The 69,009-nt window shown below is 42.7% G+C and overlaps 1 protein-coding gene across 1 annotated transcript; it reads right to left on the bottom strand.

Annotated features, from left to right (window-relative positions):
• Positions 1–9,165: 9,165 nt before the first annotated feature.
• ITPRID2 (ITPR interacting domain containing 2) lies at positions 9,166–52,076 on the bottom strand. Its single transcript, XM_074145119.1, has 19 exons — positions 51,955–52,076; positions 51,346–51,624; positions 51,138–51,186; positions 45,767–45,816; positions 44,867–44,923; positions 42,045–42,081; positions 40,649–40,747; positions 39,919–40,127; positions 38,287–38,975; positions 34,604–34,676; positions 28,064–28,155; positions 23,663–24,880; positions 21,122–21,202; positions 20,615–20,742; positions 19,418–19,568; positions 18,176–18,241; positions 17,095–17,508; positions 10,814–10,938; positions 9,166–10,418 (listed from the first exon to the last, which is right to left on the bottom strand). The coding sequence occupies exons 2-18, from the start codon at positions 51,563–51,565 to the stop codon at positions 10,828–10,830; spliced, it is 3,744 nt and encodes a 1,247-aa protein (XP_074001220.1). The 5' UTR covers positions 51,566–51,624; positions 51,955–52,076; the 3' UTR covers positions 9,166–10,418; positions 10,814–10,827.
• Positions 52,077–69,009: the final 16,933 nt, after the last annotated feature.

Genomic DNA, 69,009 nt, shown 5'->3' with positions numbered 1-69,009 from the left:
CTTTCATGAAGCTTATCTGGTGTGCAAAGTTAGTTTGCACCTTAGGCTGGGTTTGCAGATTTAGACTGCGATTCCTTCTGGTGGGCTCCGTCTCACATGATTTCAGATACTGAGAATATCCACATTTAAGCCAACTATCTGGGCTCCCCCATGCTAGGCACCTCAAAGGACTGTACTAGTTAAGTGGAATATAGTGTTTACTGGAGATGACAACTTCTCGCCATTAACCCTAGACAAAGTAAAGATGACTCATACTAGTAACCTCACATTTAGATGGCTAAAATTAGGAGGGCCAAATTCTACTTCAGGGTACAAAATCTGTGCCTTCTTCCAAGACCAGGAGAAGAATTTGGTTATTCATACCAATAGTACCTTTTGGTGAACATAACTGATTTCCACTTTTCATTAACTCAAAAGATGTGTATGAAATGATACACAGTGACCACAGACTTAACCTACCTCTTTGCTTAGAGCACCTGACCACTGCCAAGCAGCAGAGCAGAGCTCCTGCGACAAAGGTGTGCTTGATGCCAAAATTGCATCCCTGGATGGAAGATGCCTTCGAGCCAGTTGAAAAGGCTATGCTGAAAGCTTAGCTCTAAGCCAAAGAGCTTCGGGCTGATCTCCCATTGCATATCACCACCAACCGGGAAGAAAAAGAAAATGAGGTACAGCAGGAAAACCCAGGCTAGCCCAGCCCATCACAGAATCAGCTTTACTTGGGATGAGGCTACCTGCAGAGACAAAGTGTATTTTGGTCAGGCTTTTGGAGGGCCTGTGAACTCTCTCAACAGGGAAGAGAAACACAGTCAGCCAGAAGGAAGAGCAAACAGATCAAAGTCGCGGAGAGGAGAAATAACTTGAGTCTGCCTGACAGGTTGCAGTAAGGAAAGAGAGAAGCAGCTGAATTCAGAGCTGAGAGTGGACATCACCAAAACTCAGAGGAATTTCAAAACGTGTTTCTTGTTCAGGCCACTGAAAGTGCTAAGGATTTTTGCAGTTCATCACAGGTTTATTTAGAGTCACTGAGTATTTTCCCCCACATGTGGCAGTGGAGCAGGCAGGGAAGGAGTGGGGATCATGGCTAAGACCAATGCACAGGCTGTACACAGCAGAATAAACCAGCAAGTCAAAGATGGAATATTTGTTTGGCTTTGATTTATACAAATGAAAACTGTTAACCTATTATGAGAATACCAGGGTATTTCTGAACAGAGGCAAGCACACTCGCTAGTTGGTTTATGAAGAACCTGATAAAGCTCAGGAGATGAGAATACTCTAAAAGTTAAAGACCCAGTTGACTCTATGATCAAAAATAACTCTCAGTGAGGGCTGAAATTTCCCTCCTTGTCCAAATGAAAACTACTGTGTACCATATTGGTTTCCAGCTGATGGCTAGTAACTGGCAGTTTTCCTGTTAGATTTTCTGTGATAGTGTAGGTGGCACTACCTTAGAGTTGTAGAACCAGAGAGGAGTTCCGCTTGGAGGGGACTTCTGGAGATACCTGGTCCAACCTGCTGCTTGAAGCAGGGCCTGAGATCAGGTTATCCTGGGCCCTCTCAGGTTGAGTCCTGAATATTTTCAATGCTAAGGTGAAATGCTCAGTTTTGTTTACCACAGCAAATGAAAGAGGTGCACAGAATAGCAATGTTCAGTGTTTCATACAATTATTTGAAGCCTTCACTATTCTTACAAAGATGAATAATAATTTTCTTTATAGACTTCCACAGACAATTACAGCCAGAGCACAGTTGCAGCAGTTCTGCTGGTACAACTAAGAGTCTGAGACAGTAAAGTAAGAGAAGCACATGCCACTTTCACTAAGGACAATTAGAGAGTTGTTCTCAGGACAGTCTAATTATCCAATTTCAAAAGTCCTTCATGAACAGACATGCCACTAACTTCAATGACAGCTTCAGACATAGCAGATATACACAGGGATACACCCAGGGGAAGGACATACACAGGGATCTAAAGATGTAGCTTTTCTCTGATAAATTTTCATACCTGAAAGAAAATAAATTTGGTTTTATCAGTCCCTGATAGCATGAGAAAAATGTTTTCCAGCTGTTTTGCTACTATATATATTAAGAAATAGTATATTTTAACTATCAGGTGTCTCCATGAAAAACCTGTTTGCCATAAAATATCCCTTATAGCTGTCTATTAAACTTCATGCATTAAATTATGCTACAATTACAGTGTATGTTACTGTATCACAGGAGCTATAATTCTCATTACAAAGACTTAAAATTCCTTACATTAATGATAAAATCAGTTGAAAAAACACATCCAGTTAGTGAAAAATATTAAAACATTAAATGCTCAAAGGATTATAGAGGTGCATTTCAGCTCTAGATTGCTGGATATTGCTGTCTAAAGGAATCATGTCTCGAAGTCATTGCTAGCAACGGTATCTGAGAAAAAAGCTCAACAATCATATGAAGAAACAAACCAACAACACCGCTTCTTGGCAGGTTCAGAAGGGAGCCAGACAACAGGACAGGACTAGAAACAAGGACAAATCCCTAATGGGGCTCCTGCGCCTCAGAGAGAGGCCCACCAATGATGCGATGTGGAGATACTTGCCTCTGCAGCTCTCCTCTCTGTGCCTATTTGGAGCTGGCTGCCCAGCAATCTTCATGTGCACTATAACAATAAAAGTATTTTTAAAATAGTATGAGGCATATTTCAGAGCGCACTTGAATATAGCATTTCAGAATTACTACATCAGCTCACTCTTACACCTAATTTACAGCACTAGATGTCTCCGGGCAAAGTGTGCTTGCATTTTCTATAGACTGCATCATAGTCTGGAGAAGAGCTGAAATGCATTTAAGTACTGCCAAATCCTTTTAGCTCATCTTCTGTTTTTAGTGCACTCCCCACAACGTTTCAAATTCCTTCATGATTCAGCTAAAACTATCATGGAAGGAAAAACAAGAATAACTGTCTATGATCTTTCCTTCCTATGTCATTCGCTAGGTTGTGGTATGAAGTGCTGCCTTTTAATATATCCTACTGCAGTGACAAGCTATCAACAGTACTCATGACAAAGTTCCTGCTTGAGAGATATTCCCTGTTGTGTTAGGGGAGGTTTATAATCTTTTTTCCCAGCCAAAGAGAGAGGCTGCTGGGAAGGGAATTCAAGGGTGTCTGTCCTGTACCTTTCTTACACAGCTTCTCTTGTGCCTGTGATCAACCTCAGCTTCTCTGCTGTGGTCAGGGACTACTGCAACATCAGCCTGGCAAGGTGAGAAGAGAGAGCTGGAGCTGCTTGTGAAGCCAAGCTACTTAAGGCTTTGGGTCCTAGTTTCACCAGTCCGGATGCAGGGAATCACTCAGTTACAGTTCTCTGATCCACCAGGCTGCTTTCACAGAGCAAAGGAAGTGGCACTCCTTCCAGTGTGTCTCTTAGGACATAACTCCTCACGGTAGCCACTGACACACGAGAACCTTTGCAAAGATGTGTTGGTCTGTGCTTTCCTCAGGCTCTCCGATGGGGACCTCTCCTCACCCCAGCATCTCCCCAGCACACTGCTGGGCAGCCCCAGCTGCATCAGGGTAAGAAACGTTACAGACCATGTTGCTTCCTGGCTGCTGCTCACCGGTTTTCTGTGACAGCCAAAGGGAACTTTAGCATGCCCCTTCCTTCTGCCCTTTTCTAATGAACTGACAAACGATTTTTTCACTGCCTTTGTCCATACAGAGGCACCAGTTTTTCAGCTCTTGGTGTTGGTCATGAATGCTGGACATGGTCTTTTCTGTGCACACCACATCTGTTCACGGACAGGTTTTCCTCTTGGGGCTCAACACCGGGCATTGCTCATAGGTGCTAAAATCAAATGCAAGCCTTCCAAGAATAAACAATGACATATTCAAAATTACCCTGAAAGTTTCCTTTCAGAATAGCTAAATACAGGCGTTGCAATCAGGGCAGCTCCCACTCAACTGCTGGAAACACTGTTTGCTATTTATATGCAGAAAATGCAAAGAATTTAAAATCTGCAAGGGTGGGAGAACATAGAGCAGATCATGTCTGTCTCGTGAGCGGTAAGTGCTGCTGCAGGCAGGTCAAGAAGAAGAACAGAAAGTCTTTTTGAGCAGCAGCAGAGTTGGTGGGACATTCAGCAAGAGCTGTTGGCCTAGTAACAGCCTAACCCAAACTTCCATCACCAATACTTGTCCATTGAACAGAAGGCTTGGACATTCTTACATACTAACTACATACATGGATTCATAAAGCCTAGATAAGTAAAAAATACAGCTATTTCTATTTAGACAATCCTTTAGTTGAGATAATAATTCCTTAGCAGTATAATTTCAATATAATCAGTTTAAAGTTACCTTTATCTGATGGCATAAGAACTGATACTATCTATCCAAGTCTTCCTCTGGGACTCGCAGCTCTACAGACCATCAAGTAATCTACAGACATTTACTGGTAGGTGTTATCCACTACTGTCCATAGAATACACACATCCAACACATAGGAAACAAACTGGATTAATAGGTCATAACCTGATTAGACAGTCAAAAGATCCATGTCCACTATGGACTATAGTTCAATAGTGCAGAAACCAAAATTTACTGACTATACCATTGAATAAAACAATTTAAATATACAGTTGAGTTTCTACTGTGATTTTTTTAAAACAAAAGTCAAAATATAGAACACAGAGAAGCTGAAAAAGGAATGAACTTCTACAGTTTCAGAGTCTGAGTTAGAAAACTCAGTGTACAAACACATGCTACCAGGCTAAAAATGGAAAGCCATCAACTGGGCTATAAAAGCTCAGTATGCCAAATTCAGAATATGTTTTTAAAATTCTGATTTTCTTTTTGGTTGAGATTCTTTAGATTTCCCTTCTTCCTTGCCTCCTCCTCCACCTCAGAGGATAGGCTAGGCCTAGAGAAGTCACAGTGACCCCCAAGGTGGTGCCTGCAGCACCCAAGTGGGAGCAATGGAGTTGGCTGGACCTCTGCAGCTGGCACACCTGGAGGGTGCTGTCCAGGGCTAGGTGACCTGGAGAAGGTGGCTGGGGCACATTTGTTTGCTATTTCTTATACAAGTGTTGGGAGCAGCAGGAAGGGGGCTGCTCCGTAAGTAGGGACAAGCCAGGAGCTGAGGGCTACCCAAATTCAGGCTGTACCTTTTCTGCAGCCCCCCGGCGCCTGGAAGCAGTAGCAGAGCTAGAAGGCATCACGCAAAATTATTCAGGGATTGTTCCAAACAAAAAACCTTCTCCATGTAGGCTGTCCTTAAATTGCAGAACTCATCACCACAGGATGCTGTGGACACCAAAACATTCCATGAGCTAGAAAAGCAATTAGATACGTTCACGGAAAAGAAATCCATCAAGGATACCACCACTGGTCAGGAAATCCCAGAGCCACCACCTGCTAAGAGCAGAAGGGCAGAGATGCTCCCCACAGTCCCCTCAGGTTATGCTCTTCCCGAAGAGCAGCATTTGCTGTTGGTCACTGTGAGGGTGAAGATACTGAAGGGGCTGGACCTTTGGTTTAATCTGCTGTGGCTGCTCTGACGTTACTGACTGCAACAGAACTCCAAGTGTTTCAGGAGCCTGCACTGCTACACGCCTTGTACTTAACAATAATCATTCACTTTGCCAAGCTTTTGTTCCATCCCTTATGCCAGTGCAAAAATATGTCTAGATGTAAATTTTCCTGCACCCTGTCGTCTCCCCCCCCCCCAGTAATAACGATACCTAATTTATTAAGTACATATTTAAAACTTGCATTATTCAGTCTTTAGTACAGGACATTGCCCTTCAAACTAATTTCCCCTGTCCTTGTGACACTTCTAAAACAAAATCTAAAACTAAAGCTGAACACACAGAACTAAAGAGAAATACTTTTGCAGATGTTTTCTTAAAAAAATTACTCTAAAACTCCCTAACGTGTTGTAGCAAATAACCGATGGAAAACAGGACTACTTTAGAAAATAAAAGAAAATGAGAAACTCTCCATTATTATACAAAGACTCAGAAATTAAAAACACCTGTGAAAGCAGGTATCTCAACCAAAGACTTCACAGTAAGCAAAACAGCTACTCACTCACTGAGGCAATTCTTGCTTTTCATCGTGATGCCTTCTCATTGCTACCATTTAATTACTTAATCACTGTCCATGCTCTCCTCTTTTATCCTGTCAAAAAAAGAGAAATATGTTTCTGTATATAATATTCACCATCACTCAGCAAGCATCTATGCAGAATTGCCTGATGTATGAACTATTTGGAATTATCAAGTGATTGTGTGTGTTTTTTTTTTTTAATTGTCTTGTCTGTTATTATTACAACTTTTGTTATAACAATCTTGATCATTATTATTCTATGGCATGAAGGATTACCATCACATCTAAAATCACATATGAAATATCAAAGTAAATCTGCATTATGCCAAGTTATTAATACGAGTTTCTTGTTTTTTGTGAAAATCAAATCACGTATTATTTTGGCATTACCACGTTAATCCAGAAGAAAGTATTCCATTGGACTGAAGCCATATAACCAGCAGTAATTCTATTTTATGACATCATCCAAGTTTCAGAGTTTTGGGTTTGTTTCCTATTGAGAAAAACCCTCCAAAAGAGAAATTTTCCGGTAGTTTAGGCATGATTTTGTTTTACGCTGCTAGTCATGGCTCAAATTACTCGTTTCCAAATAAGGCTCTTCTCCAGTCTCCCTAATCAGTATCTTCCTGTGGCCGGTTTCATTGAAACGGATTTATCTGTGGTATAACTGACTTAAAATGTTCTGGCTTATGCTGTATTTCAAGTGTAAGCCATTTGCTCAGCAGCATGCAAAATCCAAAGGCAGTAAAAACGCTACCCCCCAAGACTCAGTAGAGCAATACTGGTGAGCAGCAGTGGTTGGACTGTATCAGCAAGGCTTTAAATTCTCACCTTAAAAGAGAGAGCAATCAGAGCAAACTGGCCCTTAGGAAATGCACAGCCTGGAGCATCTTGGGCATCACTTGCCTTCTAAAAGCAGGCTGCCTAGAGCTTGCACGCCACACAATTTGAGAGAAAGCAAAAGACACAGGGCAGCCTTCCCTCTGTGAAGGTCGTGGTCAGCAAAAGTGCCTGAAAGAGCTTCAAGAGCCCATCAGTGCTTTCAGTAGGGGTAGGGCTACTTTGAGTCCTCTTTCCAAACAGCATTGCAGAAACTACTAGCAGCATGAGCCTCTCCTGTGTACTCACTCCTGGCCATGGAGCTGGGTCCATGGCCATCCTCAGTCCTTTCCTTTTCAGGGCTTGCACACATGGTGCTGTGTCCAAGAGGCAGCAGCAGCAGCTCACAGGCATCGCAGCACTAACCCAAGCGGTGCAGGGGCTGCTCACACCTTTCCAGCTGTTGCCTCCAGATGCCGAATGCTGAGATGACTCCACATCAATTCAGAAGTCATTTTTGAAGCTTTTCACCGCAACAGTGGGGGACAGAAACATGTTTTTACTCACCTCAAAAAACCCACAAAAAACCCCAAACCTCTGCCTGATTTGAGCTGTGCCATAGACACGTCTATAGACAAGCCTATTTTGCTACCAACAGGGATGTAGCTGTTCTGTACCCACAGAACACAGTTAGCTCTTAGGGTTTGCAAAATACAGCCCTTGGTTTTATATTCCTGCAGCCAACTGGCAGCCACAAAGAACGCTATCACGGTGAAGTTTAGAAAAGCATCCAAAATATCTCTGGCATTACTTGCTGGCTTTATTCACAGCAAATTTGATTGACCAATATTTATCAGCCACTAATAAAGCTGTTTTAATCTGCATAGAATTCATATCAAATTGCAGGCTAGCAGAAAATAAAGACAAAACTAATTTGTAAGGAAAGTAGCAGTTTCAATCATTAAACAAAAGAAAAACTATCCATGCTCAGAAAATCATTACAGCTGAATTGACATTACTAAAGGGCAAGCCACCCAAGTTAGGCATGTGTCCAATAATAATAACAGCTCTTCCTAAGGCACAAGCAGAACTGTCAATAGAGGTTGATACCTACTCAGTTTAACATATATGACAGCAGTGCACTACCATTTTTTTTTCTTTTAAACAGGAGTTTATAGACATTTTTATATCTAGATAAATGTCTCAGAAATTATTAGCTGGAAGCGTCTTTAAGAATGACAAAAATCTATTCTAAGGATTATGGAAAAATAATTGCTTGTATATTCTTTAGTTTCACTACAGCTTTTAGAAATGTCATTTTGAAACGTCTTTATTTTAAATTATGCCAGAAGCTCACAAATCTGCCTTCCATCAGCTGAATGAAAAATTGGCACTATTTTTCATTTCTCAGGATATATTAAACATTAGACTCTGTGTTGCTGAGATCAAATGTTCTTACAAGCTACAAGCTGAAGCGCCCCAGACACTCCAGGATGTTACCTCCAAGTGACTTTTCTTGCTGGAGGGGCAAGGAGCCAGGCTGCCGCACCCACGGAGGATGCTGCTGGACAGTCACCAGCTCCTGAACTGCTTTCCTCCATCACTCCATGGGAGCCACAGTCGACACCTTTCTTGGAATGCCACGTTGAGTAGTACACAGGCACAGGACCTACAGTAACAGTCAAGTGTGCTAATTAATCTGGCTGGGGGACAAGGGGTTCATCTGCTGTTGCAATTGAGTAGGTTTTGGGTTTGGACATTTGTGAAGGAAGGTTGCAGGCACTGGGGTCTGGCTGGTTACTCTCCAGTGGCGTTCTGGAATGGAACTGTGTACTCATGCAAGCTGCAAAGAAAAGCAGGAACTCTTGCAGCTTACCACCTCATAGGGATTGCCATGCATAAGAGCTGTTGGAGTTTATATCTCAACTTTTAAAAATGTAGGATAAGGCTTTCAAGAAAGCTCTGGCTCTACTCACAGGGACAAACTCTGAGGTGAGACCAAGACCAACCAAATTCTTGGAGCTGCAACAGAAGCCAACAACTTTAAAAGTTTGGTTCTAAGTACCAACATTTCTCTCAAATTTCTCTCTCCTGTTTCCTTAGCACATTGGGTCCCCTGAACATCTGAGAGCTTTTGGAAACTCAAGTCCTAAGCTTTCCTGCTGTTCTCCATTCTGTGTACTATTTGATCAAATTACTTCTTTTGCTTAAGAGTAAACCATGCACAATGAAAAACACTGACACAGATTATAGGCAAAATAAATATTTTATTGGTTTAATATACACTTTTTTTTTAAAGAAATCAGCCCTTGTGTGTCTCCCTAACACAATTTAAAATCTTATAAACTTTTGTATATTATATTGTTATATTTGAATCTATTTTTGATTAAAGACCTTGACAACAGTGTAAAGAGTTTTAGTAGATGGAAATGGCAAAGGAGTCAAGAGATTCCAAGCACAGCAAACTGGGATATTACATATCCACTAAATGTCTATTTGACCACATAAAACCTCCAATGACCTCCAATTTGCTCCATTGGAACAAACGCATGTTCACCAGACTAACTGAAAATACACTCAGTGAGGGATGGAGAAGGAAAAAGAGATTTTTTCCATTTTCCCCATAATACAAGCAAGGTCGTTCATCCATTCCAAGTTGCACATCCTAATTGCTTTCAGAAGATCACTACTTTTATTGCATTTTGGTTAATATGAAACAGAAGAGAACTTCTCTTGGTATGACTGAGAGGAGTCAATACAAAGACAAAAAACACTGCTTAAAATAAGGCACTTTTCTATAGAGGGATGGGCAAACAGTAAGAAAGCAAATAAAATTAGTTAGAAGTTGTCTTCTACACAAAGATAAGGCTTTCAGTGTCAGAACTTTAAGTAGTTTTAAGAAACCTCATGTCATTCTACCACTCTGCTAAAAGTAACCGCCCCAAGAATTAACAGCAATTTTTACATCAGGATTTTTTCCTTCTTTTGAAGTGGCACTAAGTAACAGCAGTGGAAACCATTATTGGTTGTTTCAAGCTCTTAAAGTGGATCAGTTATTGCACAATAAATACCTCATAGAGGTCAGTGTTTTTTTGGGGGGGGAGGGTTGTTGTGTTTTTTTGTTTTTTTTTTTTAAAAAAAAGCTAGGCTGAACTTATGTGTGTTATTTATAAATTGTATCTGGAAATCTTCAAGTTTCACGATGCATCATTAAACAAAGAAATTAGCTACATAAAAATTTACAACAGGGACATACAAATAAATACAAAACCTTTCAGAGAGCCACAGTTTTGTTGATGCTTTAAAGAAAGTAATGAATTAGTTAAAGTGTCTAAGTCTTTATAGGTGAACTCAAGGAAAGGAACACATCATAGAACCAAGCGTCGAATACAGTAGCCTATCTCAGCAGCTTTAACATCTCCTGAAGCAAAAATAACTTGACACTTTCGCCAGTGTACGCCGCTCAAAGCAGAATTCCACAGCATTTCGGACTATGTCCAACCTTACAGAAAACAAAAAGCAAGACGAATACCTAAATTAGATTTTCAGAAGCCTGCTTGTTATGTGCAAGCATGTATTTTGATAGTACTTATATCTCAGGCAGGCAAGCTACAGAAATCCTCTCCACGATGCATTCACATGCGAAGTCATCATGGAACACACCAAAACCAAAAATCAAGGATGACTTCATGAAAGCTGGCAACAGAATGGGCCAAACTACAAACCAGCTGATTTCCCAAAGCTATCCAGGACTATCAGTATCTTCTGTATTTCACTTCCATTTTGATCACTTAAGTTTCAGGGAAAAAATGCAAACAAAGCAACGTTTAAGTCAACAATGGTATTTCACGTAACAAAAAAAATAAAATCTGGTTGTGGCAGTTTGCCAAAGATTACCTGCAGTACCCGTTTCAGGGCTGTGTATCTTGTTTTGCAGTTGCAGATCTGCTTTGGGGTGATACAGCTGCTAACAACCCACTTACTATTTCTCGTCTTATTTCACCAACAATAGATTCCTTGATCTGAAAGGGATTAGCCAAAGTTTTAAGGTCAGTAAGTTATATAACCAACGGATAAAACTAAATGATATTGCAGATATGTTTGATATTGTTGACATATGAAAATGTACAATACCAGAAAGTCAACTTCCAAAAAACGCAAATGGAAAAATATAAGAGGGTTTCTCTTGGAAAAATAACTGTAATTTTAAAGTTCTCGCAAATCGTATAAATGCAAACCAAAGTAGTTTTATTTTTCCAGATGGCAAATATATCTGTTTTACACTTAGGATTACTGGTTTTATGTTAAGAAAAAATACATTTCAACTAAGCTAATGTTCTGAAAATGGCATTTCAGGATATACACATCAAAAGTGCCCCAAATGCACTGCTTTTTGACATTACTCATTATCTCTTGAAAAGGAAGGTAGGACTGATCTGCCTCACAAACAGATTACGCAGTAGGAAAGGTCCAAGTCCATGAACATGAGCTGCTGTCTTCAGACAAATCAAAAGGGGACGAATCCTAATCACATACTTTCAGCAGCAAAGACAAACAAAGACCTTCCAACTGTTGCTCACATCAGCAGTTGTGGGATATGATCTACGCCAGCAATGGCTATTTTTCACAGCATTGTGACAAAGCATTAAGTTTTACATAAAACAAACCCAGGAGTTACTACTAGCAAGCCTCTCAGTGTGGTTGAGGCTAGAACAAAGAAAGAACAGAGCATTGATGGCTACAGTAAAGGGAAAGGAGAAAAGGAGGCAAAACACAGTTCTACAACAGCATATTATGCCAGAAAGGAGCAGGGCATAACAAAGAAAAATAATACAGTCTGCTCACAAGAAGGAGAAATTTTTGGCACCAAGTCATTTTGTGGATGGTCTTCATTTGGGGAAGCACTAACAAGTCAGATGTGTTTCCAAGGACAGGGAGGATGACAATGGTGAGAGAGTACAGGAAAGTAAGAGCCAGAGCCCGACCTCCAGGTTCACTCACAGAAGCACTCAGCACCCCAGTCAAGCAATACAGTTTTCTTTGTCTTATGAAAAGGACGAAGAATTTCCTGGCACAAATAACTGATCTTAGACTAAAAAAATACCGTTCACAGTGTCATTTCAAAGCAGCTTTCAAGTGTCTGAGTAGCGGTAATGAACACAAAACTCGATGCCAGAAAAAAAAAGCCCAAATTTCTAATCCTGGTTTTGCCAGTAACAAATCCCTTCACGTTCTGATGCCCCACCAATACCACTGGAATAATATTTACTCAAACCCAGCCTCCCCAACAGCCTTGCCATGTTTGTGTAGCCCTCTCATCATCTCAATGATCATCTTGCAATTATTCTTGTAAGTCTCCCCTTTTCCTGGTGCGTCAAAAGGATTAAGCAACAACGTCAGAAGGGTGGCAACAGCATTAGCAACAGGTTATTTATCCCTTGTTCTCACTGGCAAGCAATTCAATCCCTAAACTATTAGTGGCAAAGTTCCTTGTTTCATTACTACTTTGCATCAAGCAGAAATTCAGAGACTATAATGTTATTGGGAAACAGGTTTCCAATTGGGTTGTTTGCTGATTAACTGACAAAAGAAAAACCAGTGTGTAACAGGATCTGGCTTACTGATGGCTGCAAGTCCTGAGGTTGTCTATGCTGATGCACACACAGACGTACAAAGCTTTTGGATCACTGTCAATGCAGTAAAGGCTTTGGGATTTAGAAATGCTGGCACAGGAAAACAGCATTCCGACTGTCCAGCAGGCCACCATCACAAGAGAGCCCCGTGCTGCTGTCTCCACTAACCTTCTCCAGTATCACACGGGGTGGGTCTGCAAGTATGCTACAAAACAGTCATTCTGTGCCCTTCCCTTGCCAGACGGACAAAAATAAACCTCACTTTCCAAAGAAAACTGATAAAAGCTTCCCAAATTAGCAAGTAAATGGTCTAGTATAACAGACAGTCTTGTGACGAGGCGGAGACTGGAAGGGAAGCGGCTCCTGTTCTATTCTCAGCTCTTCCAACAATTTCTGGCTTGACCTTGCTGGATCACTTGAGCCCTCTGCCTCTCACCTTCCCACCCAGACGACAACAAGGCCACCCTCCACTGCTTCTTCCCTCCTTTCCAGACTCATCAAGGTCATTCCTGCATGGCAAGCACAGAATCGATTCCCGCAGTGACTCAGTCCCATGCATGTGTTATGACAATTGCTAATGTTTGCCTTTTTCATTACAAACTATTTAGGGCAAGGTGCACCTTCCATTTACTCTGCCAAGGGCACAGCCCGCTGCCAAGTCTTCCTCTGTACAAAAGACAGATGCAGTCAATGAATGCTCTACCGGTATTTTTAGCAGCTGAATGAAAAATTGATCATTTGAAAGAGGAGAGAATCCACTCATTTATGGTACATATACTACATTGATACAACACTAATATTCAATATTGCATTCATAACACAGTACCACATTCATAGATATTTTACTACAGCGAACTGGTGATCTTTATCCCTATGAAAGAATCACCATTACTGTAATATTATGTTGCAGCTAAGTAATGAACTCATTGAGAGTGCAATGCGCCACGGTGGCAATTCTGGAGATGGGTGTTCTTCACCTACTCGTGGAAAACGGGCAATAGGCTTTCACAGTCCTCATACTCCTGATCTGAGGTACATTTTCTATAATTAAAAGAACTATTTTCTACTCTGTTTTCTTCTTGTGCCACTTCATGGCAGCAGCTGGTGAGTTTTTATGCTCAAGATAGTAAGATGAGGAACCCAATGCCTGGACTAGGGAAGTATGAACGACAAACAGACATTTTTGATCAATGCTGAGCTAACATGGATGGGATACAGAAAAGGGAAAATTCTCTATCCAGCAATCTCTCTGTCTCACAAAGACCCATTACAGCCTTTTAAAACAGATGTTTACAGGAAAAATCATACATTTCTTTAACGTATAACTTCATTTAATGTCATTTACAATGGAGAACTGTTAGCAAAACCAAAACCTGCATTGCTCTTAAGCAGAAAGCTTTTTAAACTATCACAACTTTTAAACTGCAGAAGAGCAGAGTGAGAGGGCCTGGTGGCACTCCTAGCAAGACCGTGACCTACGAGTTAAGCAGTAAGTGCTTCACATGATACTCTAGTGGAGGTCAGGCTGTATTTTCATCAAAACAAGAGGGTCTCTGTTTGGCGTTTTAACGTTTCACATTGTTGAATACTTTTCTGTGGGAGTTAGTCCATTAATGCTAAAAGTTAACACCATGTTTTTTTTTAATGCCAGCAAATAATTACAGGTCAAAGCTCACAGCATTACAACCCACCCAGGCATATTCTGAAACACTGCCTGACTTTTCTTTCCCCAACACGAGGTCATGCAGCTACAGAGAATGGGAGGAATAAGCAAGAGTTTAACATTTGTGAGTGCATACACCAAGAATTCATCCTACCAGATTTCTCTCCTCTGACAATGAAACTGGAATTCCTTTGCTAACAACAGGGGTACTTAAGAAAGACACATTGCAATTTATACTCCATTTTAGCTCTTATGAAATACAAAAGATATTTCTGACCAGTAATTAATAGCATATTCTGGCTCTGCAAAAACTACCAGGTGCTTCATGCCAATGCATCTTCATTCTGATCTGCAGAACTTCTACTGCTGAGACTCACAGCCGATCTGAAACAGGCTGCCAATGAAGTTAAACCAAGGGACAATCTCTCTGTGTCCTCAAACATTTACAAAGTGAGTCAAACTCAGTTATTTGCTGACTACTCATCTTTGAATAGTAGCCTCTCAGTTCAGCGTGGATTCTTTCAGCATTACAATGTCCTCAGTGCCACATAACCCAAAGAACAATCTCTGTGCAAAGAGTACACATCTTTATTTGCTATCAATTAATGAAGTTAAAGAGGAACTTTCACACAGGTTAACCTCAGAGAAAACATTGACTGAAATAACTCTGTACTTCGACTCCAGCTCCCTTTATTGTCTCTGCTACTTTTACAGTACATTTGAATTACAGCTCTCTCCTTCCTCTCCGTTTCTCCTTTAGCAAGCCCCCACCACAACACTACTCCTCTGATACGCAGGTATTTATAAAAGGGCTGGATGCAAATGTAATATTCTGGCTTCACTTCAGAATCAGCAACAAAGTGATAAATATCTCATGTGCACCTCTTCTCTGAACATTAGGCAAGGAACCCCTTTTAAAAGGCATGAAAAGAAAAAAATGGACCAGAAGGAGAGAGAATTTGGGATCTCTGGAGTATTTTATGACATCTCCAAAATAAGGCCTTTCCCAAGACTTCTTCCAACTTTACTCTAGCTACTTTAGAGAACATGGCAGCAGGAGGTGGGGGCGGGGAGTGGAAGACATTAAAAAACTGAATGCTTGCACCTCCGCCTCATTCATTTCTTTGCTTTCAAAGTAGAGGTGTGAAGTTGTAGCACCACAAGCTTGACTGTAAAGATCAGTGACGGCTGGAAGGTGTTCAGCTCCTAATCCTGAGTACCGTAATGATAAGGTCGTTGGTCTGGTGGTATCTCACCATGAGCTGACTGCAGCACCCTTCCTTCCAAAGGATAACGCCGCTTTCCATAACTCATCCTGCTGACTCTTAACAGGGCTACTGATCGGGCGAAGCACTATTTAGCATTGTGAGGCTACTTCACTGAAAGCTGTTCTCCATTTCGCCTCACTGCCAAATTTCATCCTCTTTTAACACCAGCAGTTCACTTATGGTTAATGCTTGTGGCTATGCATTATTCTTTGCACTCTCAGCTCTGGTTATTTATGGAGTTACCCAAAGGTAAACAAAGGAAATATCTTCACATGTTTCCAGCCACCACCTTCCACAAGAACACTCCTTAGTAATGCTCTACTGCTTCACAAATCTCACTGTGCAAGTGTAAAATGCCTAGGCATTGCAAAGCCCACAGTGAGTCAGCCAAGAACGCATCTCTGCTTTGCAGAGACAGACACAGCAGAGTCTTGTGGTCAGACGATGAGTGAACGGATACCTATGGTCCCGTACACTCTGCCTCTTTCTGCACTGAGAGCAGAGGGGTGAAGGCGGCAAAAGATTCCTCTGGGATCACAGCTCCTGCTTTATCATGAGGTGAGCAGCCCGCTTCTCATTTAAAGACTAAGCTAAGGCAAAGCTGGTTCCAGTTATTCACAGCCTCAAAGCAGGCAGACCTGGATGGTACCGCAGTGTTACAGCCTGGCCTGTTGCACACTCCTGAGCATGACACCTCCCCTGGCCTTTCAAGTGGTTTATGGCAGAGCCATACAAAAGCTTCAAAGGATGAGCTAAAGGCTAAGGGCCCAATGACTCTCAGCTAAAGCCCAAGTGCTCCCTCTCTATTGAAGGAGAAGGAATCAAATCCACAGGTTCTCAATCCCCATTTCTGTATTCACAGCAGAGATCTCACTCCACTTTCCTTATTCTCAAAAGTAAAAAAGCATGTGAGAGTTTCTTTTGCTTCCTTTTCCCATTTATACTACTTGCCATAAGGCTTTCTGTCATGCCATTGACAAACAAAACATGCAGTTCTAGTCCTCTTTTTTAACCTGGCCCACAGGAAAAATAACCCTTCACTTTCATTGACTGCCAATAAAACTAAACCAACAGCACTGGTCCAACATCAGTCTTCAAGTCTGAAATAACTTCTCATCTGACTTCAGCTTGCTTCACTTACACTCCTACAGTCCTTAGTGGTTTGGGGTAGAGGAACTGGGAAAATGCTTTTAACATTCACTACGGAGTTGTTCCAGAAATAGTATTTCATCAATCACATTAGCTCCTACCTGACATTTTAGGAAGCAAACATGACAGAAAAATTTTCACTTGGGAATCTGAAATATTGCTGCTTAACCAAGTGGTAGAGATGGCAAATTCTTTCTCACCCAGACTCACAGTAGCTACTAGCTATTAATTTATCTGCTAACCACTATCACTGAAAAAACATCTATTGCTTTGCACAAGAATACAACCGTGGCTTGAACATCTAGTGACAAGCTCTGAGCCTTCAGAAATAGTACAGAAACAGTATGGAGCCTTGGCTTGAGAGGGAAGAGAAAACCCCAGCGGCCAAGAGTCACAGAGAGCCTGTCTTTAAGTTTCAGTAAACACAGTTCAAACATCCTAGATCTCAGCCCCTCCCTTCCTCACCTCCCGTATGACTTGCTGCAGCTCCTCCTGCTCCACACTTTTGTGAATTTCATCAACCGAAGGCACAAGAGGGACTTTTTCAAGTTTGTGTTCCACCTCTGGCTTGGAGTATGCAAGCTCCTCAGAGCTTTCCACCTGCTGTCCAGTGCCTGCTCTCACTGGGGGCATTGGTGTTAAGGCAACAGAGGCTCGGTATAACTTCTTGCTTTGACTCTTAGACCTTCCTGTTAGTTCAGAGGATCCAAACCCAGCTTTTCTACCTGCGTGACCAGAGCACACTGAAGAGGAATCAGAGTTTCCATGGGAGAATACAGACTCTGTACCCTCTGCTGGGAGAGTTTCCAGACCAAGATCTCCCACTCCTAAACCCAGTTCAGACTTCAGAAATGACTGCTCACGAATAAGTTCAGAGACCTAAGGAATCAGAAAAGAAACAGTCCTGAATAAGCATATAAAAAAGTCACATACAGACACAATTATGCTTTCTTGTTATTTATTCAATAACTTACTCATTCCCTCCATGTAACAAATACAGCTATAAAATAAATATATGCTTTGCCTTTATGACTGCAACAAAGAGGATCATAAAAAGGAATGGGCTTTTTTGAAAGCCAACATAAATATGAATTGTGGCAGTTTCCCAAGCCACTGACTTTTGCAATAGGGATGCATCCTGCCAGAGCCATTGACAGAGACACACGTAAAGGCTTGATTTTGTTTTTCTTTGCTAAAACAATTCAAGTTTGTTCTTTCCTTTCTGCAGCCTTTGAACTACTTGTTTTCAGTAGCATAAAATGCACAGAAAAATAATAATTTTCCCTAGAAAACTCACCATGTAGTCATTGTACCAACTAAATGCAAACATCTCACTTCTACATATTCCTCTTAAAAACAAGACTTCACAGCTTCTTAGACCTATGGTTCACTTGGCTTAAGGGAAAATGCAGTTGTTCTCAACAGAACTACTCAAGTGAGTAATTTCCAAGATTATGCGTAAAGTGAATCTCCTGTAACCTTTTTTAAGAAATCCTTTCCTGGTTCTTTTTCTTAGTAAAACATACAGCACACAACAATTACTTACTGGTTCAATGACATTCAATGGAGAAGGGCATGATAGATTATCAGCACTTCTGCTTCCATACATACCCTGAAAAATTAAGACAAGTTAATGCATTGAGTATTTTTTTACAGCTGTCAGAAGCTAATATATAAACATGCTGTTTCTCAGACAACTTTCTGTAAAAGCAGAAACTTGGAAACAGGAAGCAAAGCTGGTTGGAGAAAGTTTATTTCAGTCATTTTTGAAGCTGGCCCTCTTCTATAAAAGGATTTACAAATAAAAAGATATTTATATGGTTCAAAGAATGCAAGTTTGGCTTGAAATGACAGTAATACCATATTTTCCTGTTCTTGGGTTTCAGTTTTTTTCCCATGACAAAACACTGAAGAGGAAGATGTGGCCTGTGACTGTGCTGCTTATACAGAAGAGGATTGCCTAAGAAAGAGGAATGAAACCCAGGAAGACATATGATACTTTTCATCTGTGCTTCTTTTGTTTGGCTGATGACAGAATTCCAGCAGAAAAGAGAGGAACAGTCTTCCACTGAGTGAAAAAGAAGAAAAAGTATATCACCACGCCACCAATAAACATACGCAAGCGTGTTTTTTATCCCCCATCTTGTGCTTCTGGGGAGTGTCTGTGGGAGCAGAGCTTCTCCCACTGTTTGGCAGGGAGCCACACAGTTCATCTGAAGGAGATACAAAAGGCAATGGGGGAAAAAACTGAAGATGACAAGGTGACAATTGGATTTTTCTGTTTTTTCATTGCATGGATTGGCAGAACTGGAGGGAAAGCATACCCCATTTATTGGAAGAGAAACACTGCATTTCTCACCTCTCTGCCCTCATTTCACAAGAAAATCAGTGTAGGAAAACTCCAGAAAGACCATCACCATCCCCCAGGATTTTAGATATGAACACTACCTACCAATGTGAGAATTCAGGGTCATGACAAGGAAAAAGAAGAAACCACTGACAGAAGAGGTCTGAGATCTCAGACCTAAAATCCCAGAAGATATGTATTGATACGTATTAACACCAAGAAAGTCCCTCTATTCACACACTTTTTTCCCCCCAAGACAAAACACTGAGAATAATAAAGTATGAACCCTGATAGGGCATCATTAGAATCCCCAGATATCATCCCATTGTAAGGCATCATTAGAATTTCCAGATATCATCCCATTGTAAGAGTTTTAACAGTTATGAGTTATTAACATTACACTGAGAAAATATATAATGTTGTTGCAAAAGTAATACTTACTATGTGTGTCTGAGGTCTGTAAGGTGAAGACATGTGCAGAGTTCTCAGCTGGTCTTCCAAAGCAAGTAGCCGTTCTTCTAACTGCATCTCCAACTCCTGTAGCTCCATGCGGACAGACTTTCTCAGGCTCTGTAGCTGATCAGCTTCATATCTATACCAAATCCATCACAAAAAGAACAAGGGCATTCACTGCACTCAGCTGCACACCACAAAGGGGGAACTGAGCAGGACAGTCCCATGAGTAAATGACTTCATACAAGGGAATTCAAAGTGGAACACAGAAAATTCCTCTTTCATAGAAATATTAGCTGAATGCCTAGACAGAATAAATGTCTTTCTCCATTTATAGATAATATATATCATTTCGTGGAGAAAGATAAACAACACAGTGTATCACAGAACATTCTCCAAAAATTTTAGCTTTAAATACTTAAATATATGCAAGCAGAAGAAATCAGCATTTATACATATACCTAATCAAATCCAATTTAAAACCAGAACAACAAAAAGAGCAATACAGTACTCCTGTATTACTTCTCCTGCATGGTTCTAGATTCCCAAGCAGTCACAGCTACATTTTGGCCAAGATGCCATTATCTAAGAAGGCCAACTGATTTCAGACATGTTTACTTTTAAAGTGATTAGTCAAGAGCTGATTCAACTAAAGTAAACATATGAGCAGTTTTGAAAATTGCTCCAGATCAGCTGCTGCTGCAACTCATGGTGAGCACACGCAGAGTCAGGATACGAATGCCATCTGTAGCTTCCCGAGTGGCCACTGTAAGTTGGAAAAACATCTGAATATTATAATGTTTGTTCTTTATTTACATCTACAAAGATGGGGGCAGGGTGACGATCTAAGCTGAAAATCTTTAAGGCTTTTTCCCTGCCAATATCCTATGTTCAAGTATCCTATGATAAAAGTCCTTAAAATCCACAGTTGTTAAATCACTTTGCAGAAAGGTTGAAGAAAAAAATAATCAATTAATGAGAAACAGAGATTAGAAGAAACAAAGACAAAAAACCTCTAGAATGAAGAAGTGTAAAGAAGAAAGTAAACAAACTTTTGGCAAAACACTCAGTTCCAACCCTGTTCAAACTGAAAAAAATGGACTTTTTGCTCTGATTTCAGGTCAGTGACATATTTCCTGAAGTGCCGGAGTATTTTCTCTCTTTTTTTTTAAAATATCATTTTACCTTTCCTCTTCTGTCATGTGCTGATAAACTGTTGTCTGTTGACGTAACATAGTCAATTCTAAATCCATCATTTGGGTTCTGAATAAGTTTAGATTTCTCCTAACCACTTGTAGCTCCTGGAAAGTATTCTGGAGGGGGAAAAAAAAAAGACAATAATAGTGTGTTACATGGAAAAATTGAATTAAAATAAGTTTGGATCCTATAATCACATTTGCCCAGATGTGCCCTTTGAATCAAGTAGAACCTCAGCAACTTCAGTATACAAGAGAGGCTGCAGGTTGTAAACTCACAATAATTCAAGAAAAAAACATTTTTATATGTATCATACAAGCAAACACATGAAAGGATTTCCATGTATTTAGATTTAATCCTTTTTAACATTATTTGCAGGATGGAGGCATCTGTTTTCTCTTGAGAGCAAAGAACTGCTCAAAGTTAGCACAATCTGTGGCACATTTAGGCTGTTCTGTGTCTTTTATTTTATCTAAGTACCACTTTGTAACTTACTTCGTAGAGAGGTAGAATGGATGATCTGTGAGTAGTGTAACCGGTGGCCGCTGAAAGATCCTGACCCCTCATCACCGGGTACTAGGGAAGAAACAAGCAATTTGAAATGGGAATGTCAGCAATCCCCTTTGTGAACTCCTCTTCCCAAGTGTGCAGATACTCCAACAGCATCTGCTGTTAAAACACAAGCTTGCTAGCACTGCAATTTCTGCTATCTATGTAACTATTGTATGAGGAAAAGGAAACCCTAAAAATCGGCAGTGCCCGCTCTTAACTGAAGAAGCGCCAAAGCTCTGGAATGCAAATGTGCTGCAGGTGAAAGAACAAATCAATCCTGTCCGAGACAGCAAGTAGGAATAAAAGCTAAGTTTTTCTGCAGCTACGAGTGAAAACTCAGAAGTCTCAATTGTCTTAGCTAATGATAAGAAGAACAACTTGGAAAAGAGAATGGAACAAATTAATGTGTGCCATTTTCAAAACATGATTACAGTCACATTTGTTGTGGGGTTTTGCTCAGTTCTTGGTTTGGGGTTTCTTGTTGATTTTGGTTTTTGATCTCACTACATTGCCTACATCCAAAGACCCCTGCATGCTAATGATCCCTCATAAAAATAAAAGTGTTAAAGAATTTCTGTTTGCACGTTACACCAACACATGGAGCAACCAGATAAAATTCAGGGCTGTTACATGTAGAGACATGGCACAACAAAGAACAGTGGAAATAGCAAAAACATTCACCTTTCCAAATGTGAAAAAACCAGCTTGTCCCTTATAATTTTGAAAGAATTCAAAGGACTGTTGACACGACATGGAAAATTTGAAGCATGTCCATTCATCCAGAGGAGTTTTGCTCAAACATGATCACATCAAGGGGATGTTTTCTTTCCTCTCCCAGTTTTCTCTGTTCCCTGCTCTATCAGGAATTTATCTACTCCTCTTTATTCCTTCCTAACATCAGAATCATATATTTGAAACATCTCAACTTTTTCTTTAGCAGTTCAGTATGCTACGTGCCAAACTTGATCTTCGCTGTACGAAAAAGCAGCATGAGCACGAGGGAACTGTCTATTGTAAGCAAGACGTTTTCATACAAATCTCTATAATGAGAAGGACCAAGCCCCCAAAACGGAACTACTTTAGACAAGCTACACTGGCAGCAGAACAAGTGGGCTAGGAGATACTATTATCCCCTCCGATACTAATTTTGTTTTTTTTTAATTGAACTAGCTTAGGCATGAGTACTGGATGTAATACAGAGACTCCTTCTTCAGTAGGCTTAGTTAACATTGTATAAGTGATAAAAGGGCTGTAGTGCACTGTAACCTTACCCATATCAAGACTGCATGTGGTTCCCAAGAGGAAATTTTACAAAGAAGGTTAAATTCTGCAAACACTTACTCCCAAGGCACACTGTCCGCTACCTTGAGCAATGGCTGACTGAAAACACAGCTGACTGCAGCTTTCCACTGCAGAGCTGTGTCCCAGTACCCAGACTTCCTCCAAGAAGCAAGGCCAGCTGATATAACCCAAGTCAGGAGGGACTAGCTTCTAACTTTTGACAAGTGACAAAATAAAATGGAACAATAGGGGTCTAAAAAAGCCCACTGCTGCGGGCCAACTGCAATATGGTGTAGGCAGGCGCACGTTTGTTCTTGAGTAAAACCCACAGAAATTGTTGAAGGTCTACAACTGAATAGTGTTCATGTATTCATATATAAACCAGCAGAGTCTGCTCTGCCCACGTAGGCTCCTGCAGCAGCTTGCAGGCTCCTAAGTTGGATCATCACCTAAGAGAACAGGAGCACAGGCATGGCAAAGGAGGGACAGCTGGCAATCAGGAGGGAAAGACCAGAAGGCATCACACAAACTGGTAAAAAACAATGCCCTTGCATTTTAAAGAATTTCTTCTCTGAGTGATGAGATGGACAAAATTTTACACACTGTGACAAAACTGGTTCTTAATAAAAGATGGATGACTTCAGGATCACGTTGACTAGCCCAGAGCTGAACATGAGAAAAGCTGGCATGAAACAGCACAGAAATGTACATGGAACAGAGATCACTGACATCATTAGTGAAGCCATGGGACTTTTAATGAAAAGAAAAAAAAATACTATCAGTTGGATGGGAAGTATGTCAAAGACAAGAGAGAGGTTAGAGGATCATCAATATGTATTTTCAAATCTAAAGCTAATGACTATCACCTTAAAATAACAGCTAACAAAGAGTACACTGGTTCCTCCCTCCCACACAAGAATATCCATAAAAGTAAAAAAATAAATTAAAAAAAAAATCAAAAATAAATCTGGGTCAACTAGAACAAGAAAAATTTAAATTCAAAAATAGTGGACCACTGGAGAGATGACCATTTGCCCGTTTAAACAGAAGCTCCTAAAACAGTAGCAGATCAGACTTGCACAAAAGGTCGTATTTTCTTGATCTGCTGCACCATGCAAAGGAATATTCAGACTACACTTAGGTTTTTTAAGGATAAAGTAAGAAGCCTCTTTTGCCCAAGGTAAAAATTTGGCTTTGTCTTACCTGTGAGAGGTTCTGCAGAGAGTTTCTGATGTCGTGCAGGACCCTGCGCAGCTGCATCTCCACAGTGGAGGGTGGGTTGATGGCATGAGGTCGATGAGGAAATCCAGCATGCCTTGGAGAGAAGGGACAGCTGAAGGGGGAAAGCAAGGCACCGAAGGAAGAGCCAGAGATGCTTGGGACGCTGTGGGTGCTCAGTGTCCTCATGTGCTCGCAGAATGGTCTGTCCTGCCACTCGGCTGGGAGGGAGTGGAGGGAGCACGTCGACTGGGACATGTGTGCTGGTGTGTGCAGTGAGCAGCTCTGTACCCTGGTGGGACTGCGCTCCTCGGACAGTCTGTTGGGCCCGGTCTGGGGCCCTTCTTTTTTGGAGGATGAAGGCGCAATGAACAGTGTGGATTTGCACACCATCTGGCTGGTGGCTGCCTCACCCTCAATTTTGTCATTCTCAGACGTTGGTTTCTCGTTTTCCTCCACGCGTGTGTACTTGTAGGTGAAAGAAGGAGGACTGCACAGAGTCTCTTTTCCTGGAGTTAACTGGACATTCACAGAGGACACCACTTTCACTGGATTCAGCAATGGAGTTGGGAGAGACTGAGATCGTCTTAGAGGATAGCCCGATTCAGCAAACCAGAGTCTCTGCTTCCTCAGGAGATCTTTTGACTTAAGCAGACTGCGTCCAGCCCTGGAATCAGATGTGCTGATGATCCTCATCTCAGCTCTTTGCAAGGCGACGTGAACCCTATCCACAGACGATGGGGAGGAGCCACCACCTTCCACAGACTCCATGGACTTGAGGATATGGTGCGTGTGGTACTGAGGAAACTCAAACACACTGCCTTCCTCCAGCAGGTCCAATTGTTTTTGCTCACTGGAAGTGTCTTCCTCTTTAGAGCTGACCTCTCCTTGGACTGTCTCTGATATATGAGATGACTTGCTTTCTCCTCCTTGATTTTGTTCAGTTTCACAGTCAATAATTTTTCTGTCTTCACTCCTTCTGTTATCAGAAGGTGCTCCTACCTTTCGTCTCTCTACTTGAGAGATAATATCCTCTTCATCATCGTCCTCATCATCATCTTCCTCCTCCTCCTCCTCAAACTTATCGAAAGAGGGCAGTTCCATGGCTATTGGTGTCTTCTGTTCCTCGCTATGCGATGTCACGGTTGTCTCACTGTCACAGCTGTCAGCACTGCTTCCCATGCCCTGCAAAGACTCCTGAACCTAGGAAAGATACGAGCCAACAAAGGGGTGAACATACTGGAGACTCAACTACTGCCTCTTCAGGGCTCAGGCCAAGTCCATGTCCATATTCATTGGGCACTGTCGTAGGCAGCAGAACAAATAATACAAAATGCAGTTAGTGTGCAAGAAAAACAGTGGAGAACAAAGGAACCATAGTATGAGAGAGGTTAGAAGCCCATTGAAGTATGGCACCAACAGGAGATGGTTTAAAAAAATAAGAGCAAAGTATTCACATATTTCTGTGATTTTACAATAAACTCTTTATTGCCAGAATAGAAGTGGCAGCAGAGTAAAAAAGAGTCAAACACTAGTATTTTAGGTAGCAATGATAAGAGATATCAAGATGGAAGTACATGGCATCACGGTTTAAAACAGAGCACACGTATGAGGGAGATTATAATTTAATAGGTAACAAATGGCAGGAAAAGTACCTATAAGAAAGAAAAAAAAAAAGCGATCTAGGGATAACAAAGCATATTCCTTTGGTTGGCCTGATTGACTGATTTACAAACGGAACACAGTATTCCAGGTGTGGGCTGACAAGTGCTGAGTAGAGTGGGATAATGACTTTAGCTCTGCTGTGATGCCCTTGTTGATGCAATCCAGCATCCTATTGGCTTTCTTAGCCACTACAGCACACTGTTCACTCATAATTGAGCTTGTTGTCCACCAGGACCCCCAGGTCACTTTCCACAGAGTTGCTCCCCAGCCAGGTAGATTCCAGCCTGCGCTGCACCTTACACTTGCCCTTGTTGAACTTCAGAAGGTTCTTGTTATCCCACTGTTCCACCCTATCCAGGTCTTCCTGCAGGGTGGGTCTCCCTTCTGAAGTGTCCACTTACCCACTCAGTTTGGTATCATCAGAGAACTTCATCAGCCTACACTTGATCCCATCATCCAGATCACTTATGAAGATACTAAACAGTGTTGGGCCCAATATCGATCCCTGGGAGCCCCCACTTGTGAGAGGTTGCCCGTTTGAAAAAGAGCTATTTATCACCATCTTCTGAGTGTGGCCTGTCAGCCAGTTGCCCACCCACCGCACAGACCACTTGCTCCTTCTCCAGCCACCTAGAACAAAATTTCAGTCATGAAGGTCAACTTCATAAGTATGTGCTTAACACTGCACTCACTGGCACAGTAACAAATTAGTGTGAAAGACTATACAGGTTCAGATACTGTTGAAGTCAAAGGTATTAAAAGATAAAAAGACTGTAATGTCAGGTGAAATTAGGTGTGCTACATGCATGCATATCCGTGTCTCTAATCCTCCATCACATTGTTCACTCACAAGTCAGGCAAGCAAAACTTCAAGAACTTGGATGGAGAATTCTTTTTGCTTTGTCAGTAACATGAAACTTCCCTGCAGAATATCCCATCTTAATGCCAAAACCTCCCTTAGAAATCTTTATTTTGGATGTCAGGGATGAAAGGCAATCCGGTTCCAGTTTTTGAGTTTTCTCCTGAGTTTCAGAGGAATACTATGGCTGCTAGAGTCAATTATTTAACAGTAGATGGCACTAACTTACCATACTTTTAAGAAACATTATATACCTCTTCATCTTTTCACAGGTTCTCTTCACTAGATGCCAAGTTCTCATTTCCCCTAGGCTCATCATTCACCCATATTTTCTGAATTCGGCTCAGCACTTGATCTGAATAAAGCAATGAAGGTGGCAGAAGAGAGCCTAGCGACTCCATGGTACAAATCTCGTGAAGCCTCAATACATCTTTTCAAAGCAGCATAATAGAAAGCAGAAAAATCTCATCCCTTTACAGCCAACAAAAATAAACTCCCTCAGTCTTCCAATGAAGGGGCACTCAGTTGCAACATGCTTTTAATGGACTCTTAATCAGGCTGCAAGCAACATAAAGATCAGGAGTGAGCAACCCTAACCTGAGAGTCCTTCTAACACGCCTGTCACCTTCATTGTAGCCCCAGTTTAGCAGACAGCAGAACCAGTATCTCGGACTACTATGCTCATTACAGAGACTCAGGCTCATGATTTCCTTCATTCACTCTCTTCCTCTTGGAAATTGTAAGGTAATGTTTAAGGGAGACACAAAGACTAGCACCGTCTTGGCTTCCATTTTGATACTCAGCTGAAAAAATACTAAATTGAAAAGCACAGAATACCAGTACCAAAATGGAAAAGCAATGGTGATGGACCGAGAAGGTGGGAATCTCTTCCTAGTAAGTGCCAAACGGCTTTTAAAACTGGTTGCTGTGCCACAAGTTAAAAAACATACAGTAGCATAAAAAAAAGTGCAGCAGCTGCAAGTCATAGAAATGAAATTACTGGCGACATCCAGAATCCCATCTTTGTATTCCTCTGGAATGTGGTTTAGGTCCCAGACAGCTGACTGATGGCCCTGAGGCTGGGACCCAACTCAAGACTTTTCTCTGGCTGATTGACAGGCCAACCAAATCATGTCTATCACTGTGCGAAAGTTTTAGGAGAGGCAAGAGAACACCTCTCCTAAATATCAGGTATAGCGCTGTGCAAACGTGTGTATTGGGCAGACACCTAGACACCATGCCGGAACAAAAGCCTCCCCTAAAACATGCAGTCTCTGGTCAGTATCATGGCAAGTTCTGGGACTGAGATCAAAGGAGCTGGAACAAGAAAGAGTGTGGGAGCTCAAGATTGACTAAACTTTAGTATACCTTCACAGTAAAGTTAGTATGAAATTGTTTTCGCTTTCTGTCAGCTGCTAACTAAAAATATAGAGAAGTATGCAAAAAAAAAAAAAAGAGTGCAAAGGCAAAAATGATACAAGAAATGAAATGGTCAGCAGAAAAGCTATAATCTTTCATAACCTTAATCTCTACCCACTGCAGTCATCATGAGAGGAATGGACTATGACTCTGGAAGCTCAGTCGGTGAGAAAAGATACACTAGAAACAGCAAACAGGACATACTGAATTTAGAGATTATTCCAGGCCCAAGTATACCCAGATTATCCTACCAGAAAGGCTTTCAAATGTTAACACAATTCTGTAACAGACTCAGCAAGTCCAGCTCTGAAAATGAGAGGTTTTATAGGATCTAGATTGACAGTCACAATAGCAGTCAAACATCAGCATCCCTTCTGCCCTCCCCAGGTCCCTACTGTCCCACAGTAATCCATAATATTTCAACCACAGTATAAGAACCTTACCTGAAGCTGATTAAATGGAGAACAATCTGTGGAGGAGTCCTCAGCGAAACCACTGCTGTCAGAGTGCTGACTCGCTGTTCGTAACAGCTGATCTGTTTAAAACAAGCAAAACCCAACCTCAATTACTTTACAAATCGCAACCTTTCAAGCCCAATCACATTCAATACACACTTTCCTTTTAGATCAAAGTAGCCTTAAGTGAACAACACAATGCCTTTTCAAGTTCCACTTTGAACAATACAGAGAAACAACTCTGTTTCAAGCAAAACCTCTTCTCATGCAAAGCCCTACTTGTGAAACTTCAAGCAGCAGGGGAAGAGGAACCATCTTTTACATTTTTCTTTCCTGTGCTGTGGAAAAAACTCACCCTGCAGATCTTGCCACTGCTGGAGTTTTCCTTCCACAAAACTGAATCACTGGTTAATTCACATGCAGGCAGTGGAAGAGTTGCTTTTGTATTGACACGTACAGATTCCAGATTCACCACCCCTTCTGATCATGTAGATAAAGGAGATCACTTATGTCCTGCCAGCCTACACCACCCCATACTCCCAGAAGAACAGCATCCCATGAGGAGGGAGGGCGACTCACAGGACTCTGCAAACTGCAAGACACGGTCCTCCGCTGGTTTAGTGGACAAATAGAAAACATCTCTGACACATCAACGGGCAATCTGCCAAAGCACATTCCCAGTGCTCATTTTATACATGCAAGATAAGATCCCCCTGCTTGTTCCTTTCTACTTGCATTAGGTAAGTGTTAAAATAGCCTAAAGAGGCTCTAAAATCCTCAGGAGCTACCCAGGAGTGGTTTCCTCTGGTGCAAGCACTATACCTGCAAAGCTGCTTTTCAGAGATCCCAGTAAACTCTGCAGCAGAGTATTGCACATATATTGTTCCCAACTAGACACAGGAGACACCCACCAAACACTGGGTTTACCTTACAGCACCATAAACATTTTCCTTAGCCAGATAGCAGCATGGTCAACAACCATATCTCACCTCTAGTTCTCAGCTGAAATGTAAAAGCTTGGAGATGGGATGAGATCACAGCGGCCTCTAGTCCCCAGGCCCCTGCCGCCTCCTCTTCTTGCAGGCTCAATGCAGAATTTTGCCCCACATTCCTTCAACCACTTAACTGTCATCATATAATTAATCCCAGTTCACAGCTCAATGCATTGGAATGCATTATGAAAACTGCTTTGAAACTGCTGCATATTCAGAACTAATTTTTTTCAGCATGAATTTTGATGAACACTTCACTAACATAGAAATTAAAGCCTGCACAGGCCCAGAAGCTTGTGAACATCAGGAGAGGCAAACTGCCCATTAAACTTCTGTATCAGCAATTTCACAGAGCTTTTAGGGAGTGCCTTTCAAATTGTGCTGCTGTTCTGTTATCATGGTAGCCACAATATCCTGCAATGATAAACAACTTTTCTACCTCAAGACAGACATCTCCACCCAGCTCCCAGTAAAGACAATGGAAATTACTTCCCTGAGAACTGGACTAGCTCTTATTAACTGCCTGATACAACTAATGTGGCTGAAAGAATGTGCCATGAACAAGTTGCCACTACAGCTGAGGCTGGTGGAAACCTGCCATCTGCTCCAAGGTGAATAGTCACCTACTTTGGCCTCCCCTCTGTCTCTTTTCCTATTTCGTGATTTTGATTTAAAGGGAAAAGCCCTACTGGTGAAAGTCTTAGCCACAGGGGAGAGATTCCAAATAGTTCAGGTAGAGCGATTCACCAGTGCGTGTGCTGGCATCTGGTTTCACGTGCATGAAGTTTATTACTATTCAATAAAAATATTGACCTGCCCTCTGTTTCCTTCTCAGTCAATATTTCCTTTTCAGCTATAAAAAAAATAAAAATTACACATATATATGTATATATGTCTCCTGAAATCAATTCTTGGCCTCCTTGGAAATACAGTACTGAAATAAAAGCAGTGTTTTAGATCATTTTCTATAGCATTTGTTATTTAGCACATGCTTTGACAGCCTTACATGAGATACCGCCAGTCAACTGTCAGACTAGAGCAGAGGCACTCACACCTCATCATCTTTATCCATGGCAAGAGACTAGCACAGCATGAACAGATTCAAACTGCCTTGTTACCACCTAAGGAGACAGTCCCTAAATAGAGCCATCCCTTGCTTTCTGTGTTGCAAAGCTGCTAGGATTTTTTTTCAATGTTTTAAAGCAAATCAGAGAAGACATTTTTTTCTAAGTGTAAGTAGTCTTCTTCTACCATACCTTATCCTTGTCTCTTTCAAGTTCTCAGAGTTCTCCACTATACCACTACCATGTAAACTTCTAAAGAACAGGAATCTCTACTACTTCAGTAGGGAAATTACAAGGTTTGGCTTGTAAGACTGGAAATGCCAACTAGGACATTGGGATATACTGATACATACTGGTATCCACCCTCCTTGTCAACTCCTGATCCAGATGACCTGCTCTATGGCACCTGGATATCTCTCAGATTCAAGTAGACAAGGGGAAAACATAAACCATTTTTTTTAAAAAAGCTAAAGAGTCACATTCAGATCTGGCTTAAAATGCCTCCTGGAGACAGTCTTAAGAGAAGGAGGTTGTGATGAGATATGGCTCCCCTCTCTTCATCCAGAATGCAGAAAACTCAGCACCAAAGGCTGGGTTGTAGGGGCTAACCTGGGATCATTTCCTGCCCTGTGTATCCCCATTAAGGTACCTTCTGCAAAAAGGTCACCAAAATGATGCTGACCCTGCAGCCCAAAGCCATTATCAACACTATGTAGAGGAAATCTTCTGAACTAGTTGGAAAAGGCCAAAGGCAGCATAATAAAGAAAGTGTGGGAAAATGAACCAGCCAAGATGAACAAAACTAGAAGGAACAATCAAACTCGCGCCCCAGTTAAACGCAGCACAAACGAAAATGCCCTTGGATTATTGTTTTAAGCTGTATAAAAAAAAAAATCAAAATATTTTTAGGCACTGAATACATGCCAGGGAAATGAGGGTATTCAGAAATACATCAAATAAGCAGACAAAGTTCTAAACAAGAACAGATGATGAAGAAACAAGTTGGTGGTTTACAAAACATGACAGCACAAATTTATCAGAGAATCACTATCAAATAATGGAATAATTAATCTATTGTAAAATAATATTCAGCTACCAATAGACTGTCGGTCTCACCAATCCAAACAGTCTCATCAAGAACTTGTCTTACACTTTCTGCATCATTCAACTGCTCACGCAAAAGAGGAGAAATATGTGGAAACTGCCTGTGAAGCTTTAGTAACATGTATGTTTCTTGTACCTGCAGTAGTGTCAAAGTTCTAATGCCCTTTGTATTTCACGAGATTATTAACAAATCGACATTCCCAACTTAGCTATAAAATATTCCATTATGGGGATAAATATCTGCCCCTTTTTCCCATATTGATCACACCCTGCACCCCAGCACTGTCAAAACCAGCCCAGCAGGGAGGCCTGCTTCAGAAACTCTTCAGAGTCCCTGGGGATTTCCTAGCTTCTGGACAAGTTAGCACAGACTCCCACAAACACTAAATCTATTCCAAATGTTTTCTTCTCACTCTCCCATCTCAAATCTCCTGTGGAGCTGCACCCACAGAGAGCTATAAATACGTGTTTTAAGGACAGGAAGTGCTGATGATGTGCTTTCTTCACTTTCAAGAATTAAATTTTCAAAATTAATCACTGCTTTTGACTATCAATGTCAGATGCCTTAAAAGAAACAGGTTTGTGGCTATTCAGAATTTCACAGAACCGCTGATGTCAGCAACCAGACACTCACAAATTACAATGCCTCAAGAATATTTGGCTCTCCACGCATTGTACCTATACTTGTCCTGTTTGTTGGGCATTTTTGGAATGGAAGGTGCTGCTGCATAAATATGTCAGGAAGAATTTTGTTTTCCAACTAACAAACCTTCCTTCCAGGTAACTTCGCAATAAGTTTTTTTTATAGTGGACACTTAGCAGTACTGTATGTTTACACTGCAAAGCAACTGAAGCTTTTCATACTTCTCTACAGCGTTCCTAAAAAACCCCCACCAAAACTCATGCACAAAAATATATATCTACATTTGAGGTTTGCAACAAAGAACAGAATGCCAGTTTCGGGCATAATGGATAAACTAGTTCAGTTCAGTACCATTTGGAAAACATAACCTAAAAAGTATATCAAGCTAGTCAATCCGACACAGAATTCTTTGTATCCTCTATAAAGCGTTTAACAAAGACAGTACTATAGTAAAGCAATCATTTGAAAGCCACTTTGAAAATCTATGCTTACCATTTAATAAAAAACCTAATCTTACATGAGAAACATGCTTCAATGGGGAGTTTAAGCAGCAGTACACTCAGTGTTTTTCAAGCATATCTTAAGTCTCCAGGCTATTTCAGTAGGGAAGAGAATCTATTTTTTTTTTAATTCAAAACTCCACATCTTATTATAGGCCCTCTTAAAATGCCTTACAAACTGTTGTAAATGTCAGAGATAGCATCCATAGCCCTCTGTAGATGTAAAATGATACTGCAAAGTTTATAACAGTCTGTACCGAACAGCACTAACCCCGCTAATTGACACAGAAGTATCCCTACATGAAAAAAACCATACAAATGTATTCCTTCAGCAGAAGCACTCATCTGGAACAATTTTTTTTGTTTATGGGTGCTTATGTACCATAGAGCCAAAACCACTGAAACAGGTGGGTCTGTATGAAGATCATCAACTGAAATCACATTTTTACAGAAGACTGGTGCTTGAATTTCAAGCTGCTCCCACCCCAGGAGATTGCTAGTGAGAGTGGCATTTCACATTTCAGACACAAGGGCCAGCATTTTTGGTAAGGGACCATTAACTTCTGATGCCTTCAAACTTGGTGAGCACCCACCCTCTGAGAAAACAGGCCTCTATGTTGTCTCACGTTGGACAACTTGTAAAAAAAAAATTGAGTACTATTTTTTAGCATTTTGGATAAGTACTCCACCAAATGCTTTCCCTCTCGGTAATTTTACTGAAACCCATATAGAACAAAGTCCTAAGCTTTCCACAACTTCCAGGTGAAATAAAACGTGGGTCTCAGACTAACTTTTAGCAAGCATGCAGGCTTACCATCAACACTGACATCCTTTATAGATAAGTCATAGAAAACTCTAGGTAATACTTGCATGTTAACAAAGTGTCTTCTCTAATCTATGCCAAGCATATTCAGAAATGGGTGGGATATACTAGCTGGGAGACATGAGCAAGCATGTCCCACTTCTGCCATACTGAAGACATTGCTAGAACTGTTGGTACCTTTGAGCAGGCACACACAGGACCTCCTGATCTTTTTCTTTTTTAACCTTGCATGGAGGAAGAAGAGGGTACGATAGCTACTGGGAACAGAAAACACAAAATTAGCGTTTCAGAAGTTGAAAACATGTATTTTTCTCCTCCCTGACTGCAGCTCCTGTTTCCTTAAGTTGAATTTCTCTGAAAAGCTTTTCCGGAAACTGCCAAGGCCAGACAAACAAGAGACCTGACCTGTAAAGAGCGCTGGGAACAGCTGGAGATGCAGTTTCTGGTGGTCCTTCTTGGTAGCCTGTGTTTGTAACAGAGGAAGACTAGCGAGTGCAATGCTGTGTTGTGCAAAACACTACTGAACTAGTAGCACAAGCTATCCCTAATAACCAGGCATTAACCTTCAGCACTTAGTCCAGAGCATTCTCAACCACGTTAATGCAATTCACAAGACTGTCAGTTCATTTGTCAAAAGGCAAATAAGATGGTCTCTGGTTCTTAAGACCGGTTTTTCTGCCTCTCTCATATCTAGAGACGCTAGTCATGTTTCACCAAGAAATTGCATTGCAGCCAAGCATCTCACTAAACGCAACAAGCTCTATTTCTTCTTTAATTACACATAACACCTAGAGAATGGACTTCACTCGACAACGCTGGGCAACGTAACAATCACAAAATGAACTTAAAAATCAGATTTGTCCCCTCATAAAATACATACAAAAGAATTTGAAATGAAAGCACAAACTAAGTGAGCAACAAGAGAGCCAGTGCACGGAGGTTGCCATGCGAAGGACTATGACTTCTATGTGGGTGCAGAGACACCAGTCTTCTGTGCAGCCAGCTTGCAGATGTAGCGGTAGCGCATAGCAAAAAGCTGGATGTATCATGCAATTTATGTTTAAAACAATATAATTTTAGTTCAAGTGGATATCTTAAATTACAGGACCTGCCAGGGAAAAAAAAAAATCCCATAAAATCTGAATTAACATTTCAGTTCCTCTGAGCTATCATCAATTGTACAAAAGTGAAAACAACCAGTGAGGTTATAGGGCTATTGTCTTGCCTGTAATTTGGTTGCCACTTTGCAGTTCTGTTCTGTGATTTAGCTGAAAAAGAAACCCAGATCTTTTTTATTTCTAAAGAGGAAAGAAACTTCAGAAGTTTTAAATCTGAATCTTCCTTTCAGAGACAGAAGGACACTCAGCTGACTGCTGTCTCCCGGGAGTTGAAGTCTACTCACCTTTCCTTGACTTGGTCACTGCCAGCTGGTGAGAAGCTGGAACGTGCGGTAGATCCCCCTCTGTACTCTGGATCTATCAGGAAGAGGAGATTAATATTTTGTCAGGACAACTGGAATTTATGTTCCTGTGCTTAAAAATGCCCATACAGCACATGTTGGGGGGTGGTGGTTTGTTTTTTTTTCTCTAATCCAACAGCCTATAATGATTGAGGGAGTAAATCATACCTCCTTGAACCAACATATTATTTCATCAGGTACTCAGCAATGCCCCTGTAGGACAACAGTGATCCTTAGGACAGCACCTCTCACTCACAGAACAGGGCTCCCCTCCGGTTACATTCATCATGCAAAAAGCCCAGGAAATCATGTCCTGTGACACTACTGAGAGTTCTCATTTCCCCTTTCACAAAATACTGAAATAATTCTGTGAAAATACCTTTGACCACTTTTACACTACTACTGTCCTTTCCATTCAGCGCTCTTGGCCCCTCATTTGAATACACAGAACAAGCAAAATACATTTAGAAAAATATATCAAGAGGTCGGCACATAAGGATTGTCATCTGCTGCCCTACCAAATATTTCCCATGAGCCACCAATCCTCCAGAAGGACCCAGTCCCTGCCAGAACCTACTCCAGACTTCACCATGCCACTACTCGTGGAAATACTTCTTGTGTCTCCCAGTACGAAAAAAGAAGATAATGTATTCAGAGCCATGAAGATTTCAACTGGGAAACTTAAAACTATGTGAAAATTAATCCTATTACCTAATCACTTTGTAAAACACAGCCTTATTAAGAAAGCGGTTCTCAACAGGGAGGCCTTTGTTTAGTTCAAAAGCTAGAATATGTTTTCTCTTTTGTGTGCTACATAAAAAATCCTAATGGTTCACATGCAAGTCTACACGCACAAGAACCCCAATCCAACTACCCCACCACCCAATCCTTCCCTCTTACAGGCTGCCTGCCTAATTTCAAAACTACCAAGCAATTAAATTTTCATCTCTATTTTTGATCAACTTAAAAATGCAGAACCAGGGTACTGATGGTATTAAGCCCAAGTTAGTATTTGGCTAAAGAAGCAGCTATATTTGCATTGATATCATGTGCATAGCAGCCACGAGGGTGTATTTTCTCAACTACAAGAGTTTTGAGAAGTACTTGGCCTGAACTTTTCACCATTAGTAAGTGAACAGCATCGCTTTTGCACAATAAACCAAGAGGCTTCTGTTGCTTTAGGAAATGAAGGCTGTGTCAAAGGGGTAAATGCTTATTTTGTCCAAATGCAGGGGAGCATAGAAGGGGCTCACCATTTAAATTTAGGAAAAGTACCTTTTAAAAAAAAAAAAAGAAAGAAAAAAGGAACAGCAAGCAATCTTACAGGCCCTTTGATCAGACTGGCCTTCCAGAAAAGGTGAAAAGGTGTCTTAGTTCTCTCAAACCTCTAAGTTTCCGATGGCTACATTTGCCACCTCCCAACCTCCTCTTCTCATCTAAATACCCTCCATCTCCTGTCCTTGGCTGGGAGACAGCATCCTGGCTGCACCCGCGGCATGGCGCAGCTCTATGAGTGTGCAGAAGCACTCCCGTCTCCTTCCGTGTCCCTTCAGCCAATATTGATGCTGGTACACAACCTTCGGGACTGTAATTGGCCACCTCAGGAGCGGGTGTTTGGGGGAAATCCTGCCCTGACTCACTCCTGCACCAGCTATCTTCACAGCCACAGACTTTCGAAGGGCACTCAAACCTCCAAGGCATTCATAAGCATGGAAAGAGCTTCCTTGATATATCTGTCATCTTTCCTACACATATGAATGCACTCCAAGCCACACTGCAAAAACAGAGGGAGGAATCATTGTCACTGTTTCTAATACAGTTTGTTGTTCATTATACCCTGTTTAGAGCCACATGAAAATAAAATCACGCTGCTAGGTATTGTTCTAAAGTTTCTTCAACACAACCAAATCCCTCTCTCCTAGGGATCTGAAGCTAGTTGATACGTATATATTATATCATGCAAACAAAAATTCACCACAATCCCATCCCACATAACATGTTGCCTTGCCAAAACAGCTGTGTTTATGCACTGGCATCATTACTAAGTGTGTCAACCAAAACTTCGCAAACACATCGCTATTTGGCTTGTGCAGAATTCGGCAAGTCTTCTTCATGTCATAACCCTTTACATTCCAACTTACTCTAAAGGAAAATTCCATTCCCTTTTTTTTTTTTCTTTTTTAATTAGTTGTTTCAACTTTGCACAAGAGCACCAAAAAATGGATTTCTCCTCCGCGATGTGTGAAACCAGTTCAACTACCAAGAATATAGCAAAATGCATCGCTACTCAGCCCCCTCCCATTGTGCCAACTCAAACAGCTACACAACAAACCGGATCAAGAAAAATATCCAGCTGAAAACTAAGCCAGAAAAAATGAATAAATCAAAATACACGGGGTTTCTTTTTCCCCCCTCAGCTGGACCAGTCCTTTGTTCTGGTTCAGTAGATGGCCACACACCATGTGGGTCACGACACACAAGCATAAACAAGTGGCAGGAATTCCAAGAGCCTGGATTACCTTCTTCTGCTTAATGAGTGCCTTCAGCTAAAACATTAGTTGATCGAGAAGAGCCTGTGATGGCAGTAAGACACTAGACACAGTAACTACTAAACCATCACTTCATCATTCTCTGCAAAACTCTGCAGGTTTTCTATTCACTTGCTTTCTTCACTCATTTTGCCAATAAAATCACAATCCTTAATTTTATGTATCTGTTTCACATAGACAAAAAAGTTAACTGCTGAAGTGTTAACAAGACCCACTTTGAAACGTGTCCACAAAAACACCTACTAATTTAAATTAAAACAGATCTTAACAATCCAAGGTGTGAGTCTATGAAAAAAATTACATTCTTGAATTTGTAGGCTGCATATTTATTAGCCTAATTAACAAAGCACTTACAGGAATTTGGGAATTAAACCCCTTTGGGACAATTATCAATTAAAAAATGGATACATGCATTTATGAAGACATTAAAAGGCAGCTAGCACAGAATTTGCAACTAAGCCACCACCAAAGGCATGTCAAACAGCAACTTTCAGTGCGCTAATTTCCAGAGAACAAATCAACATAGACTGTCATCAAAACCAAAAGTTGCACAAGATGAGCACCTTACCCTACATGACAGCCCCTTTTCTTTTCATCCAACAACACGCTTGCTCCATCCACAAAATTATCCTTAATCAACATCAATTCATTTCATATCAATGAGTTTACTTTAAGGCAACAAAAATAAAGACTTCCACTAAGTCATTTAAGTGAAGTAAAAATTTAAAACCTAAGCCTTTTATATATACAAAGCCTAACCTAGATCTAGTTCCACAGGAATAGTTCCTAGTAGTTTTGCGAGTGACTGCAATTACCTGAGCTTGACGAGAAAAAGAATGAGAACTTTCCTGCTGACTCTCAGGAACAACAACAGCAGCAAAAGCACCAAGATATTTCATTAAGAGGATCAATTAGAGCAGCCTACTGAGAGCGAGCGACAACTGTCCTATCACTCGGAGAATTTAAAGTATTCCTGGAGAAAACTCTGTCAACTACACAGGAGGGAACATTCCTCTGCTGGCAGCCAGCAAGTTATGTAAACTGTATGCAAAAACAAAGTCATGTATCTCCACCTACCTCTTCCATCTCAAAGGAGTCCTTTTGCTGCAGCATTAGATTCATTATGGACGGGTTTGCAAGAGGAGCACAGGGGTCTCTACCTGGTGATGCCACGAGCAGCCTTTGCGTCGAGGTGCTGCTGTTGGATGTATTGGAACTGCTGCTAAGGCTTGGTGAGTCCAAAAGACCAGATTCTTCACACGGTCTATCCTGGGCGCTTGCCAACCTGCTGCTTTGCACGTCTGCTAGAGGCACAGTACCCTCTTGCTTATCATCAGCCCCAGCAGGAAGGTTTGCAGGATTATGTGCAGCATTTGTTTGACTACTAGCTATCTCCTCCTTCACAGTAGCCAAAAAAGAGGGAGAGTCTTTCCTTTTAGAGTACTTTTGTAATTTAGATTCATTTTTAACATCATTTTCCTCGCTCCCCAGTTCAGCTGGACTTTTCCCTTTTTCAACAGGTGAAGGACTTGAGCAGCCACTACCATCGGCTTGCTGTGTGCCGCACAGATTGAGCTTTGACAAGGTCTTCATTAACCGACTGGCTGTATTGCTGCGATTTAAAGGGGGAGGGCTGGATGCCTCTTTACTGGAAGACACTGAATTCATACTACCAATTTTCTGCAAAGGAGTCCCAGAGACTTGAGAATACAAAGAAGAAAAAGCATTGGCCACAGTAGTAAGCACTTCAATCTGACGAAAACGACCTGCACAAGAATGAAACATATGGTAGATTTTATGAGGACATTTCCTGCCATCACATTCCAGATCTGTTGATCCATTTCTACACAATGGTTTGAATTCTCAGAGTTCTCTTTCTTCATATCTGAAGAGGGAATTTTCATCATAATCTCTACCCACCAGCCTCGCCCCCCCCTCTTGCCTCAAATCTCTTCCTGCTTATATCAAGGGCCCCAAAGGTTGGCTGAACACTGCCTCATCCTGCAATGTGAAAGTGAGACCACACAGTATGAAAACATGGAAAAACCTTTGCAAGAGTCTTTACTAAATGCACAAGAACAGCATGGAAAGCTTTCTCAAAATCAAAAAAGGATGCAAGTATGCAAGTGCAAGTTAATTTACAAAGTGCTAGGGAAAAAAAAAGGGTTACTCGCATTGCGCTCTCCATCTACAACTACAGGAGGACATTTCAGCTATGCCCTCATTTCAGCAAGGCTCGTTACGGACCTAACAAAGCTCCTGCCCAAGTCAATAGAAATACTGGCCCAGATTTCAACAATGACAGAAGTAGGTCACTGCTGACAGCTTTCAAAAATCCCACCCCGATACTGAAGAACACAAGAAACAGATATTGCTATTTGTTTCAGCGATCTAAAGCTACAACAGAAGACAAGCTTAGGAGCAAGAGGCAGGAACGATACAAACCAGAAAGCGGTATATCTTACAGGATGCCTTTCATTTCCCTCCCCCATTATAAACCTCTTCCCCGTACCCCAAGGCATACAACACTTGATGGTCACCTCCTGCCGTATTTAAGACCAAGCAAGAGTTTTAGTATGGATTCTGAATGGAATTTGGCCTTTAGGCTGTAAAGGGGGGTTGCCAGAATATTAGATATACACGTTCTTTTGGAGTTGTTTACATAGTGCAAAAAAGTGAAAAAAAAATTTGCTTCAAAACCATACTTACTTGTTAAAGCAAAATTTGGATTTTCCACTTCCATGCGCTGTATTTGGGCATTCAAAAACACTTTGATATCTATTCCTCTGGCAAATGATGATGAATTAAAAAATCTTGCTGGAATTTTTGAAGCAATATCTGGTTCATCTCTTCCAAACCCAAGGTTATAGAGCACTTCTTCAGGATCTTCCTCATAAAGCTCCAGTAATTCAGAAACACTAGACAAATGAAAAGATGTTTACTGTCTACTTGTCTCCTTTTAAGACCCAGTCCCTTCTGTCCAACTGCTAATTCAGCCCAGTAGCCATCTCGATCTATTGAACTTTTGACTCCTACCCCTCAGCCTAGTTTAGGAAATAATTGTGGAGATCTCTGCATCTGAAGTTTTGGTTCCCATCAGCAGAGCCATCGGCCCGGACAAATCTCACATCCAATCCTGTAATTTTTAACATCAGCCCTTATTGTGCAGAGCTTGTATTTTAAAATATCATTAAAATTTCAGATGTTTCTAATGTTTAGGCCCATTTGTTAGTATTCACTGCAAACCACAACTGAAAACAAATAGCAGTTTTTCAAGCAACCAAATGAAAATTCCCTTCTCGGCTACTAAATGCAACAATGCACATAAATCAAGCCAAGTCCATTTAACTGAGGAACAGAAGATGTAAGTTTTGCCAGCAAAATGCAGCCAAATTCCACTGAACTGTGCCATGACCTTCAAAGCATAGTACTCTTTTACCTTGAAACAGTCGCACTGCTTTTTCCAGACCCGGAGGAGTTCATACTTCTCCCCTTCTGGTGGAACTGCAGCCTCCTCTCCTTTGCCAGCACACCATTGCTGTCAACACAAACAGAGAAGACCCCGGCGCTAAGCCCCTTTCGTTCGCCGACTCGACTCTCTCTCTTGCAGGAGAGCGAAGCCGCCAGCACTGCTGAATTTCTCTTTTCCCCTTCGGTGTTATCTGGTTTATATTAGCCATGTCATTTATTGAAATACAATAACAAAAGCAAACCCTGGGACGCCTCAGTAAAAATGTACGTAGACGGTAAGAATTTGAAGGCAAATGCAAGCTGAGAAAACAAATCCCTGATCTCCCTTTGCTGCCCCCACCCTCCCCAATCCCAACCTCCTCCAGCAAGGAAGCCCAGCCTCGGGTGAGCGCCCTGCCCTGCCTTTCCCTGCCTTCCCCATGCCGCTGCCTCCTCCAGCAGGACCACCTCTCCATGGCAGGGCCACCCCTCCATGCCTCAGGCACCCACCTCCCCTTCACTCCCAGCTGCCACCCACCAGCAGCCCAAGGCTGTATGCTGCCCTGGCAGCAGCCGGGGAAGCTGAAGAGGCTCCAGGCTGGAGGAAAGGGAGCAAGATGAGCTCCAACTCATACTGCTGGCCAGTTTCTTTCCCAATCCCAAACTATTTTCTCCCTGCATCTGGAGAAGCCGCCTCAGCATTAGGTGGTACCTTAGGCTCAAACATACTGTCACTGCCAATCGCTCTGGGGGACAGACTTTCTCAGGGTCAATTTTACTGTACAAATCCTAGCACACACACACCAGAACAACCACTGAGAAACCAAAGACGACAGAGGATTCACCTAAAAACACATTTACGGAGCCTGGCTGAGGAGGAGTGGTGAGGATGTTGCCCACATGGGCTGTGCTGGCATTTGCTGAAGTCTCAATGGGTTTTTAGTTTCAGCACATTTTATTTAGAAGTTCTCCCTGTAAAGCAGGAGCCTCTCCTCTCTCAAAGTCTTTTTTTCCCCCTACTCCCAAAGGACATCTGCTCTGAAAGATAAAACTAATTTTCCCTTGAAATTTCTGAAATGGTGAGGGATCTGAGGCAAAGAAAGTAAATCATACTTAGTTACTATTTGCTATTTCTCTGTTTTCCTATGGCTACCCCAAAATCTACATCAGGTCTGCTGGAAGAATACAAATCTGCAATTTTTTTTTGCATCTCCTAATGACTGTTTCTGTGTTACCTGGATCTTCTCCTTCCCTCTCACGTTAAAAGACACAAGCAAAAGAGCTTTAGCTCTGAGGCATCCTCCGCAACTCCACTGCCCCCTCTCCCTCCTGCCCTCTAGTATAAATATTTCTCTGAAGTAAACAAAAAAAAAAAAAATGTTTACCATGTTTCCATTTGGGTGTCACTCCGTAGATGATTAGCTGTGGAGAAATGAGAAGAAGTTACACACAGACCTCTTCAGAATTACACTGCCCACAACTGCTATGAAGAAGCAGGCAGCGAGCATGTTTACCAATACCCCTGCATAAGCCAGATTTTTCTCTTCCCATATAAATGTGATTGTCAAGGGTTTCTAGTGTAGAGCTGATATAAAGATAATCTGGTTTATTCAGGCTCTGTTTAAAATAAAATCTCCCTTGGACTAATGTTTACACACTGTCATTAATCACATTAACTTGAAATTTAACGTGCGGTAAGCTAGTAATTGTTACATAAACCATTTATTGCTTTGCAATTGAAGACACGATTACCAGCTGCAGGGCTGTTCCTGGGTAGGAAGGGGAGGAGGAGAAGCGGGCACACGAGGATTGCTCTGGTAGAGAAAGTAAAGAACATAAGAAAGGCAGCTGGCCCCTACGGCCAGGTACTGAGACTACAGTCATTAGTCGTTTCATCAGCACGGACCGCTCTCAGCTGCCTGTGCTGTGCAATCCATGGACAACTAGGTGAAGCCTGTGGTGCTGATGGGACCAGAGGCCACACTTGGAGTCAAGAGGGCTCTGGAGGGAGGCTGGCCGCCAGGTACTGAGCACCTGGTCACCAGCCTCCGGCAGGGAAGTCAGGGCTTTCTGCAGCTGGACTGGCCCAGCTCCACACGGGAACATCCCAGGCAGCATTATTCCTTCAGAAAATCAACACCCTGTCAAGCCAGAGGGTTGAGCCCCAGCCTTAAATTATGGGTTTCCCAAGAGGCAACTCAAGTTTAATAAACTTGCCCCAGGAGACAGGCAAAGAGCATGCATATGTTATAGCAGCCCTCAGAATCAACTATGAAAAGAGCAAAGTAATGTCAAATGTGCTGCCAGGAAAGCCCCATATCTCGATTTGCTGTGCTTGCGGGATACACTCAGCAACTGAGAGCAAAGCATGGAAACCTCACAGCCTCTCTCTTCTTTTCAGAAATAATAATATAATAAATAATATTCACAAAGGATATTATTAGTGATGTTAGGATTAGGGCTCATTTGTGGCCAATATTAGCCTATTGCCAAAATGCAGATACCACATCCCTTTTTTTTTTTTTTTAAATATTCTTGCCTATAATATGATGGTAAGCCTCTCTATATGGATTAGCTGGTGACTTGTTTGAACAGCTAAACCACAGATTTTAACAGCTGAGTGGGAGGCTGGGGTTACAGGACCCTGCCCATGCCCTCCAAACGATTCACACAGAGCTCTGGCTTGTCTCTGGACTCAGGCAGTCAGGGATGCACAAGGGCAGTCCATTCATACCAGCCTCAAAGGGGCTGTCTGTCTGGCAGGGCAGGCAGCGCCGCTCCAAGCAGCTCTGTTGTCCCCTTGTTCTCAGATGGGAAGCAAAGCCCAGCAGAAACACATGCATCCTTAACCAGGAAAATCAACCTATGATTCTAGTATTGGGACCTTTGTAATCTGAAAAGGAGCGAAACGACCTTCTACCTGAATCACGCTAAAGGTTCATAAAAACCAGAAATCTTTGGGAATGATAAGGAGAAAAAATTGAAAAGAAAAAAGGGACATGATGACTCTTGTATTCTTGGTCATACGCTCAGAGCTTGGATTATCGTTACACAGAAACTCTTCCTAGGAAATCTGTGTACTGCAGGCAACCTAACAAGCAGAAAAGACTGTCAGAAGGAAAATTTAATCCTATTTAATTTATTGCAGTAAGAAACTCATTTACTGCTTCTCCATCGTTATCAGATTAAGGTCATTATCAGATCAACTGTTTTCCTTGAAAGTCTTGAATCTTTAAAAACTAAAGCTATTTCCTTCCTCCAGGCCCTGTCCCACTACTTTGACACCACTAGCAAGACTGCTGTGGAAAAAAGGGCTTTCTACCATACAAGTTGCAAAAGCTGTAGTTCAAAAACATTAAGAGCTGAAGGGGGTGAGCGGGTTTGCCTTTTTTTTTTTCTTTTTAAGACTGAAAATAAACATTGCTTTATATCTCCTATCCTGTAGATAACCCCTGGACCCAGTCGGTGAGACCGTTTTTTGCTACTTTATTTCAGGATGCTGCTTTTTGAACAGGATCCACAGTGCTTTTGTTCGTATGTTTGTTTATGGACACCTCTAACATATGATCAACAGAGAGGTGAAAAGTCTTTTTCTAACAAAGAAGTCCATGAACAGCCACATCTCCTTCCCTTTAAAAAAGGGAAGAGAAAGAAAAGGCAAGCAGCTAGTGACAGCAAAGTGCATATCGTGGCTGATCCAAAATACTTACTCAGCTTTAGTTCTTTTAATTTTTAAAAGCGCCTAGTCCCTTAATGGATTTGCCTCTTGGCTGACAGAATTTCATTCCTCCTTTCAAAAGCCTGCACATGCCACTCCCAGGGGATTCAGTGGAAGTGGGGCATGCACGGCTGCCAAGAGTAACCCATGGACAAGAAGTGCAAGAAACCACTTTCTCACAGCTTCAGTGAGTGCTCCAGGCTGTGCTGCTGCCGTGGGCATTAGAATGAGAAGGTAGAAGCAAATTCAGGGTTGCTTCTGACCTTTGGGTTAGACCAGAATGTTTAACACCAGCAACAGTCTATTAGACTCAAAAGGCAAATCTTCCTCCATTTAGAAAAGTGTGCTTCATGCTGGTTTTCTAGCCAGCTTTATCAACTAACTGCCTTTGACCAGAAAGGAAATGCTGTCTTTCAAAATAAAAATCAGATGGCTGAACACTTTTCATTTTTTTTTCTAAAAAGAGAGTCATAATCCTGCCACACCCACCTTCAGCTCCCAGGGATAAGTCATCTTCAAAACTTCCTCCATTTCTCACCAGCATGCCTGAAAACGTACAGTGAGCAGTTCAGCAACCAAAATGCTGCAGCGTTTTCTTTCCAAGAGCTTAACTAAAGATATTAGCAAGACACTTCACTTGATACAACAGGATATAACCAAACTATATTTACAATCCCTGTGTTACTCATATACTAAAAACGCACTAGGAAGTGAGAAGTTACATTTGAGAAGATAGAAAAATTATTTTGAAAGAGAACGACTACAACACTGCTTTAGTTTTGTGCTCAGAAACATCCCTGAGTCAACCTGCAAGCAAATTAACTGCAAGTGGTAAACCTGGAGGTACCACCCAACACATCTGTACCTTCTGCTGCTACGTTATCTATCCTCCGGACATCTTACCAGGGGGATCCAGAGTCTGAGTCCAGTTTAGGCATTCCCCTCTCTCTCCCTGTACCGGATTAAGAGTTGAAGTAAAGACTCCAGGCACAGCAAGTAATTCCTCTGCACCCTGTCACTACCTGCACATTCTCACTGTACTTTGAACTTTAGTATTCAGACCTGCTCATATAGTAAAATTTTCAGGTGTGGCAACTGGAGTTATTAGAGGCAGAGACTGCCTAATGCTCGCCAGCTTGGAGAGGAAATTACAACCTCCCTGTGCTACACATTTTGTGGGTTTTTTTAGGGCTTACTAAACTCTCCAGAAAGACTTATTCAGGATCTTTTCCCCCTTCTCTAGTTTCTCGGGCACAACTGCTTCACAGTGAGAATTCAGCAGCACTGACTAGGCTGTGCTTTGTGTTAAAGAGCCGAGGTCTCAGGTGAACATCCATGAAAGCACCGTTCCCAGGAAAAGAGGTTTCAGTAGGTAAAGCCTTTCCTTACCCTTCAACAGAGGAATGCTTTGCTCATCCAGGGAGGCTCCCAGAGGCGTTCTGAAACCATAGAAGGGATTAGTACTACTTTAAAAACTTGCTGCTTCATGTCCTTCCTTACAGCGTGTAACAAGCTTGTGATAGCAGCAGTTGTCCCTCCCTCCGCCCCCAGAAAGCACAAACATCTGAGGACTGGCAATAACTTCCTAAACAATCCCCAGCCCTCTGAACAAATACGCCTTGTAGGGAAAAACAACAGAACAGGTTAATAATAACTGCATAGCTCAGACACCAGTTTGTGACAGAGCTTTGGGGTCAGCAGCCCTCTGTCGAGGAAAATCACGGGCTTCTCAGCAAAACACCTAGAAAAAATGAGGATGGGATTTTGAATGCACTAATTCAAACTCACGTATATGACAAAAACTGTTGCCATTTTTCTACACATACAAAAATTCTTGGAGAGATGGGTGAAAAGCTGTATTTGGGATCAGGAACAAGATAACAATCTTGACAGCTATGTTAGCTGTCGCTTGCCAGTTCTGATACTTCATAGACTCTTGACATTGGCTCTTATTTGGCTGATCCCTCCTGTTGCTGCTCCCTGAAGGGCAGGGCATCTGCTGAACCTCATGATGCCCAAAAGCAGCAGCAGAAAACGCACAAATGACAGGTCCAATCCCTCTCTGGGTTCATGCTACACTTGTTGACACTAGCTGGATGTTTCCACATCTTGTCTCTGAGACATGTTTAACCAAAGGCCTGTCACTATTAAGTAGCACAGCATTAACTCTCAAAGCCCAAAACAAATTCAGAAATATAATACTCATAAAGAAGTGAAAAGTAGATGATTTATATGACTATATTATGTATGTTTCATTCAGGTTTTTAATTAGAGAAATGCATAAACCTGCCCAAAGACTTGAAAGTAAACAGTGCTCTGATACAATATTTGTTTTGGTGCCATGGCCAAATTAAGCAACGAAAGTTTGCATCTGCTTTCTAACAGACCTTACACTTCACAACCTGTTTTTTCTTTCCACTCTGAAAAGAGTTCACTCTTTCCACGTCTGGCCTGCTGATAGGGAGCAAACTCACTCCGATATGCCTTTTGCAAAGCAAAGCAAAGCCCCACCGTGGTGAGAGGCCAAGGGAAACAGCCGGAGCATACAGGTGCATGAGTCTGTTCCGGGTGACAGGACAGACTCCGCCGAGACTCAGATCTCCTGAGTTTCTGTGTGTCTGTCTTGTCAGGGTTTGAAAAAACTTAGGGCCTATTGTCTAAACCTGTCACGCTACAACAAGCCTTATGTTCTGAGGTAATAACTATGCCAGTTGTTTACTCTCTGGCTTTGATGGGTACGCTCCCATCCTTTTCCCTCTCGTTCCCCAGTAGCTACTTCCAGGTCTCTACTTTTCAATGCAGAAATGTGCTGACAGTGACTTTGACAGCCAAGGTCAGTGCTGCACACACCGGCTGGCAGAAAATCGGGAAAGCAACCATCGAAGCTGGCATTTTCTTTCAGAAATTAAGTCCGTCACCTCTACAGCATGTTAGCAGCTACCAGAAGTCAAAGCAGCCCTGTCAACCACACATCTGCTGCCCTGCTTGCACTGCTGCACACAGGCACAGCTGCCTTCACACCCCCTGCCTTTGAAAAATTTGCATTTAAGAACTAGACGCAACACGAGTTTAAACAAGGAACAAGTATCCACGCAAAAATCCTCTCGGATGACAGCATGGACAGCTCTGCTTTCTGTGCCAGGCTGTTTTACACCAGCAAAGCCCACGAGCCAGCTTGACTGGCTCTGTCTCAGAGCAGCTCTGTGCCCTTGGGAAGGTTAGGGCTGGGGGACCCTTCCACGGCCTGGTCGCTCAGGACCAGGTCTCCCTGCTGGAGGTGCATCATGGCAGGTCCACAGCACATCCCAGCAGCCTTCACATGGTGGCCGGGGAGGAGCAGCGCAGGGAGGCCAACAGCAACCAGAGGGCAGCCAGAGCAAAGAGCAAGTAAGCATGCGTGTGCCTGGATCAAGGGATCCTAGGGTTTTGCCATTTGTTATTGCATTTTAACATATATGGCAATAACTTGTCTCAGTACCGGAATACAAGAGAACTGATTGAACTCTCAATGCCCACATTGACACGGGCACTGAGCAGGGAAGAGGACCATATGCAGCCTCAAGGCCTCCTCTCATCCCAGAGGCTGATTTTCTTGGCTACCAGTTGTGGCAGGGTGGTCTTCAGGAACAGGACAAGGATTTTGCACTGTGCTGTAGAAGTGTTTAAACCTCAGCTTTTAAAGCCTTAATTGGGTAGGAGCCATGTTTATTTTAAACTTGAAGCAAAAAAATCTTTTCTTTCTGAGGCATTTCAAGAACTTGCTTCCTGTGCATCTAAAGATGTCTCCTAAATACCTCCTGCAAGCCCTGTATTACTAGCAGAATTTAAATACACTGAATCAAAAAAAAAACAACACCACCAAAGAGTTGTCAAAAATTTCTTCTTTTCTCTCAGTATAATACAAATACTTGTGCTTCCTGTCTTACAAGAGTTAAAACTGAAAACCTTTGTAAGCTTTCTTACTACTTCAAAATGCCTTCTCAAAATACTGGGGAGAGAGCAAAGGATGCCTTTCTCAAAGGCATGCAATTTCCAAAATATCAGTGAACCAGAAACTCTGGGTAACATCTGACATTTCTTAAGCCTCCATAATTCTTATCACAGTGAGACACACGTTTCTTTTTTTTGTTTTGTTTTGCTGTTTGGGGTTTTTTTTAAAATAATAATTTTTAAAAAGTGTCTACCCAGTTAAATAGCATGGGATATTAGGAACCCTCTGCTCTTCTCCAAAGCAGATGTGAAACAGAGATGCCAAGTAATAAGAGCCCCAAACCGCTAACACGAATATCAAGGGACAGCTAGTAATTCTTTTTATCCCCATTATAACACTGTTGATGCTTTTGGAAACAAACAAAGGAATAAATCTTATAAGCAGATCTACTTATGCAGTGGGTTGATACTAAGTTTTTTGTGCTGCTGCCAACTCAAAACAGAAAATGAGATTTGAAAAGTGCCAATTTTCTTCTAATGTACAGTTCACAAAAGCTTATAGAAACTCAGACAAAATGGGAAGGACTGCTTTTAGAAAATACACAACAGAGAAAATACTTTATTTTTGGAACTGAATGTTCACTTGTAGTAATGGTTATATTTTTGCAACAGAGCTATCTTGTAAGAATGAGATTGTGTGATAGACCAGAAGCAGAATCTCAGTCTGCACTTTGTAGCAATCAAAGCTCCACAGCAAAAGCAGTGTTATTAAGCAAATAAGAATTATTAGAGAGGACAACAACTGCAAATTTCACAACAATTGTTGTTTTAAGTATTCTTTTTTAAACAACACACTGCTGTGTCTGTAGGGCTATTCTGTCATCTGTTACGCTGTTCTCTCTTCCTATATACATTGTTATCAAGAGACAATCAGTTCAGGGTTTCTATACACACAGTCACTTTATAACAGTGCAGGTTGAGAACACAAGATTCTTCTGAAAAGATTTATAACAGTAAATAGCTATACTTTAAAAAACTTCTGTGGAAGGGCCACAATGGGTTTCACAAACATGCATTAACTAAATTTGCATCTATGCCTTAGCAAGAGGGTAAACTTGTGCTTAATTTCCTTATGTGCAAAATATGGAAATAGAGTGCAAAATATGATTTTGGGAATCAACTGTATTTTGGGAATCAACTGCCAGAGATCCAAACACATTCCACAGAAGCATTTGGTGCCAGTTTTAAAACAGATAGTTACTGGAGCACACGAATAAAAATGCAAGCTTTGTGTTATTATTCAAGATTTGTGACCATCTATTAGATGTTCACATTGTCAGTTTGCAGTTTTGTGCTATTACTTAAAATTCTGTATGGAAATGGTAAGGGTGATGGGGCCAGGGAAGGTTCTAGACAGAAATCCTGCAGATATGGAGAGAAGTGGCACTGCAGCATTAGGAAGAATTTCTCTCTCAGGGGCCTCTTCCCCCTCCACTCCTCCATTTTTTCCCCTCCCTGCTCAAAAAAATACTTATAATAAAGCACAAAATTTGTAACACTTGTTTTTAAGGATATACTTTGCCACACCAACAGGACACCAGACTTCAGGTAAAGTCAGAAAAACCTTCTACTGTTTTGGCATTCTGGAAGAATGGCCTGTCAGGTCCGAACATCATATTTTAGGGATAGAGTATGATTTCAAGCCTCTAGCAGCAAACGCCCCCTTCAAGGCACAGCTTGCGGATATCCAGAGAAAACTACCGAGGACCCTGCATCTATAAAGCAATCCATGCTTCAGTTACAGGAGTAAGCTCAGCTCAGCCACTTATTGGATCAAAAGATCACAAAGGCACAGCTAATCTCAGAGGTAATTTTTTGTCTTAACATAGCGGCTCTCAAAAGGAGAGGGAAACCAGAAATATCAAGTAGGGGAGGTCTTGAAAAGTCGTTGTTAACTACTGGAAAGCTAATTGTTACATTCCCCCCAACAACTCTGGCTCCAAGGGCTGCTAGGATTGAATGAAGAAAAAGACGGGACAAAAGCAGCTGCTACTGGATGTAGCATTTATGCTTTTATGTGACTACGGATGATGAAAAACTAATGCTGTCAGCCTCTTCCCAACGCGAAGAAAGAATTTTATAACAGAAGCACAGAATATATATACCACATCCCAAGTTAAGGGCGACAGGACATTGAGAGAGACCTGGATAAATCAAGTTAGTCTAAATTGTGCCATCACTCCTGAAGACCCCTAAGCACAGTGGCCACTGCTGTGTAAGCTCTGTGTCCTTAAATCTGCAGCAAAAGCCAGGCAAGGAAACGGGGCGACTGTAAACTGAAGCCCCTTGGTGAGAAAGGGAGCAGCTTCCAGAAAACCGCTGCCTTCCCTCAACTGAGTTCCTCCCTCAGTGGTTGAAAGTCTTCACCCTCATTAGAAAGGCACCAAGGAGGTAAAGGAGCCAAGAGCCAGCTCTTCTCTAGCCATACGTACATGCACTACTGCTCCCCTTGTAAGCAGAAGGCATAGCCCATACAATACCGAAGGGTACCCCAGGAAGGCTCGTGGCATTGCTGATAGCAGACACTGCTCCAGAATGTAGAGATGCCCACGCGAACCCACAGGAGAAGACACTGACGAGATTTCCTCCCCTCCACTACGTGGGAGCTGCCCGGCCTGCCACCCTGCGTGGGGAACCGTGGGGCTGCGGGCTCTCTAGCCCCGTGGGGGACCGTGGGGCCGTGGGCTCTGGCCCCGCATCTGCAGCCACCCACCGGCAGCGGCCGGAGTGGGGCGGCGGGGGCAGGGGCTGGCTCGGCGGGAGCACCCACCTGCAGTCCTTCAGCCATATCGCGATCTTCTCGTTGGGAACGCTGTGGCCTTAAGGGCAGGGCAGGAGAGAAAAGCCGACAGTCAGTAACAGCCCGTCCGTCAGCGGCGGACCCCCGACACCACCCCCACTACCAGCCCGCGGAGCTCCCGGGGGTCCCAGGGGCCCGCGGGCTGAGGCCCCTGCCCCGCAGCCCCCCCGGCACTGACCTGCTTCTGCGGCCAGCGGCAGCTCTCCGCCGGCGAGATCCTCCTCCTCCTCCTCTTCCTCTTCTTCTTCCTCCTCCTCCTCCTCGCCGCGGGCCAGCGCCGCCGCCGCTGCCGAGAAATCCTCCGCTTCCGACGCCTGCCAGGAGTCCCGGCTCTTGGCCCAGGCCTTCCTCTTCTGGGTCGCCCCTTGCCACTCCTCCGCCACCGGGGGCTCCTCCATCGGGACGGCGGCGCCGGCGGGGGCTTCACGCCGGGAGGCGAGTGCCGGAGAGAGCCAGCCTGCCGGGGGAAGGAAGGGAAGGGGAGCCGTGCCGCCCGTCCGTCCGGGGGCCGCGACCGGGGACGGGCCGCCGGGGGGCGCGGGGCCGCCGTCCGCGCAGCCCCGCGGGAGCTCCCGCCGCCCCGCCCCGCGCCCACACGCGATCACACCCCGGACCGCCCCCAGACCCACTCACCGCCGCCGGCGGCCCCCCCCGGATCGCCCCTTTACGGCCGCTCCCGGTCCCGCAGGTGCTAGCCCCGGCCCGGCTGCCGCTGCTGCCGCCCGCCACGCAGGGGGCCGGGCTGGGGTCCGCCCGGCCCGGTGCCTGCCCGCGGGTGCTCACTTACATATCGCGCCGCGGGGAGGCGGCGGCGGCGGAGGCTGCGCCCGCCCGGGCTGCGGACGGCGGCGGCTCCGGCTCTGGCTCTGACTTCCTCATACCGCTGCGGGGAGAAAACTCGGCGGCCACGTGATGGCAGCGGGGCCGGCGGCCCCTCTCGCCTCCCGCCGCGGCCGCCCGCGCAGCCCGCACCGCCCGGGCGGAGCCGCCTCCGGGCAGGGATGCGGGAGAATCGGGATTTCGGGCCGGCCGGTGCGGGGGCGGGAGGGCTGGGGTCCCCAGGGAGGGGGCTCTGCGGCGCCCGCGCTGGGGGGAAGGGTGGGCCGTGCTGGGCTCAGCGGTGGGCATGCAAAGGATGTTTCCAAATCAAAACGCGTTGCAGAGCAGGCAGGAGAGTATTTGTGATGGTTTCTCCTCGAGGAACTGGAGTACTGGGAAGAGGGAAGGCACAAGTAGACAAGTATCTTGGGTGGGCACACACAGCTGAAAGAGTAGAGTAGCTGAAAGAGTAGTAGTAGTAGTCTACTATTTAGAGTAGATATTAGGAAGAAATGCTTTACTGTCAGGGTGACACTGGTACAGGTGGCTGACATAAGTTGTGGGTGCCCCATCCCTGGAGGTGTTCACGGCCAGGTTGGATGGGGTTCTGAGCAACCTGATCTATTGGAAGGTGTCCTTGCCCATGGCAGGGAGGTTGGAACTAGATGATCTTCAAGGTCCCTTTCAACCCAAACCATTCAATGATTCTATGAACTTTCTGTCTTGTTTTCGGGGGTATGAAATCAGATAAGTCTCTGCTTGGGCAGATGTCTGCAGGGAGCCCAGGAGTACCAAACAAGGCCTGTTAAAATATTAGATGCACTTGAAGCCTTTACCATTTGCTTCAGGGTGTACTCAAGCAACCAGAATCCACTGAAAACCCAGCAAAAGACGATTCACTTTGTCTGGGAAGGAGGTGTCACACAAAAGGCCGCTTTCACTGTCAGGGACAGAGAGTGATTTCAGCCACTGTCTCCTGCTTGCCTGAGATGCCTGCCAAGGTCTCTGCAGCGGGAGCCCTGTGCCACACTCCCTGCCTTGGCTCTAGCTGGGGTCTGGGGCCCTCAACATAAGAAAGACATGTTGGAGCGAAACCAGAAAAGGGCCATGAAGATGATCAGAGAGCTGGAGCACCTCTGCTATGAGGACAAGCTGAGGGAGTTGGGGTTGTTCAGCCTGGAGAAGAGAAGGCTCCAGGGAGACCTTATAGCAGCGTTGCAGGAGGGGGGGTTCAAACTAGATGATTTTCAAGATCCCTTCCAGTCCAAACCATTCTATGATTCTACCTCGTCTGGCAGTGGCCATGGCTGGGCCAGCCCCTGTGAGCATAATAAGCCAATCTGTGCCTGCCCTGAGGGAGCAGGACCCCCGTGCGGGGTCAGGCTGCTGCCTCGACTGAACCCCCCTCACCTGGCAAGCTTGCCACCAGCCATGCACCTGTGAGAAACAAGCTTTTTAAAAGGGTCTTTTACAGCAGCTGCAGGAAAAGATGCTGAATTACTAAGCACAAACAGCAAAAAAGACCAGAGTCCTCTGGTGGTTTAGCTGGCGTTGACAGGCGGGCACATGCAATACTTTTTGCTTAAATGCAATCTGCCTATGGAAGTACCAGCTTAATGGTGCTCAGTAAATAGCCTTTTATTTTCCAGCTTTGTAGTTAAAACCTATGAAGGAGTATCTGTGATATTTTTTCCCTGCAAAAAAAAAAGTTTGACTTAATGAGAGCAACACATTTCTTCTTTGTCCTAATCTCTCCCAATCATGCACTACTTTACATTTTCCTATACACACTTATTTTCTGCATGCATTGTATTGAGATTAAAACAGAACAGTAGGCCAAAGAAAGTGTGTTTATATTTACTTCGTCCCTGAAAGTGTTCACTGCCATACGCGTTTCAGGATTGTATGTTTAAATGTTGGTATTTTTGAAAAAAGAGCAAACTACACTTGAATCTTTCTTGTTGATCCTCAAAACGACCAACATTTTCTCAGCATGGCATGTTTCACACGCTATGTGTTTTTGTATAAGCTAATACAGAGCATGTCCTGAGCCACAGGTGTCCCAAGAGGTGAGTCAGAGGGTCAGCACGTGTCCCACACCCTCCACCACAGCGTGCTGAGGCTTGGCCTTCGGCTGAAGTTCCTCACAGGTGTATTTACAGTACTGGAATCTCAAAATTTGTTTTTTTCTGGGCTTGTTGGCAAGACCCTGGCACGGCATTACTTCAATATAATGGCCAATATTTCTATTTTGTGCATATGCATAACTGGATGTATCTATTAAAAATGACTCTGTGAGATCAAGCTGTCTGGCTGAGAGCTGTTGGAGAGGCCTGGGGGCAGGAGGAAGGACTGGGAGAAGTTTAACCCCTGCCATTGTTTTGCTGCCTCCGAGAGAACACAATAGCCTCTGGGAAGTAACAGTTTCCCTGGCACAGCTAAGGGTGAACAGTTGCAAGCTAAAAGAAGTTACTGTCTGCCGTGCCAATACATCCTTAAGGAGTTCTTAATCCACAAATTACTGACATTATTGTCTATAATTGCTTGTCTGTTGTGACAACACTTATTCAGGGAATGTTTGAAATGTAAACAGCAGCCAGTAGTTTTTTGCAATGAAGTCCTGCCACATACAGCACTGGACTCTCACTTGCACCTTTATACCATCCCAGCAAGTTCCATTTGACTCTATATGAATGAAGATTGTGCACTCAGTTTCTATATTAAGTAGAGCTTTTTTTCTAAGGAAAATATCTGACTTGTCATTTCTTTTAATACTTGTAACCAAAAAGTGGGTTTGTTCTGCAATAAAAGCTTTTTTGCTTCAGAATATAATTTGTTAGTCATACTTGAAAGAAATAAATCCTGTCATCTTGTCAGTTAAATAAGACCAACTTCTTTTTTCCCAAATTATTTTTGAAACTGTTAAAATAAAAAAAATGCATAGAAAGTAATTAGATAAGGGAGAAATTGGGATTTACACTACACTATAAATTCCTAAAAGGAAGATTTATAACGACAGCACCATTAACAGTAGTACCAGGCATCGCAGTAAAAACCACACACACATTTTAAGAATAATAATAAAATAACTCTCACATTTGTCATCTGGGTGTTGGCTGTCTTTGGATATATAAATGTCCATATAAATACACACACAGAGAGATAAAATTTAGCCCAAAGAATGCCACTAAGTCACTGTCTTTTGTTCTTAAAAGAGCAACAGCCTTTGAAGAGGACTTAATTCAATTTTTTGCCTGCAGAGGATTCTTTCAGATGCAGGATTATCTAAAAAAAACTGTTCCTACATAATTCAAAGAGAAATAAATGAGATGTTGCCACCAATTCCCTTGGAGACTTGTTCCCATGTCTGAGCGCGCTGTAAGTAGCACTTTCCTGCTATACTAGGGCTAGGCTTCCCCATGCTTTTGAGCAGATCTGTATATCAGGAGATCCTTCACTGTTCAGGAAGGATTATACAATTTATCTATATCCCTCCATATAGTATGGAGGAATAGGGATAAGCCTCTGGAAACCAAAGAACTATTTACAGGCTACGTAGCTGGGTCCTTGGTAGCACGGTCAGAGCCCATGCTTCTTCCTCTGCTGCCTCCCCAGGAACTACAGACATCCAGTGCCGGAGAAGGATGGGAGCAAACAGGATCAAGAGGTGCTGGTGAGGTCTGGGCTGGCCAGATTTGGAAGCTGTTTCCTCTGTTTTGGTGCCCAGCAGAGGGCTAAGCCCACCCCACCAGGACAACCATCTGCAGCAGGACAATATGCTGTCAACCAGTCCCCAAAGCCCCATTGTACAGATCTCGTCATGGAGAGGACACTATGACCACGCGAGCAGATAACACATACAGAAGCTTCTAGACAGGGTAATTTAGGAATACGTTTACATCCAGCAAAACTCTCTATGTGCCTAGTGCCTTCTTTTGACAGAAGAAATGAAGTAATTTTGAAGGCTGTAGCATTTAGAGAAGTGGTGCAATAAGACAAAAGCCTTCTGTTGGACTTTCACATGGCAGTGAGAACCGGTTCTTAACAAGGGGAGAAGCCGCACACTGCTGCCTAATGTAGGTCTGATCCTGGGACAGGCAGCTCAGAGTCAGCTACATTTCATGACCACAATTGGATTTCCATGTTGTTGGCTTTTTCCAGACAGAAGAGAGAAGGAGCTAACAAATAGCTCACCTTAGCAAGCATTTAACAAAAAAATGGTCCTACATGGTTACAACGCTATGATAAATACAGTGCAGTTATTTGCTTTGGCAGGGTCTGTGTTTAAGAGCAGGAGAATGCGTGAGGGAACACACAACCCAGTGTCATGTACATCTTTAAAGTTTCCACAGCTCCATTTTAGTAAATGCACTTTGTTAAATTAAGCGATTCCCTTCTGAGCCAAGATTACTTAAAAAAAAGAAAGTCTACTGAGGCCTCTGTTACACTATAAATGAAAAAGACAGCCTGGCCAGACACAGGTAATATCTATTCCATGTCAAAGGGAAAGGTCCTGCCACTGCCTTTTGTGATATTTTAGTTTGGATTGCCCACTGCAGGGATGGGCAGTTTGGTGTCCTGACTTCTCCATGACATATCCTGCATCTGCAAACGAAAGCAAAAGTCTGGAGGTCAGTCTTTGCAGAGCTCCTCTGAGGCAATGATGGTTGGGAAGGTGCTGCTGGCTCTTCTTCAGGTTGCACTGGCAACTTCTCGGCTTCTCCAAGTGTTTCTCACCTCCTTGGTCCTTCTGTTCTAGTGATGGCAGGAAACGAACCAGCACCTTTTCTCCCACAGAGCATCTGTAGGTCTTTACTCTCTACCAGTGGAAATGTGTCATTTTGGTTTTTTGGGTTTTTTAATTTATTTTTTGTTTGTCTCATAGGCCATTATCTATTGTTTTAGGCCTTTTGAGAGCCTTGTCTCTCTCACAATGCTGACACCAAGCGTGCGAAGAATATCTGCCATTTTAAGCCTTTGGGGATTCTCTTATATTTAAAAATGGAAACCTCACTTGTTTCACATCATCACGGCTTGCAGAACCAAATTTAGTTAACTGGAATATTATATTGGTAAGGCAGAACAGTGTCTCCTTGTATCCTATGAAATAAATATGCCATAAGATAATAAATAATAAAAATGATGCCATGAAAAAATAATATTAAACATTTCATATTTTTTCTCAGTTTTCACTTTTAAAATTACATATTTGAAGTGAAAAGTTGCAGGTTAAAGGTAATCACATCTGGATTGTCATTCAAGGATCTTTCTCCATAAAGAAGAAAATCATGTACATGATTCAGAACCATCGTTGTTACCAGGCAGATGTTCTGTCTCAAATATATGGAGTAGAGAGGATGGAAAATAACCTGGCAGTTTTACTCTAATAAATTAAAATATTGGGACAGCCTCTATGACTTTGCCAGTCATTTTGTTTATATATGAATGATATGAATGACATTTCCATAAGGTAAGAAACAAATGCATTAAAGTGCATGCAAAGCTACATCTCTTTAGGCTCTTTTCAAACCAAATGTTATCTGTTTTATAGAGTGACTAGTGTTTCTGGGGCCTCTTGCAACAGGAGGAAGGAGGAAAAAAACAACTTCCGTCAGGGCGTTTACAAGAGCTATAGCATAGCAAGGGGAAGTTTCTAAAGGAAGAGCCGGATATCTGTACTGAAGTGGATTACAGCTGCGCCACCAAATCAGATGGAAGGAACTGAGGCCAAGTGTACATAAAATGTACAAAAACAAACACCATGGAGAAGAGGAGAGAGTAAAAGTGGCCTTAAATCTTCCAAGATGTAAATGCACTTCGTGTCAGTGAATTATGTCAGTAAGTAGTTGTAATTTTTGAAAACATTGATATCTTTGCCAAGAGAACAGGCTAAAGAAATAAATCCATGGATGCAGGAAATTAAGCTTGTGGTTCATTTCATTTTAAAGCTGATTCTGTGAATTTTCTCATTCAATATTGTCTTTCTTAATTTTAGTGACTGTGTTCATCCCCTTTCTGAACATCACCCTTACAAGACTACGGCATTGGGACTGTGTCCATTTATGCACCTGTATCCTATACTACCCTATACTACAGGATTCTGTGCTCTACTTTTACACTTGAAGAACTTTAATTTAATTTAAAAATTAATTAAATTAATTAATTAAAATTGAAAATTAATTAAAATTTAAGTAATTTAATTTATAAATACTGTTCCTCCTCATAAGTTTAAACGTTTTGTGTTCCAAGTGACTGATAAAGGAACTACCCATGAAAAATAGAGACATATTTACTCACACTTAAAAGATCTTTCTTTATCTTATTCTTCACATCAGAAGCACTCTTCTAATATTTTGAGTCCTGTTTCTGCTGTCACTGAGATCACTGATAAAACAGTCCATGTTTAGAATAATTAAGCTTTTTAACATGCTTAAAAACATGGACTAGCTGTTATGTTGTCCATGATCTGCAGGAAGAAAACAAGGGAACCCAGCATGTCCAGGTCTGACCAATGCACCATACATTTTCTTTTCTTCCAAATCCATTTACAAAACTCACTGGATGGATTTTTTGCAATTGAATTAATGAAATAAAGTTTTGTCAGCTCCAGAATGAAGGCAGTCCAGTTTCCCACAGATTTAGGTTTTGTGGTTGGATACTTTTGTTTCCATTAAGTCTTCCATCACTGGAATGTTTGTAATGCGTCTCTCTTCTGTATATTGCCCATTGTCTGATAATGAGCAGTTTCATGGTGCAGCCTTTGCCACTCAGCTGTCCAACTATCAGTTTCATGAAACTTACTGAAAACTTAACATCATCTTCCCTCTCTAGAATTGGGCTGAAACTGGCCAGTGTGTTCAGAAATTATGACAAGAAGAGGAAGGAGAAATAATTGATATGATCAAAGGCTGTGTATGTGCAAGCCCAGAGGACATGTCCCTTGCTTGCCATCTGGAACTAAACAGCTCAGTGTGCGTGACCAGCTAGTTACAAAAATGTGCTGTCAGATGTTTACCCAACGTGCCCATTCATTTATGCACTTGACTCAGCTCTAAAATTAATGCATTTCCTTTCCTTGGGAAGTACAAGAAATTCCAGAGTGATAATACTATTGACTTTAAGGCGTTGACCAAGTTATCCTATAGCTGTGACCAGTGGTAGGACAAAAAAACATCGAGAGAAAATTCTAAATGGAAAACCGTAAGAGTTCCCAAGCAATACCGCAGCTAAACATTGCTAGACAGTCTTGGCGCATTCACATTATTTGCTATAAATCTCATTCACTCAGTGCTGAGACATCAGGTCAAAAAATGCAGCTCAGAATGCCATCAGCATCAACCCGATCGTTGACAGCGGGAGCATGGGAGGTAGACGGGTGGGTGGGAGAGCTGGCACAGAGGTGGGGGATCCAGGCGTTACAGCTCCTTCGAGCTAACATTTGGCCAACAACAGGCTGTCAATTAAAGAATATTGCAGGAGGAAACAGAAGAAAAATTTATCTATGTTTAAAAAGTAAGTTTATAATCCCTTTAAAATGAAGCTGGAATACAAGGAAGAAAATCATAGGGTTTCCTTCCAGTATACATAAAGTAACTACTTCTGAACTTAGGGGTAGTCAAAGAATTGTGTAAAGGCTAGACTTCCACTGCTTGAAGACAAAAGGCATATTTCCCTTCATGAACTCTTCCACACTGATCAATAAATTCTAAAGAAAGATTTATTTACACATTTCAATAACTCCTTGATGAGTCACTATGCTATTTCAACGCTTTTCTGTAGACCTTTAATAGTCAGATAGTATCATGCTAACGAGGATTTCCCAGCCTAACAACTCCATCTTGTCGTGTGTATTTTTAAGTGTTTATAAATGGATACTCCACTGTTTGGAGTAGAGGATATTTCTCTAGCTGACTGGTCAGAAGCTGGTCTGATCCAGTAGCAACCAGCAGCCAATCCTGGCCTGCAATTCTTTGGTGACTTATGTGAATTCATTTGATGTGGTCAACAGAAGTAGCTCCCACTGGGCAGAAGGCCAAGTCACAAAAGCGTCATATTTTGTTCTAATCGGGTACCTTATTGCTGTCTACGGTCCAGGCTGGCAAACCCTTTGTGCACAGAATTCTCATTAACTTTAAACTTAGCTCCTTAAAGAGCATAGCAAGCACTGGTAGTGGTAAACGTGACGCCAAAAATAAATGGGAACAGAACCTGAACTGCCCAGATAAATTATTCCATTACATGGAAGTTCAAGCCTTCTGGTGCTAAATTTTCAGAGGGCTTTATCTGCTCAGCCCCCTTTAGATGCTAAATTAATTCTGCCTTTGGGAGTATTAATTAATTCAAACTCACGTGGTTCCAAGCCCTGAACTCTGCCAGCAATTTTTCCCATCCATTTAATAGATTAAAATATCAACTGGAATTCATCTCTTTAAAATTAGTTGTCAACCAAAGGAAAACTTTCCTTCTTTGCTGTACACCGGGAAGAGTCAGTGTCTGCATGTTCCCTACAAGGCTGATTAAACCCCTGGAGCTTGCTCTTTCCACAATTCCTATTTCCCACTTCCCTGCAGTTAGCCAGCGTCCTCATGCCTACCCTAGTACCTGTGCCTCTCTCCAAGCACACAATCATTTACTACAGGAACGGTTCGACTATCCCAAGTAGAAAATTGAGAGCAGTAGATATGGAAGGGTGAGAAAAAACTGCCCTCGTAAAGATAAGGACTCTGCCTTTTCTGTAAATAAGTTAGGAGTAAGTCGGATTAGGGGAGATACTACAGAACACAACACCTAAAGGATTAGAATGTGACATACTTTTACCAAGGCTCCTATCATTGTTAGAGAGGGATGCACTGGATTGTGGTGGTGTATTTGGTGCATGTCCTTCTTTTCAACAGGCTTCTAGCCTCACCATGGGAAGGGATGGGTCAGTGTGCCTTGAATTACGGCTTCCTGACCACAGCAATAATTCATGCTTCAAACACTGCTCATACATCACTTAGGCTTTACTAGCATTGGAAAACCTGAAATATGTTTAAAAATGTATTATTAAGGTTTAAGACTATCTTGACCCTTCCATAGAATAGAATAGAATAGAATAGAATAGAATAGAATAGACTATTTCAGTTGAAAGGAACCCACAACGTTCATCTAGTCCAACTGTCTGACCAATTCAGGGCTGACCAAAACTTAAAGCATGTTGTTAAGGGCATTGCCCAAATGCCTCGTAAACACTGACAGGCTTGGGACGTCGACCACCTCTCTAGGAAGCCTATTCCAGTGTTTGACCACCCTTCTCAGTAAATAAATGCTTCCTAATGTCCAGTCTAAACCTCCCCTGGTGCAGCTCTGAACCATTCCCATGCATCCTACCACCAAGAAGAGGTCAGCACCTCCCTCTCCGCTTCCCCTCCTTGGGAAGCTGTAGAGAGCAATGAGGTTGCACCTCAGCCGCCTTCTCTCCAAACTAGACAAGCCCTCAGCTGCTCCTCATAGGACATTCCTTCCAGCCCTTTCACCAGCTTTGTTCCCCTCCTCTGGACGCGTTCAAGGACCTTCACATCCTTCTTAAATTGTGGGGCCCAGAACTGCACACAGTATTCAAGGTGAGGCTGCACCAGTGCTGAATACAGCGGGATAATCACCTCTTTTGACGGGCTGGTTATACTGTGTTTAGTGCAGCCCAGGATGTGGTTTACCCTCTTGGCTGCCAGGGCCCACTGCTGACTCACATTGACCCTGCTGTTGACCAGCACCCCCAGACCCCTTTCTGCAGGGCTGCTCTCCAGCCACTCCTCACTAAATTTATACTTGTGCCTAGCATTACTCTCTCCTAGGTGCGGAATCTGGCATTTTTACTTGTTAAATTTCATACCATTAATCATAGCCCAATGCTCCAATCTATCTAGATCCCTCTGCAAGGTCTCTTGTCCCTCCAGAGCGTCAACAGCACCTCCTAGTTTAGTATCATCAGCAAACTGCAAACTTATTAATGGTGCATTCAACTCCTATATCCAGATAGTTGATAAATATATTGAACAGAAATGGCCCTGGAACTGAGGCCTGAGGAACACCACTGGCGACCGATTGCCAGCCAGACGTAGCCGCATTCACTACAACCCTTGGATCCCTGCAGTTCAGCATGAATGGAAGCAGTTGTTTTGTACTTAGAAACATACCATTTGTGGTCCTTCCTGTCTCTGTCCCGTATTCTGGTGGCTGTAGGGACCAGAGGTGTTGTACATTAATCTCCAACATGTATTGTGTGTCACTGCTGTCATGCTGGCAGCTATCAGTCATGTGAGCTCACCTGTTTCCATCCTGCCACGTGCATGCCCCTTTCAGAGCTTTTGACTTGCTCAAAGCTTGAGGATGGCTGTGCATCCTCCCATCTGCCTACGGAAAAAGGTGCTATTCTCTCCTCAAAACACACTGCGGCACAGCAAGGTGCCATGTCTGCAACAACTGTAGGTCTGGGTGTCCCCTGAAGAGAGTGTGATGCGGTGTGAGGCGGTCTTTTTCCCTAGAAGTGGAAGGAGGAGGCTCTGGAGCCCACCACAGCACTCTGCATTGCAGCCTCTGTGAAGGGCTCGAGTTTCTGAAGTATACGAACTGCCCCCAGAGTGGTCAGAGGATGGTAAGAAAAGCTCATAGGGGATGAGGGAGAACCCCTTCCCCTACCTACCCCTACCTTCCCCTACCTCTGAAGCCCCCTGACACCGTCCAGATGGCTTGGCAATAACATGGTACTAAGTAACATTCTGACAACTTTTTCTGTGGCAACATTGAGAAACATTCGAATAGTGTTGCCTATCCCTGAAATATACCTAACATAACCAAAGATGCAGAGAAATGTCAGAGTGGCCTGACATCTGAAGCCATATCAGTGCCCTTTTAGAGAACAGTGTGTAAAGATCTGGACGTTTTTCCCCTTGATCATTAGAGAAGGGATGTTAACAGTGCAGTGCCACAGCCAACGTCACACGTTAAAATTGAGTTCTCCAGAACAGTAGCTTGGGATCTCTTGGATCCAGAAGCTTTAGTTTCACAAGGTGGATTTGATCAGAATGCCAGGTTTACCATGCAGGAAAACTGATCATTCTAATAACCATTACTGGGCATCTCAAAATCTACCCTTCAGAGAAAGCAACGGCATCTCTAATGAGAGAGAGCACCAGCACCTCAATCTCATTGCCAGCTTTATCGCCCATCCTTTCTGATGTTTTTCAGTGGAAGCGTGTACTCCTGCACACAGGAGATCACACAGAAAGTCTTATCTGTGAAATGGAGAGGTGATTAACCTCATGAAGCCAGCAGAGCCCCACAGGAAACATGCCTCCTCACTAAAAGCTGGTCTTGCTTTCGTGCAGACAAATCATGAAGGAAGAAAGACTGTCCCAGTATTTTCACTTATGGCATTCTTTGTTTTAACGATTACATGTGAAGGAATAATTATGCTGGCACTGCTGAGCACACCATAGGCTAGAAGCTTTTTATTTGCCACTTACTGTTTGTATTATAAATGCTAAAGTGAAATGACGCAAAAGCCCTTTTTGTTGTCATATTGTTTGCTTTAGCTTTTGTTGGATCCAATCCAATGGTGCCTTTACGTAGGCCTCTGTATAATTAAGATAGTGTGCACAGCCTCTGAAAGGAAATCATTAAGAGCCTCTTGTGGAGAATGCACCGATTTCCATGTCTATGCCTTTTAAGTCGGTATAGCTCACACTCCATCGATTAACTTCTTGATAGGTCCAGGCATACTTCAAATATTAATCCCATGTTAAGCTTCCAAAGCAGCTTTCAGCTGGAAAAGTTCAAGCCACTTTGTAGGCTCAGATTCATTTGTTACAAACATGTATTTCTTGTTATTCCTAATTATAAGATTTTCCTTTCTTAGAAAAAAAGAATTTATTTTTTTTTTTCCCAGAAACACTTTGCAGTTTTTTAAAAATTTGTAAGAAGTATAAAAAAACTAAAAAGCAGCTCTTCAAGCTCTTTGGTTAGAGACATTAAATCAAGAAATCAGAAGAAACAAGTATGCTTCTGGGGAGGAAACCTGGTGGTTTAACAACTGAATGAAGATAAAGGGGTATACAATACAGTTTATTTTCTCAACTGCAGTTGTAAACACAAAGCATAAACTTTCCCATCACCTATAAATAACAACATTTCATTGCTACAAACTCTCTATAGCTTCTGTATGAATTCCCAGGTAGGTGTGGTGCATCCCGATAGCAGGTTATCACTGCTGTGACATTTCCAGGCTGCTGCGCAGTGTTATACCTGGTCCTCCCTACTCCAGAGAGTTCACCCGGGAGCACTCCTTAGGTGCTTCTGCATTGAAACAGCACTATCTCCTAGGCTACACCTCACCATGAAGGATATTCCTGTCTTCTAGATCTAATGGGCCAGTCAAGAAAACACTGTAAAACTAAACCACACCCGTGATATGACAGAGAGAAAATTTCTGTTACTGTTGTTCTCACTACCTTTATTATGAGTTCACGTTGAGGACTGATTTCTCTCATCTTTAAAACCTATCAAAGAATTCAGTAGACTCAAGGGGAGATTTGACATCTAAAGCTGGTTATTTAAGTAAAAACAAAACAAAACAAAAGACAATGTACAGTTACTATATGCATATTTTTTGATGATCAATGTGCAAGAATAAAAAATGGTTATTGAATTTGGTATTAGGTAAATTCTTAAATCTTCAACTTAAAACTAAACAGTAAATGTATTAAACCAGGAACTGCTTGACCCAACATGCTTTAGCTAAAATTGTATCCAAGTAATAATAAAACCTGATTAAACAAGGCTTCATTCCCACATGCAGCTCCACCTTACTGCCTTGGCAAAGCCGTAAGCTGGTAACACCCTGTAGCTGGTTTTCACAAAGCACATTAGCAATTAATAAAAGCAGAGTGGAGGAGTTGGTGTTTATTTCCAACATGTTGATGATGTTTAGGGAATCATCGCGCTCTGACAAAAGGGGGTGGCTCCAAAAAAAGCACTTTGAATCAGCTCCTGCTTTCTGCCTGACTTCAAACGCAGCAGAGTCAGTCCAGTACTGGGGACCTGTGCCAGTCACAGCCGCAGTGCCAGAGCCCAAACTACCCTCCTCATCCTCTCCTGCCAGGTGAGAGCTGATTTGCTTCACAAAAGATCCTAGTGCTCTCAGTGGCAAGTTGCTGATAAAGTATTCCCACCTCACAAGTCAATTAGAAAGAGAAATAAATTGCTTTAAATACAGATTACTATTTTTCACCACATCTAAACTGCAGCCACTTACAAGTCTTTTGTGCATTAATGTGTATCTTAATATATTGGTTCTCGAAAACCAGTGCTTTGATAGCAGTGACACTGAGAACACATCCATCAACTGAGCTTACTGCTTGCTGGAAAATTAAATACTGAACTTTTGACAGTGTGGGCTTCCAGCTGAGCTCCTATTCACCCCTAAGTAGACCGTATGAGTTTCCAAAAACTATGATTAAGACAATAGAAATAAAGTAGTTAAAAACTCCATCCAAACAGGCTTCATCTGTACCATCAAGGACCATATGAACAATCTAATTTCAATTGTATTCCAACCTCTCACCCACTTTTGGAAAACAGCAAACATTTCTTCCACCCACATCCTTTGCAAACTTTCCACACTTCTGTTTGAAAGAAGAATGCACAACATTTTTTCAGACTAGTCACAATATCCCAGCCTCAGGAATTTGTCTTCATATAAAGCCACCACAGTTGTAGTGCAGTACCCAAGTATTTTTTACCCTTTGCTAACACATAGGAAATGGGTTAGAGAAGGGAAGTGAATGAAATGAATAACCTTGGGAAAGTTAATAAGGGAATCTGGGGTGCAAATTATCTTCTCTGTTCTCCCAGTTATAGGCAGTGACTCTGAAGGAAGCAGACGTCTGTCAATACATGGCTTTGTGGCTGGTGTCACCACCCCAGTTTTGGGTTTTTTGGCAATGGGATGGCCTACACGGCACCAAGGCTTAGCTGGTGTCGGATGGGGTTCATCTTTCTGAAAGGGGGAAGAGGGTGTTCGCTCATGAACTAGCGGGGCTCATTGACTGAGCTTTAAACTAGACTTGTTGGGGGAGGGGGATATTATCTGGTTTGCTCGTGACAAGCCAAGGGACGACACCCCAAGGTCTAAGGGATGGGTTGCTAGCAAAGACCCTCAGCCTGTGGCGGGGTGAGCTGTGAGATGTGCTGGGTATGCTGCAGCACACTCAAAGTCTTAAGGAGAAAAGCCAGGAGCTCCTGAGGTAATAGGAATTGGGGAGTCACAGATAGAACACCTCAAAGGAAGGCCATCTGAAGGAAGTGCAGCCACTCTAGCCAGTAAGTCAGCTCCATTGGGCGCCCAGCTGAAGTGCCTTTATGCAAATGCAACAACTTTCTTCTTCAAATGGTACAAGAGCCAACAAGTAGAGGAGCCATGCTGGATCTTGTCCTTATCAACCAGGAGGGGCTGGTGGGGAATGACAAGCTTAAGGGCAGCTTTGGCTGCAGTGATCATGAAATGGTAGAATTCAAGATCCTTAGGGCAGCAAGGAGGGTATGCAGCAAGCTCACTACCCTGGACTTCAGAAGAGTAGACTTTGGCCTCTTGAGGGATTTGCTTGGCAAGGTAACATGGAAAAAGTACTGAAGAGGAGAGGGGTCCAAGAAAGCTGGTTAGTATTCAAGGATCACCTCCTCCAAACTCAGGAGCAGTGCATCCCTAGAAAGAAGTAGTCAGGCAAAAAAAGCCAAGAGGCCTACATGGATGAACAAGGAGCTCCTAGACAAGTTCAAAAGGAAAAAGGAGGCCTACTGAGGGTGGAGGCAAGGATGGGTAGACTGGGAGGAATACAGAGAAACTGTCCAAGTGGCCAGGAACCAGATTAGGCAAACTAAAGCCCAGATAGAATTAAATCTGGCCATTAATGTCCCATCAATGACAACAAGAAAAACTTCTATAAGTGTATTAGAGAGAAAGGCAAGACTAGGGAATATATGGGCCCTCTCTGGAAGGAAACAGGAGACTCAGTCACCCAGGATATGGAGAAGGCTGAGTTACTGAATGACTTTTTCACCTCAGTCTTCAATGGCAGGGACTCTAACCACACCGCCCAAGTTGCAGAAGGCAAAAACAGGGCCTATGAGAATGAAGAACTGTCTACTGTAGGAGAAGATCAGATTTGAGACCTTCTAAGGAACCTGAAGGTCCATAAGTCCATGGGACCCGATGAAATCCATCCACAGGTCCCGAGGGAGCTGGCAGATGAAGTTGCTAAGCCGCTTTCCCTTATATTTGAAAAATCGTGGCAGTCTGGTGAAGATCTGATTGACTGGAAAAGGGGAAACATAACCCCCATTTTCAAAAAGGGGAAAAAGGAAAACCTGGAGAACTACAAGCCGGTCAGTCTCACCTCTGTGCCCGGCAAGATCATGAAACAGATCTTCCAGGAATCTCTGCTAAGGCACGTGGAAAATAAGGTGGTGATTGGTGACAGGCAACATGGCTTCACTAAGGGAAAGTCATGCCTGACAAATTTGGTGGCCTTTTATGATGGTGCTACAGCATTGGTAGATAAGGGGAGAGCAAGAGATATCATTTACCTGGACTTATACAAAGCATTTGATGCTGTCCCACGTGACATCCTGGTCTCTAAAATGGAAAGGCATGGATTTGGTGGATGAAACACTCAGTGGATAAGGAAGTGGCTAAATAGCCACACTCAAAGGGTTGTGGTCAACAGCTCAACGTCCAAGTGGAAACCAGTGACGAGTGGCGCTCCTCAGGGGTCAGTACTGGGACCAGTGCTGTTTAACATCTTTTTCGGCAACATGGACAGTGGGATTGAGTGCACCCTCAGCAAGTTTGCCAATGACACTAACCTGCATGGTGCAGTTGACACACAGGAGGGAAGGGATGCCATCCAGAGGGACCTGGACAGGCTTGAGAGGTAGGCCCATGCAAACCTCATGAGGTTCAACCAGGCCAAGTGCAAGGTCCTGCATCTGGGTCACAGCAATCCCAAGCACAAATACAGGTTGGGCTGAGATGGATGGAGAGCAGCCCCGAGGAGGACTTGGGCGTGTTGTTGGACGAGAAGCTTGACATGAGCTGGCAATGTGCTCTGGCAGCCCAGAAACCCAACCATATCCTGGGCTGCATCAAAAGAAGCATGGCCAGCAGGTCAAGGAAGGTGATTCTACCCCTCTACTCTGCTCTGGTGAGACCCCACCTGGAGTACTGTGTCCAGCTCTGGAGTCCTCAGCAGAGGAAGGACGTGAACCTGTTGGACCAGGTCCAGAAGAGGGCCAGGAAGATGATCACAGGGCTGGAGCACCTCTCCTATGAGGCAGGCTGAGAGGTTTGGGTTGTTCAGCCTGGAGAAGGTTCCGGGGAGACCTTATAGCAGCCTTCCAGTACCTAAACAGGACCTACAGGAGAGATGGGGAGGGACTCTTTATGAAGAAGTGGAGCAATAGGATGAAGAGTAATGGTTTTAAACTGAAAGAGGGGAGATTCAGAGTAGATATTAGGAAGAAATTCTTTACTGTGAGGGTGATGAAGCACTGGAACAGGTTGCCCAGTTGTGGATGCTCCTTCCCTGGAAGCGTTCCAGGCCAGGTTGGATGAGGCTTTGAGCAACCTGGTCTAGTGGGAGGTGTCCCTGCCCATGGCAGGGGTGTTAGAAATAGATGATCTTTAAGGTTCTTTCCAATCCAAACCATCCTATGATTCTATGCTTCTATGACAGTATGCCCACCTGCTAAACATCGCAAAAATAAGATGCTATCAAATAATTTGCAAGAATTTATTGAATGCAGCTAGATTCTTGACTCTCCTACTCTTCCTTGACTGCATGAGTTTGCTATATGTATGAGATTTTAAGTAATTCAGCATTTCCAAACAGTTAGCTCTGGAGGGAGCATTCTGCACTGCTCCAGGGGCTGCAGGGAATGTCCCTACCAATTTCCAAGGGACATTATGCATGATGGTGCTCCAGAAGGA

Source organism: Numenius arquata, chromosome 3 (genome assembly GCF_964106895.1).
Source record: "Numenius arquata chromosome 3, bNumArq3.hap1.1, whole genome shotgun sequence".
Lineage (NCBI taxonomy): Eukaryota > Metazoa > Chordata > Aves > Charadriiformes > Scolopacidae > Numenius > Numenius arquata.
This window is presented reverse-complemented; position numbering and strand designations above follow the sequence as displayed.

Excerpts from the sequence above, each read along its gene's own strand:
- ITPRID2 (XM_074145119.1), bottom strand. The coding sequence starts at position 51,565 with ATGGAGGAGCCCCCGGTGGCGGAGGAGTGGCAAGGGGCGACCCAGAAG. Across the intron at positions 28,156-34,603 it reads AGTGACCAAGTCAAGGAAAG|ATCAGCTGTTACGAACAGCG; the intron begins GTGAGTAGACTT and ends TGTTTTAAACAG. Across the intron at positions 19,569-20,614 it reads CACATGACAGAAGAGGAAAG|ATATGAAGCTGATCAGCTAC; the intron begins GTAAAATGATAT and ends GATTTGGTATAG.